Source organism: Phodopus roborovskii, unplaced genomic scaffold (assembly GCF_943737965.1).
Source record: "Phodopus roborovskii unplaced genomic scaffold, PHOROB, whole genome shotgun sequence".
Taxonomy (NCBI): Eukaryota; Metazoa; Chordata; class Mammalia; order Rodentia; family Cricetidae; genus Phodopus; species Phodopus roborovskii.
Genome location: NW_026125281.1, coordinates 22,928,107 through 22,999,866, shown reverse-complemented (window position 1 = coordinate 22,999,866; position 71,760 = coordinate 22,928,107). Strand labels below are relative to the sequence as shown.

Here is a 71,760-nt window from a genome sequence, read left to right as displayed (position 1 = left end):
CAAGACCAGCGGTGGGGAAAACTACTCGTAACAGATCGCATTCTTGATCTGACCATTGCCTATCTGTGTGCCTTTGTGCAAATTATGTAAACTTCTCACACCTCAGTTTCCTCTCTTGTAAAATGGAAATATGACCTCAGTCATTAGGTTGTGTGAGAATTAAAATAGAACAACAGGTTCCAAATGCTGTACATATAGTATCTGAAACAGTCTTTATTATGGTAAATAATATAATTATAAATTCTCAATGTGTTTACGATTTTGTTTGGGAAGCAACATTGACAGACACAAATCTAAGGGCACTCTCATATAGAATAGTTTAACAACTGAGAATGGGAAGTCTAGAATTAGATAAGCCCAGTTAAGTACTATGTAGCAGCTTGCCGTGGGATCTTCAGTCTGTTAGTCAGGGTGGTATGTGGTAATACCTTTGGGAGCGCTGGCAGTGCTGAGTAGTGCAGAAGGTGTAGCCAAGGAGAGACCACCGGGCTGGTGCTCTCTGTGACAGTCTTCTAGAGAAGGGGATAGCACATCTATGTGATGGGCAGAGTCTGTCAAGGGCGTATGGAGATGCTTAGCGAACGAACAGCTAAAGGTCTAGAGCAGATATTACAAGCCCTGGAGTAGCACATCAAGGGAAGAGAGGGATCATCAAGCAGCTGCAGGCAGCCTGTCCCATGCTATGGGCGGTAGGAGATCTATCCAAGGCCAAGGTGGCAGTCCTGAGGGAGACAGTAGGTGTAAGGGAGAGACTGCAGTGAGGGAGATGTGTGGCTGACATCCTCTGTGTTGGACTCCAATCTAACAGATACATTAGAGAGAGAGAGAGAGAGAGAGAGAGAGAGAGAGAGAGAGAGAGAGAGAGAGAGAGAGAGATGCTCCTTCTCATACCTAGAAAGCTGAAGCATAAAGAAAACCCAAATCAAACTTGGGTGAAAGAGGCCTTCCTGAAACCTCAAAAACTGGACTCCATGGGAAGAGTCAGGAGGCAGGGAGAGAATGAAGAAAATAAATGCAATAGAAGATATTCCTTGAGTCCAAATTCGTGATCCAGGATACAAAAAGATGGGATTCTTAGCAATGATCTGGGGTGAGAGACCAAGGTAATCTGAGAATACGCAACATGGGGCTTCTGGAATTAGGGAAAAGCTTATAATACACTGGAAGACTCTGCCACACTTGGCCTGTGACACTCGCTGTGGGGTATGGGGCAGATGGGATCAGTTGGAGTGCTGCGGAAGCAGAGAAACTGAGCGATGTAACCACACATTTGTCCTTGACTCACAGCTGCAAACCCTGAGTCAGTACAAGGGGAAGCAGTCTCTGATGGACCAGCTCATATGAGCCTCACCAGGGGAGGTTCCTGTGCATAACAGGGGCTAGGAGACTATAGAGGAGACTCAGGTACTGCTGAGGGGACTAGATATGAGGGAAACAATGTATGATGCTCAGTCCACAAGGCCTGGGAGGATGGTATTCATGGAGACTGGCTCATCAAGGTTGGCAAGACTGGCATAGAGCTATAGCAGCTTTGCTGAGCCCTTTGGTGGCATAGGATGCTTATGAAGTAGGAAGGGCTTTGGTTGAACCAAGTGACCTAGACCAGCATGTAAAGCATGTCTGCAAAGTGGAAGAGCTATCTAGAGGTGAGGGAGAGGCAATGAAGAGGAAGAGGTCTGTCTGGGTTATCCAAAGGCAAATGTGACAAGATTTGAGCTGAGCTGAATGAAGTTCCTAAGGGAAAACTTGACAGAAAGTCAACTTGTGCACTAAAGAGCACTGGGAGGCTTTGAAGCCTGAGGACCTCATACCTCTTGGGCCTTGGTAGGGCTGAGCAGCTTGATCCAGCCCCACAAAGTTGATTATGGGGGAGAAATGCAGGGAGGCTCCATGGGAGAGCTCCAGGATGTAGAAATGGAATGGCTCAGGCTGAATGACTGAGGGTCACGGAGATCTAATACAGTTAGTGCCTCCTGTCTATGCTGTTGTCCCCAACACTGGTCTGTTGAGGAAGCAATTGCTAACAGTGGGTGGAATCTGTCCATACTGTACCAGATCTAGCTTTTGTTTGACTTTAGCATCTCCTTAGTTATGTACTTCGGTGATCACTGACACCTGCTTAGAACAGATGACAACTGACTTCGAGTGCTTCACCAAGGTTATCCTTTTTACCTCACTGTTCATCTTGGGATGCTGGTGGAAGATGCTGCCTCATCCTGTCCACCCTATGGGAAAAGGAAAGGTTTCCTCCTACAGATGACATCATCCTAACCTTTGATTGTTTTGCAGATTTGGAAAACCATTGTAGAAACATGTGAATATGCCCAAAGGAGCAGCTGACCAGGTTTTCTTTCGTTTCTCCCCCAAATCTTTGAGTGAGTGTGAGAATTTTAAGTCTTATTATTTTTGCAGTTATTTGTTTTTGGGCATGTGAAAGTCGGAGGTTTGTTTTTGTTTTTGTTTTTGTTTTTTTTTGCAGTTACTTGCTTGTGGGTGTGTGGAGGTCAGAAGACAACTTTCAGGAGTTGCTTCTCCCACCACGTGGGTCCTGGAGAATGAATGTGGATTTTCAGGCCTGGCAGCAAGCACATTCACCCACTGAGTCATCCTCTTCTTTTTAAAACAAAAACTGAACATCCTGTGTCTTCATAGGGGACAAGCAAAGCAGCCTTGGGTTAGTTAATAAAAGAACCTCACTGAGAATACCACATGGCTGTTGTTGATCTTGGCCATTGGATTTGAAGATGGAAAAGTCAATCTTTGCATGGTAGAGCCTAGGACACCTGCTCATTTATTTTTACTTTTGTTTTTGCGGTGCTGAAGATTTGGAATCTGAGTCTTTCACATACCACAGAGCTACACCCCAGCCCTTGCTAAAGGAGACCCATCACATACCACAGGAGAGAGACTTTAAGGCAGAGTGCTTCTGCCCTAGGAGCAGGTGGCCAGGTACATCAGCACCGAGTCTAGGGAATGGAGCAATGCTTGGATGCTTGCCTCCCCATCTCCTCTTGAGTCTAGCAAGCCTGATCTGCTAGGCTACCACTGGAAATGCTCTTTTGATCTGTGGGCTGGGGAACCACTGTCACTGGCCACATGCTCTTTGATCCAAGCTACCAGGCAGGCAGGATCATAACTGACTTCCTGAAGTTTTAGTCTCAGTGAGGCCCTAAGGTAAGAGCAGAGGTTATAGAGTGTTAAGAGTGGGGTTTCCCCTGGCTTGGACCCACCGCCGTGCCAGCCCCAAATAACACACAGAGATTCTGTATTAGATATAACACTGTTGGCCAGTTACTAGTTTCTTATCGGCCAGCTCTACCTTAAATATTAACCCAATTTCTATTAATCTAAGTACTTCCACGTGGTCTTATCTTACCAGAGAGAGAGGCTGGCGTTCTTCTCCCCGTCCTCCATCTTGAATCTCCTCCCTACTACTTCCTGTCTCCTCCTAGTCTCTTAGTGCCACCTATCTTGCTTTCCTATTGGCCAACAGTGCTTTATTCATGAATCATAAGAGAAACATATTTACAGAATGACATCTTCCATCAATAGAGCACTGGCTTTAGAGAATTTCCACCACCCCAGAGCAGCTGAAAACCCAACTGCTTAGACACAGTACGTCTTCCCAGCTGTACTGACATCTTCCAGGCAGTGTTCAAGTCAATCTACAAGTCTCCCATCTTGTGACAAAATTCCGCCTGTCTCTGAAATAGCCCTCCTGATCCCCTCACACCACCTTCTCCAGCCTTCCTTCCCCAGATTTCCTTTCCCCTCTGCCCAGCTCCTGAGAGCAGGGACAGGTCTTTGGAGGGAAGATAAGTCATGGTGCAGGTGTGCCTTGCCTTCTGTCGCTAGGATGTAGACTGGTGATGGCTGCTAGGATGCTCAAAAGCACAGTTGGGGACTGGGGCCCATTGATGGTAGAGCGTTTCCTCCATTTCCCATAGTTCTCCATGCATTGGGTAGTCCGAGTGCAGAATACCATGGGGGATCATCCAGGCCTTCTCATTATCTGACCCATGGACCAGGGGCTCCCCAGTTTTGTCATACCCATGGGCTCATTTGGGGACAAATTCCTCAGGGTAAGACTGGGCATTTGGGGAGTAAGTCAGCTCCAGGCATGTTCTGGCTCTGCTGTGAAACTCAGTCAGTCGTGGACGTCTCTCCCTCCTTTTGCAGCATCTCTCTGTCCAATAGTGTAAGACCCTCAGAATGAGGAGTCTTCCAGGTTCGGTCGATACCCCAAGAACTCAATGTCCAGTCCAGTTGCTGCAAAACGCAAGAGGCTTTAATGAACAGGAAACGTTTGCGCAAACAGGCTCCTCCAGCACACAGGCTAGAGAGAAGCCCCATCCCTTGGGCCCAGGTATTTTTGAAGGCAAACCCACAAGCTTAGGGAGGGGGTGGGACCTTCTGTCCATTGAGTACGTGACCCTTGGAGGCCGGATGGTCTGCTATTAGGGTCAGCAGGCCTTAGGGTCTCAGGTGTGCTAATTAATCTTGTCTGGGCAAACCAGAGTTACAGCTATCTCTTGACCCTATTTACCACCTGTTGACTCACAGGAAAGGAGGGGCAGTGTGAATTCTTCTTATCTCAGGGCCCTGTGAGAGGAAGCTAGCAAATTCCAAGGAACAGATATTGGTTTCTAGGTTAGTCCATCATTAACATTCCTTTTAAGTCTTTCAATAGGAGGCATGGGTGTCAATCATGAACAGAGGGAGAACTGCTTGGTTAGTTTGCTTTGAGATGGAGTCTCACTGCATAGCCCTGGATGGCCTGGAACTCTCACTATGTAGACCGCTCTCGAAATCAGAGGCAGAAACTTCAGAGTGCTGGGATTGAAGGTATGCACCATCATGCCTGAACTGTTTGTTTTTGAGCCAGGATCTCCTGTAGCCCAGGCTAGCCTCAAACTCAGTGTGTAGCTGAGGATGACCTCTCAAGTGATGATATTACAGGCATGTATGACAAGGTTCATTTGAATGCTGGTTTTGATTGGACAGAATATATGTGGATGTAAAGGGGTGGATAGCTCAGGCTCCAGGCCAGTTGAAGCTGTGGAGTGAAGCCTGAACTCATTTCAAAAGCTCAATAGACAAACAAGCATGTGTGGGGAAGAGGAAGATGAGCGTGTGAACTGTAGACGTTAGTGGAAGTTTCGGGAATGTGTGACATGAATTAGATCTTGACTGATAACTGGGCAGCTTTGGACAGGTGCACCAGATGGCTCAGGATTCAAGGCGTTAAAGAGAAGAACGTATCCTTGAAGAGGGGGAATCCAAAGGTAAGAAAAATACAGCAGGTGGAGAAAGCATTTGTTTGTTAGTAAAGGCCCAGTAATCATAGCCAGCATTCATCATCCCAGCACTTGGAAGGTTGAGGTATCAGGATTAGATTAGCTAATTGTTTCTGTGGCAAAATATGTGACAAAAGAAACTTAAAGAAGGGAATTTTTCCCTGGCCCACACTATGGGGACAGTTCGTCATGGTGTTGAAGAAACTGTGGCAGGAGCATGAGACTGTCAGTAATTGCACTCACAGCCATAAAAAGCAGAGAGAAGTGACTGCTGATGCCCAGTTTGAGGCATCGGTATCTATACTATCAGTATCAAGCCAATCACTGTCAGTACCAGCTCACCTGTTCTTTCTAATGCAGGACAGCGGTCCATGGGATGGTACCACCCACCTTTAGGGTGGGTCTTTCTGCCTCACCTAACCCAATCCAGAAACTCCCTTACGGGTGTGGCCAGACGCTCATCTCCTAGGTGATTCTCTATCAGTTTGACATCAATCATCACAGGGGTGTTGCGTCAACGCCTGCATAGCTACACAGCATAGCAAGACCCTCTCATAAAAGAGTATCTACATGAAATGCAGAAGAATCATGAACATCTACAATATTATTAATAGTAAAACTTCATTTAAATGAAAATTTGGATTGCCATTCAATATATGTCTAATTTTTTTTTTTTTTGGTCAAATCCTATTTCACTTCCTGTTTTAGCTGGCCAAGCCTCTGGTCCCAAAGCTACAAATAAGAGAAAGCATTTCTTTTGTCTTGGCACCAAGCCCTTGGGTCACAAGTCTAAGAAGCTAGTCAGTCATGACTTGGCCAAGCAAGTAAGACTGGGGCTGACTCACCAATAGCTTGTTTTATTAAGTGGTTACTCAGCTAATAGAAGGGACTGCTTCTGAGTTGATGTGTGTGTCTAGACTCAGCTGAGATGAGCCTCGAGTTTGAGCGTTGGGAAAAGAACTGCCCATGGGAGAAGGGAATTTGTGGACCATAGCTACTGCTCTACATGTCGTTGCATGGCCAGCAGTGATGAATGAAAAGCTTCAACTGTGAAGTAGGGGAAACTTTAAAGATTTGAGTGCTGGAGATTGCACCTTAGCTTTGAATATTCCATTGAGCCATACCCCCAGCTTAAAGATAGTACTAACACACATTCTACAGAAATGGTTTTGGGCAGCTAATGGTTTCGGTTTAAGCTGTTTGAATTGATGTCTTACTGCCTAACAAGCCCAGGGTAGCCCTGAGGCCACCTGCCATGATTTGGTACCTCTCTAAAGTTTGGACAAGTGGAGGTCAATAGGACAATCAGCCACAGCCTCCAGGAAGGTGGCTCAGGATGAGCAGGAGTAAAAGGGCAATAAAGGTCAGCCCTGAAGAGAAAGGTACTTTCAGACATGCAGCCAAAAACAGCTGAAGTTTTCACCACTGTAGTGAAACAAACAAACAAACAAAAAACAGTTTCTTTTTATTCATTTTGGAGCAAGTGTTTGTGTTATTGTTCTGAAGTATCTAACCACAGTGGCTGATGTGCAGGGTTCACACTTACAGCTCTAGTCACAGGAATGCAGGCAGGACTTCTAGGGAGATTAGGTATATCAACTTGACACAAGCTGGGGTCATCAGAAAGGAGGGAGCCTCAATTGAGAAAATGCCTTCATAGGATCTGGCTGTAGGCAGGTCTGTATGACATGCATTTTCTTAGTAATTTATGAGGAAGCTCAGCTCAAAATTGATGGTGCCATCCCTGGGCTTTGGTCCTGGGTTCTATCAGGAAGCAAGCTGAGCAAGCCAAGAGGAGCAAGCCAGTAAGAGCAGTACTCCTCCATGGTCTCTGCATCAGCTCCTGCCTTCAGGTTCCTGCCCTGCTTGAGATCCTGTTCTGACTTCCTTTGCTGATAAACAGTGATGCGGAAGCATGAACTGAACAAACCCTTTCCTCCCAAGTTGTCCTGGTGATGGTGTGTCATCACAGCAGTAGTGACCCTGACTAAGACATTTCTCTTGAAGGGGATCCTGGTTTAGTTCCCATCACTTGCACAGGGAAACTCATAACCATCTGTAACTCTAGTTCCAGAGGATCTGGCACCCTCTTCTGGCCTTCTTGTGTACCAGGCATGTAATGGTACACAAATATACATGCAGACATTCATAAACACATAAAATAAAAATGAATATATATTTTTTAAAAAAAGTATCAGGTCTTTAAAATAAATCAGTAATGTAATTTTTATATTGATAATTATATTCAAAGTGACAAAGTTAAGATTCCACAATAAAGAAAAATCTAAGTCAATTGTTTTTTAAATGCATAAGTATGACTCATTAAAATGCTTAGTCATGTGCCCCCATAGAGAGAATTTATTTATTTTATATGTAATAAAATACACAACTGGCACACATCCACTTAAGCTGTTAACTACAGTTCTTGCTTGATAACTGTTTTGTTATACATAATTTTACTATGTTAAAGTTTAAAAATGTTCTTCTTATTTAGACAGAAAAGAGGAGATGATAGGGGATGTCCTTCTGTATGTATGTTTCTCTTCTTGGTTGGTGAATAAAAAAATCTACTGGTCAGTAGCCAGGCAGGATGTATAGGTGGGCTACCAGACAAGGGGAATTCTGGGGAGAAGAAGCAGAGAGAGGCCACCAAGGAGAAGCCATGTAGCTGCTGAAGGAGTAACTTGCTGGATTACGGGTAAGCTACAGCTTCGTGGCAATACACAGTTTAATAGAAATGGGTTAATAATTAAGAGAGAGCTAGCCAATAAGAAGTCTGAGCCATTGGCCAAACAGTTTATAATTAATGTATTAAATCTCTGTATATTTATTTGGGAACGAAGGGCAGCAGAACCAGCTGAAACAGAAACACCGTCTACAACTTGATTAATTGAATTTGAATTTATTTAAATTTATAAACTTTTGAGATACAGGAACCCCATTACTAAACTCTGAACAAGTCCATTATATAGTGGTATAAATAGCTATTTAGTTTAAATATAGAAGCTTAAACAGTTACGTATGTCCTCTTTTGGCCTTTGTGGCCATTAGGCAGTGCCCACACATGCATGAAGACATTCACACATATACATAAAATAAAATTAATAAGACAAAAAATAACCTGAGTAACTCAGAGAAATTTGTCTTCCTTTTGAGAAATTACTCAGATAACCCCAAATACCTAAATCCATATGAGTGAGAGCCAGGGATAGAGACAGAAGAGAGTTTGCACAACTGATGAATGTTCATCGATGTGAATCCTGTACTAGTCACAAAGCTTGGTGGTGAGAGCCTCTCCCTGCCACACCATCTCCACAGCTTGAGTGGAAGTGTGCTAGCTGTGAATTTTATTAAGGTTTCCCGAATAGCCCTATAGAGTACTGATATTTTTCTGAGTTTACGAGTAAGGAAGCTGAGACTTAGACAGTTTGCTTGTGTTCAGGAACTCCTTGTGGCAGGATGTCGTTTGACTCCTTTCCCTAGTTGTCTTCTGGGATGGAATAAGAAGGCATCTGGGCAAGAGAGACAGACAGACCAAGACTGAGGGACAGCCTCTACTGGGAAGAGGTCAACATCCAGTGTTTTAAATATTTGGCAAATTTGCTTTTACTTTTATCCACAGGACATGGGTATTATGTTGTTTCTAGAAACTGCCCAGGAATAAAGCTCTGTTTCAGAATAATGACAAAGGCTGGAAAGTGACTGACTGCTGATCCTCTCAGACCCCACAGTGACCAGACTGAGAGACTCAGGGGCCTAATTAGAGGGATGATGTCAGTGGGCTTCATTTCCAGCTTGTTCTGAAACATTCCATCCTTGCCTTCTGAGTCACCTTACCTGGCGCTTACAGAACTCTGCTTCATTTCAGCATCCATAGGCAGCTGTGTAGGTAAGCGATGCTTTTATTCTTCCCTGATCTCATAAAAGTAGACTCATGACTCAGTTACATTCTCCAGAGAGCTAAGGGTATACTCACATGTGATCTAGGCCATAGTTAGTCACATAAACAAGCTAGAGTTGCTAGGCAACCTAATACACACTTAATTAGTTTTGGTGATGGCAGTGTTTGCTCTCAGTTCCGGGATGTTCTGGGGATTCTGAGTTAAGTTCCAAGGACACAGGTGTAGAATGGCCATATGTGGTCTACATTCTCCTTCCCGAGGGCCACTGGATTTGATTTACATTTCCTGGTCCAGTGCAATAATGAGATGTGAAAATCGGAGGAGGCAGACCCCAGCCAGATCAGAGAACATGTGATGAGGATGACATGCATGTGTATGTGTGTGCCTACATGCAGTTCAGTTCTATGAATGCTCAGGCTGGCTCCTAATGGTTCATTAGGTTGTAATTTCTACACCTCTTGTTCCATAATGCCATCCACATGGCTGTTTCCTGTTATGTCTCTTTGTTATTATTGTTATTGGTTTTAGTTGTTGAACCTTCTTAGAGTTAGGAAGACTTCCCTTCTGTGTAATAATCATGGGGCTCCCTTCTTTTATCTAAATGAGGAGACCATAGAGGCTAGGCATTCTTCCTCCCCACTAGTAGTTCAAGTTTCCTCTAACCAGGTTATACTTTCAGGAATGATGGGTCGTGAGTCAGTGACACAAAGATAAGAGGGATGGCTAGGATGCACAGCTTTCCCAAGAAACACCCACAGACAGTGGCCTCCAAGCAGGCTTTCCCCGACACTAACAACTGGAGCTTTCTGGAGCTGTCTCCATGTTTAAGCTTGCTCCTCCATCCAGTCTCAAGCCCACTGGCCCACGGTAGGAGCCCCTTCCCTGCTGGTACCACTTCCAGGGAATCTTTCTGCTTAAATCAGCCAGGATCAGTTCCCAAGATTCCTGAGCAAACCACTTTCCCTAGAGTGTTCAAGATGCCTGCTCATCTCTCAAGCTGTGTAACTGCACAGACCCCTGGATGAGAACAACAGAAGGGTCATCATCTCACTGCTCTAGAGGCTAGACTCTGGGAATCAAGATTTGTGTGAATCAAGGACAGGAAAGGACCAAAGAAGCTTGGTCCCTTCTTCCAGATTCCAGCAGCTGCCAGCATTCCTTGCCTTATTGCCTTATGGCTGTAGTTACATTACTCCATTCCCTGCCTCTGTGGTCACATTGCTCTATCTTCCATCCCGTGTCTAATCTCCCTCTGCTTTTTATAAGGACATGTAATTGTATTTGAGACCCACCCTCAGTCCAGGGTAATCTTCCATCATGAGCGCCTTAATCATGTCTATGAAGGCCACTCCCTCCCTCCCTCCTTCCCTCCCTCCCTCCCTCCCTCCCTCCCTCCCTCCCTCCCTCCCTCCCTCCCTTCCTTCCTTCCTTCCTTTGTCCATAGAAGGCCTCATTCACAGGTTCTAAGGGTTAGTACATGGGGATATCTTGGGGGAGGCATTTCCAACCTGAGTACCTCAATGCACTCCTTTATCGCTCTTGGAGTTGGTTTATTTCTGTCTCTTTGAAGTGCAGGGCTCTGGGGCTCAGGGCTTAATGCCATTTGCCTCATCTGTTTGCTGCGCTGCTGCAGAACTTCTGATTGGTATGTGCAGACATCCACTGAATGACTCAACAGACCAATTAAAATCAGTAGGTAGTTATCATCGTATCTTTTATTCGGGAACTTTTAGAGGGAAAAATGTATCTTTTGCAATAGACTCTTGCTCACTGTAGGACTAGGTCAGCAGATGTGATATGTGTGAACTCTATCCAGCTTCCAGGGAAGACATTGCTAAATTTTTCTTAAACTATCAAGCACAGTGGTAGCATCATGCCCATGGCATTGCTCCTTCTGAGTAAAGTTAAACAGCAAGATAAAAAATATTCAAACTAGGCCTTGGCGGCTGTCACCAGTAGTCTTAGCACTCTGGAGGCTGGAGCAGGAAATTCCATCAGAAGACACTATTCTCACGGCAAGTTTCCTGGTCCTCTGGTTCTTACAGTCTTTCTGTCCCCTTTTCTAAAACATTTCCTGAGCCTTAGGAGGGGAGAGCTTAGTAGATGTAGTCATCAGGATTGGGCTCCACAGCTCTGCATTCTGATTGGTTGTGGTTTTCTGTAGTGGTCTTTGTCTGTTGCAAAGAGAAGTTCCCTTGATAAGAGTGAGTACCACACTCATCTGTGGGCATAAGGACAAATGTTTAAAGATTGTTGTTAGGGATGATGTTAGTTTAGTAAATTAGTGGCTGTAGGTTTTCCTCCAACAACCATGATTTTACCAGCACTAAGTTGTTAGCTAGGTTCTTAGTACCAAGCATGGTATCCATCTTGTTGGGTGGTCTTATGTGCAATTAGAGAGATGCTGGTTACTGCCAAGGTATGTGTGCCACTATTGCTTCTACAGGGTTATCATGCCAGGCTGACTGTTGAAGGGGTTAATAGGTTGGTTGCCTCTCTTCTTTGGGAGATTGTGCGGTGCCTTCTAGTATCATGAAAGTTAGCCCCCAGGGAGAGGGCGTTCAGGTAAGTTCCTGCTCAGGGGTCCCTGTTTCTAAAATGCATGGTATCTTCACCAATAGACTTAACTTTCACCTCTGGAGTATAAACAAAGGCCACAGCAATACGCTGTATGCTTTGGGAATTTCTTAGTCACCCCTGACCAGCAACTCAAAAGAAGGCTTCTTGTGTTTGGTATTGGGCCTTTTGTTAGGTGGTTCCAGTTTTTTTTTTTTGTTTTCTCTTAATAAAGCAGCCATTCCTCTTCAGTTTCCAAAGCAAATCTCCACATCAAACAGAGGATAGTTTTCTTTAACCTTGACACATATGTTAATTTCTTTTTATGGTGCCAAATACAATTTGTCCACCTAACCCAGTCTCCAATTATCATCAGCATCTACTCAGCCCAGTGAAGTTCCTTTTCTTACTCCATCATACTGACATTTATTTTATTGTCTATCTCCAAAACACAATATATCAAAGCTGTCTGTTCTCTTCTGGCTCTCTCTGAGGGGACTCATGACCTGCCAAATGGCTCCATCAATTGCCAAGTAGCGCGCTCTGTCCTGTGCCCTCCACATCTTTGCTGCTTAGGGAGATGGATCACGTGTGTGTGTGGTGGCTCTGACCAGCTGCAGTCTGACCCCTATTTCTGAGCTGAGTTGGAAGGACCTACCGCCTCTGACTTTCATCTTCCCAAGGAAGGATCTGGATGACAGAGAATGACACTTGTAGGTCATGCATGCATGAGCATGTTCTTTCAGTATGGAGAAGAGAAGAAAACGTCTCCCTACAGTGTCTGCTGCTGTATAATGTATCACTAAGCCCACTTAACCTTGGAAAAAAGACTGTGGAAGGAAATTATGGAGCTGTTGTCTTTCTTCAGAGCTGTGGATTTCAGTTGATAGCTTGGGAAGTGAAATCAGGGCACAAGAGTCATATGATCTCTTTACGTTGTATGGACACATCACAAGAATGTTAAGATTTTCCTTGGTGTGTTAGTTTGTGTCAACTTGACACCAACTAGAGTAGCAGGCGGCCTCACTGGAGGAGCTGCCTCCATCAGACTGGCCCATAGGCACTGTGGGCGCATTTTCTTGATTAATAATCGATGTGGGAGGGCCCAGCCCACTTTGGGTGGTGCCATCCCTGGGCAGGTGGTCTTGGGGTATATAAGAAAGCAGGCCGAGCAAACCATGGACAGCAAGTCAGTGAGTACCACACCTCCATTATTGCTGCTCCTGGTTCCTCTTTGAGTTTCTGTGCCAGCCTTCCTTGGTAATGGATTAGTGATTATTACCTGGAAGTGTAAAGCAAATGGACTCTTTCCTCCCCAAGTTGCTTTTGGTCATGGTATTTTGTCACAGTAATGAGGAGTAGTAATACACCTAGTGGGCTGCTCCTGGGCCGTTGTCAGATTGTCCCCTCTGCTACTGGGAGATTGCTAGCTTTGTTGAGCCTGCCTCTGCTCTGGATCCCATAGTCCTTCAGTCTGTGATGAAAGATCTTTAGGCCAGAAAGCCCCAATGCTCAGGAACCTATTCTTTCTTCTCCCCCACGCCACCACAAAGGAAGCAACACATAAAATCTTCCCCACATTCCCTCAGAGTTTAGAACTTCTTTATTCTGGAGAGGGGAAGTGAATGCACTTTTAAAAATATTAATTCCTAGATTTTCAAAAACATTTGTGTATGTGTGTGTGTGTGTGTGTGTGTGTGTGTGTGTGTGTGTGTTTGTGCATGTGTGTGTGAATGTATGTCACGTGTGCATGCCAGTGGAGGTCAGAAGACTGTGTCAGAGCCCCTGAAACTGGAGTTACATGTCATCATGAGCCACCCAGTGTGGGTGCTGGGAGCTGTCCTTGGGTCCTCCAGAGGAGCAGCCATCTTTGCCATTTCTCTGGTCCCTAGACTGCTGTTTTTAAAGGTTGGTTCAACATTTTCCTGCCATGGTCCATTCATCAAATCCCCTGTGAATTCAGTCTCTCTGAGGTAGAAGCATGCCATAAATAAGAAGGTACTGTTAACCACTGTCCCCAGACTTGTTGGATAACTAACCTAGCTTTAGTATTCTTCCCTCTTTCCCTGCTCCTCTCTTGGCGTTGATGAGGGGAAAACCAAACAGAAACAGCATGATCAAATAAAGATTCACTGGTACCAAAGATTGACAGGACCAAACACCAGCCCTGTGCTGTGTGGCTACCATAAATATTGGAATAGGAGAGAAAGCTTGCCTAGTGGCTGGGGATGGAGCTTAGTTGGTATCTTGCTTGCCTTGCATGCATGAAGCTCTGTGTTCTATCCCCACCACTCCATATATCTGAAGCTTCCAGACCTGTTTGGTTTATATAGAGCAGGGTAATAGATAGTACTACAGAATGAGGCTCTACTAATAAACAGAAATAAATAAATACTTGTCTGATAAGATAGGATCATGCTAAAGGGACATAATGTTTCCAAACAACTTATCAGAGTAAAGACTTCTGGATAAAAACTGCAAAGGAAAGTCTTGTTCTACAGGCATCTGTGTCTAATGCTCACACACAGCATCTTTTGATGGATGTGGCAGCATTTAGCTCTTCTGTAATTAACAGGTCCCTGAATCAGTTTCTAAGACACAAGTCTGCTAGCCCACACCACAGCAGATCACTTAGAAGCCAGGCCCCCGATGTCTTATTCATTTGCTGCATCAGAATCCAGAGCCTTTCTCACCTGTAGGTTGTTTTCCAGTGCACAGGACCAGCCATCTGATGGCTGTGCCAAGTGTGATTATTGAGGGGAGTATCGGTATTCCTCCCGGTGTGACAGACTGTGGGGAGGCCTCACAGCATGGGAAATGGGCACTGGCTTCTCCAGTGTCCATCCAGAAAGGGAGGTAAGGGCCATGATCCTTGGATGCCTGGCATTTCATTTTTGGATGCAGCCGCACACAAACATCTGGTCAACTCTTTGAAGCAGACAGGCGATACTAATTAGTGTTGTTTATAACAGATAATAAAGGTCTTCAATTTGAGGAGAAGCTATTTGGTTTTTTTCCCAATTACCTGACTTCAGGAAAACAAGAGAGTTCTCTGACAAAAGATTCCTATCAAATTCTGGATTCACAAAAGATCCAGGCATGGCAAGGACAAAGGCTTCCGGAGGGCACAGACCTCACTTCAGAATGCCCTAGAGTAGTGAGTGTTTCTCAAACTTAAATGTGTTCACCAACTTTAAATCCAGATCACAGGTCTGAGTGGAACCCCAGAGTCTGAAATCCCAGGAATCCCAAGGGGTGGCTGATGTTAAGGGGTCACACAGGTCCTGAAGAGGGAGGGCTTGCATTGGTGGGTCTTATGTGTCAGCAGGCCTGAGGGTAAGAGCAAGAACTAACGGTGTGAAATTCTTCCAGACACCCCCCCCCCTTTCCCACTAGCGCTGTTATATTGGAGATCATGAAAAGCATGCACATTTTAAAGCTTTATTTGAGCATAATCCAAATGCCATAAAATTTACCCATTTAATCCTGTAATTCAGTGAGTATTAATATTTAATACTCATTTAAAATATTCCTTTCTTAAAGATTAAACAATGCTTATTTTGTTTATGCGGGCAGTTTACCTTCATGTACAGCGTATGCACGCAGTGCCTGTGGATGTCAGAAGAGGGCACCAGACACCCCGGAACTGAGATTACAGGTGGTTGTGCATGGCCATGTGGGGACTAGGAATGGAACCTAGGTCTTCTGGAAGACTATCCCGCCGTCTTAACTACTGAATCGTCTCTCCGGCCCCTAAATATCATTTTTTATCACCCCAGAAGGCATCTCATGAATGTTTGCCATCATCTCCCATCTCTGCTTCTAACTCTAGGCAACTCTTAGTTTATGACAGATGTCTGCAGAGTTCTGTTTTCTGCACTTTGCAGGTAAATATAACCATAGAATAACCATCTGAGTCTGACTTCTTTCATTTAGCATGACGTTTTTGAGATTCACTCTCATGGTATCATGGGTCTCTATGTTCCTTTGTGTGGGCATATGGCCTTTTGTGTGATTAAAAATGTAATGTTTTATTTTGAGAAGCTTTGCATCTTGGCACTTAAACGAGATCAAGAAGGTTTACATGATACATGTAAAATATAAATGTCTTCATGGAAGTTGGGTCTAGAATAGATTATTAACCCTTTAAAAAGCGCTTGGAGCTTGGCAGGGCAGTACATGCCTGCTCCTAGCACTCAGGGAGCAGAAGCAGAGTGATGGAGGTCAGTTTGGTCAATGTCTTAGTCAGTTCTATTGCTGTGAAGAGACACCATGATCATGGCAGATCTTATAAAGAAAAACTTTTAATTGGGGCTGGCTTACAGTTTGGAGATTCAGTCCATTGTCAGCATGGCGGGAGGCATGGTGGTGTGCACTCAGACATGGTGCTGGAGGAGCTGATAATTCTATATCCAGATCGGAGGGCAGCAGGCAGAGAGACACTGGGCCTGGATTGAGCTTCTGAAACTGCAAAGCCCCGCAGTGACACAGTTCCTCCAAAAAGGCCACACCTCTCTTTCAAGGCCACATCTCCTAATCCTTACCAAACAGTGGACTCTCTGGTGACCAAGCATTCAAACATGTACTTACAGGGTCACTCCTATTTAAACCAGCATCACCATGGTGAGTTCTGCTGTGTAGTGAGACCCTATCTCACAACAACACAAAACCACCACCATCACCAGCCACAGAAAGGCTTTTTTTTTTTTTTTTTTTTTTTTTTGGTGATTCAGTGCCTCCTGGTTGAAAATACTTTGTATATACCATATTAGTTTAGAAATCATCTTCCTTTCCAAACAAAGGGACTGGGAAGCCAAAGGACTCACTGCATACATTATGGTGGAAATCAGTGTCTTTTGACTTTGAACCCTTAGCTCTTTTTCTTGCACAGCCTCTTAGTAGACCCAGAAGACAGCAGGTTTGAAGTCACCTCAGGTACAAAGAGCTTTTCCAAAGCTCACCACATCACCATAGTGCAAACAAGGTGTATTCATTATTTTTCATTTTGTTGTGGCAAAATACCTCATAGCTTAGGAGAGGAAGGGCGTATTTTGGCTCGCAAGCTCAGGGGCTGTAAGTCCATTATGGCAAGGAAGGGATAGTGGTTGGAGCTGCTTGGTCTGTAGCTGCTGGGTATGCTGTATGGCTTGTTCACATCTTAGAGGATCAGTAGGCAAGGCTCGGCTATACCATAGGCCTATGTCCACCACCTAGGTCTCATGTCTGAAGGTTCCACAACCTTCCAAAACAGTGTTACCAGCTGAGAACCAAGCATGAACCCGTGGGAGACATTTCCTGTTCAAAGCACAATACAGGGCAACATGGATCTGAGCAAAGGGTAGCAGCCAAGAGAAGCAATACCTTCAACTTCATGAAAACTTTGCAAAAGGATTTTAGTTTAGTTGACATTATTGGGTGGGACGTAAAAGGGAGGGATTGTATTGCAACACACATGCACTCATGCACACACACACACACACACACACCTGTGTCTATAGCAAACTAAAAACACTCTCTGAGTGTCACCTCTACGCCACACTGGACACAGTGACTGTCTCTTCTCTGAGGCTGCTCTTTTTAGCATCCTTCCCCTCACACCCCAGCTTGTTTGGACACCTTCCTGTATGCAAGGGTGACTTTTTTTTTGTTGGTCCAAGAGTTTTTCTTCCCTTTGATGCAGATGAAACTTGTCTTTCTCTGCCATGCTACCCTTCCCTTTCTCTCCAGTTGAGCCTTTATTTCTTCTAGGGACACTCCCAAAATCCAACAAGGTGGAGGAGGCTGTGAATAATTTAAAACGTTCTCTGTCCTGTTTCACAAAGCTCTGAAGTCAGGAAAGAGGAAAGGTCATGGCAGTCTGGGAGGTGAGAGGGATGGGAGGTGTCGCAGACAGATAAAACGGAATTTGCTGGCATGTAGGCTGCTGGGCACATAAATGAGAGTGGGCAGCAGGCACATGCTACACATGCAAGCAAAGGCATGGGCATAAACTGACACACAGGTTTCAGGTGAACACACAGAGGCCTACACAGGTTGGCTGACAAAGACAGGAGTCAAAGGCACTTGCCTCTGACCTCAAGGCCATATTTATACAAAAAGATCATACAAAAGTGGCACTTTGCCAGGGATAGTTTCATAACAGATCACATCGCTGTCTTTGGGTTCCTAGGACGTTTGGTGCCAATCATCCATTGCTGACTCATAGTGCCCCAGATGTCCAGTGTTGTCAGCTTGGCTTATCCCAGAGACCCATAGCTGTCTAAATACAAACAAATGCTGCCTAAATACAAACCGGCCCTTGTAGCCCTCTATCCCCTACAGCTACTGTAGCCCGTCTTCTGAAGAAGCATTGCGAGATGTCAGCCTTCAATGTCGACCTCCCAAAGTTCAGTCTGGAGGGACATCAGCTCATCCTTCTCACCGGATTTTCCTTGACTTGACATCCCTGGCCTCTGTTCTCATGAGCCCTCTGCCACTATAACAAAATGTCAGAGACAGCTTAGAAGGAGAAAGCTTTGGTTTGACCTTTCGGAGGTGGCGCTTCAGTCACTAGTCCCTGTTGTTATCAGCCTGTGTGGGGCAGACAAAAAGCACTCACCTCAGGTGGACCTGGAGAGAGGAAGGCCGGGGGCCAGGGCTCCGATATTCCCTTTCAGGGCTTGCTCTCATTCGACTTAAAGACTGCAAGGTTCCACCTCCTTAAGGGTCCACCTCGAGGATTAAGGGGAACTCATGGACCTTAGGAAGTTACGAAGACAGTAGCAACCTCCCCCCCCCCCCCATTTCAATCAGCCATGATCCTTTCTGCTAGGTACTTCCTTTTCCTACTGTCATGATAAACATGCTCTGACAAAGGCAATTTAAAGGGGGGAATTTACTTTATCTCACAATTCAAGGGGCAGCCCATCATGGCGGGGAAACCGAGGCAGCAGGAGCTTGAAGCAGCTGGGCACATTCAACCAGTCAGAAATCAGAGGGATGCTGCTCAGTCTTCTTCTCCATTTTCTACTGTCCAGGATCCCCTGCCCAAGGAACAGCCCCACCCACAATCAAGATGGCTCCTCCCACATCAACTAACACATCCAAGAGAGCCTCACAGACATGCCTAGAGGTCCATCTTCCAGGTGATTCTGGTTTCTGTCAGGTTGACATTTAATAGTAGCCATGGCAATACTACCCTTTACTGCCTGATCACCCAAACACATCACTTAAGTCCTAATCTTCCACTGTCTGTATAGGCTCAAGACAAGGTTGTAATATAAACACATTCAGTTCACCTTTATAAGTCCCCATAGTCTTTAACAATTCCAACACGCTAAGGCCTAATGTCTCTCTCTTTTTTTTTTTTGTCTGAAACCAGTCTTCATTTATTTTGCTTAGATCTAGTCCAGGACCACTGGACTATTTTTGGAAACATGTAACTCGTATTTCAGGCTGACATTCTTTCTTGCCTCCACCTTCCGGGTGATGGGTTTACTGACATGAGGGCCAGATTTGGTTTATGTGGTGCTAGGGCTGGAACCTGCTAGATGGGAGGGACACCCCCCCCCCCAGCCCTGGCTAACGCAGACTGCTGACCGGAATTTGATGGCTCAGAACAACTGACCCTACCTTTCCTCCTTTCCTTCCATTTCCTCTGTGCCTTGTTTTTTAAAACCGGACACTTGTCAAAAGCAGCGAGGTCTGACCCCAAGCAACGGGGAAAAGACACAATCACTAAATTAAAAACTACGGGGAACAGCCTCCTTGGATGTGCTTGTTAGTCCCTTTGGGTTCTGGTGCACCCTTTTCAAAAGGAATTGCCGTGCTGAGTTATTGTTCATGTTATCTTTGGTGAGGCCCAAGATTATTCTTTGGTTTCTGGTATAGGCCACACAGCCCAACCAGGACCATTCCATTTAGAATGACACTGGCCCATTTTGCTTACCTTACAACAATGTGTACTTCCCACCTCTCTCGTTTACAATTTAATTTCCAGAAACCAGGTGTGGTGGAACACGCCTGTGATTCCCTCCCAGCTCATGGGAGGCTGAGGGAACTATCCAGGTTTGTTCGCTGTCCTACCTTAGTGGCCTCAGCAAAACCCAGAGCGAAGGCAGGGCATAGTGAATCCCTGCTCTGGGGAGGTAGAGGCAAGCAGATCTCTGAGCTGGGGGCCAGCCTGAACTATCAGGGAAATGAGCGCAAGACCCCTACAACTAATAAGGTCCAAGACAACCTCGCTGAGCGGAGGACCAGGCCTAACGTCTCTTAACTGAGCTTTAAAAAAAAAAAAAATTAAAAAATCAAGTTCCGCACTTCCAACATATGATAGCACAGGGTAAAAATTCCCGTTCCAAAATAGAAGAACCAGATCACAGCAAACAACAACAACAATAACAAACCAGTCATACCAAAGCAAGAGCAAAGCGCGGAAGGGAAACGCAGCTGCATACCCAGGGTCTGGGTCTTGTGAAGCCGTTGGCCGGGCACAATCTTTCAGCTCTGCCCTCTGTGTCACACGGATTATTTCCTAGGCGGCTCCGCACGGTGCCTGCGGCTCTCTTTCTTAAATGTTCCGCGTCTGGTACCTTCAACATCCTGGGATCTCGCTGCACCTTAAGCTTACCCTTCTTAGCCTCTCAGAACGGCCTCCTCAGGCCTCTTTATAGAGACTAACCCAGCTATACCTGGCGTGGGCTCAACTTCTGTCTGAAACCATGGAGCAAAGTTCTGATCCAGCACTTTCCATCTTTATGGATGCTGCCGCCAAGCTCAACAGCCTGTGTGGACGAGTCGGCCCCCAGCAGCCGCACAAGATTCTGGGAACTCTTTCCCCATGGGAAGGAACCCCTTCATCTCAGACTTTCTTTCTCTAAATAAATTTGGGTCTTCATATGACAGGGCCAACAGACGGCGAGGCTTCCCCTCAGAACACCTTTCCGTCTCAACGCAGCAGGTTTCTCTTCAGTGTTGATCTCTCACCGGTCCAGCTGCCTCCTCAGCCCCGCATGATGCTTTCCTGTCTGTCTCTTGGCTCTGCCAAACAAATCAGTCCATTATCTTTAAGTTAAACTTCATTCCAGACATTGGCAAACATGAGGCCGTATTCTTGGTCAAACTATCACAAGAACGGGCCTGAGTCCCAGTTCACAATAGAGTCCTTACTTTCCCATGAGGCCACTTGTGCCTGATCTATTCTCATGTCCTTCTTTATCTTTGAGTTCTTGTCATCTAAGTTCTCACCAGACTGTCCCTTAAGCTCCACTGCCCGCATTGAAGGACTTTTTAACCATGAGTTCTAAACCCTTCCACAGGTTTAGACAACAGAGTTCCGTGGTCATCACAGCGTAGCTCTGCTCCAAGGTACCAATTTCTGCCTCAGTTGCTTTCCCTGACAAAAGCAACTCACGGGAGAAAGGGTTTGTTCTGCCTCACAGGTCAAGCCATGGGCAATCATGGTACAGAAGTCAAAGCTTCAGGAGCTTGAAGCAGATAGTCACATGACACCCACACTCACAAAATAGCAATGGCTGCTTCCCAGAGCTGTTCACACTTTCCATTTTGCGCAGTCTGGGATCCTCGACTCAGAGAGTAGTCCTGCCCAAGTCAAGATGGGTGTCCCCACATCAACTGACACAGTCATGATAGCCCTCCAAGGCACCCCCACCTGAGTCCCATTGAGTACTAACTTAAGGACCCGCGGTCTTTAAACATTTAACACCTTCCCTCCTTTTCTGGGCAAATGTGAACTATTCAAAGGAGGTCTTACAGTTCAGGTAATTATTGAATGCTTGGCATGGAGCAGAGAGGTTGAAATATTTGAGTTTGAGCATGTTACACTTTCATTTGCCCATGACCTTAGTGTTCTTCCCTGCTTAAACCCCAGGAAGAAAGAAAGAAAGGGATGTCCTTAGATATCAAAGAACTTTTATTTTTCTAATTGTGAAAACCAAGACCCTCAGGAAATGTCTTAGAATTATTGGAAGCTTTGTCTCTCCTCTCCCTCTCTCCCTCTCTTCCTCTCCCTCCCCTTCTCTCTGAAACTAGACAGACAATAACATCTGGGTCAATGGAGTCATGTGAGTATTAAGTTGAGGTGCTGGGGTTGGGTGTGAGCTTGTGTTTTACAGGAGAAAAAGCATCTAGCCAGCTTTGGGAAACCGCATGTCTAATACGGTTCTGCCGCCTATGGGGCCCAGCAAGTATTTGTGGATGAGTGAGGCTAGATTACAACTTTAGGAACTTCTCAAGGTGTGCCCAGGGTTAGCTGCTGGAGGCGTCTATTGGCTGTTTCTCTGGGTCTTGCTTTGCAGCTCTCCCCAAGCTTAGCTGCAACAACAGGTAAGAATAAGACTTACCTGTAGAATAATCTCTTAGGGTTTTATTATCTCATGCTCTCCGACAGGCCTGCCAAGTTTGGGTTTGTGAGAACAAGTTCAGGTCAGTGCCCGAGTTTCTGCCTGCTCAGACTTCCTCCAGGCCTTGGCTGTCCTTCAGGTTTCCATGGGCTCCTGACCACTTCATCCCACATGTCTGGCAGGGTCCTTCCTGGAGGCTGCGTTGGTCAGTGTCTCCTGTTCCCCCAGGGCATGGGCCCCCAAACCCTGGCTTTCCTCCAGAGATGTTCCCAAGCTCAAGGACCAGGAGACCGTGACTCATGAGCCACAAGAGGTCCTTGGCAACCTCCCTGCTGCCTGAAAGAAGATTAATGGCCCAGAGCTTGCCCAGGGAGGAGAGAACAGACAATGGCAGCCAGTTCCTGCTTGGAAAACACATGCCAGCCTGTGGTGGGGAAGCCAGCCCTGAGCGGAAACCGCCTGGGCTGGCCCAGGTATTTTGGGGTGTGTGTGTCTTGGGGTGATACTTCACTTCCTTTTCCCTGCAGCTCCTGTTAGAAACTTAAGTCATCTCAAAATCCTGCTGCAGGCTTACTTCTGCTAGCACAGAAGAAAGCAGATGCCAGTTACAGAGTCTCATGGAGCATGTGAGGGCCGTTCTTCAAGGCATGCCATTCCTTATCTATTTGTTTTTGTACTTCATCCAGTAAATACAGTAGTCCTTCAGCAAGTATCCTTCCAGGATTGGGTTCCCAGGCTCCCATGGAGGCTGAGGTTCACAGGTGTTCACACACCTTGTAGGAAGTGGTGTGTCACTTTGTCATATACACTCACTTCCGATACTTTATTCATTTCAATGAATGTCAAAATATGTTAAATGAGAGGAGAGATATTCTACATTAACAAAAGCTACTCACAAAGAAATCAACATTTTCTACACACAGACAAACTAGAAGCAAAACCAGAATCTGGCAAACTTGTGATTATTTTAGGACATTTAAATACTTAAATACTTTCTTCATATGGTTTCTTTTAGTGGTCATTGCTCATCTAGGTAAAAATAAAATAAACCTTGAGATAATGCTGAGGGCCTTTAATGGGGCAGGCCTACCCTGGGGGGCAGAGGTGGTTCTTAAAGATACCACCAAAATCTGGGCAGTGGTGGAGCACACCTTTAATTCCAGCACTAGGGAGGCAGAGGCTGGCAGATCTCTGAGTGTCAGGCCAGCCTGGAGTGAGTTCCAGAACAGGCTCCAAAGCTATATAGAGAAAAACAAAAACATATATATATATATATATTTTTAAGATGCTGCCAAACAGTGATTTGAGAAAAGTAAGGAAAAGGTGCTGAGCAGCTCTGAAACTCACAAACTGAAGTCGGGCGATATCTCGCTTGGGTACTCTAAATCCTATCTAGGCTACGTGTAACTTCGATGTAAGTCCTTTGGAAATCACTATTCTGCTATACTGTTAAACGGACATCCAACGATGGTGGAAAGTGTAGAGAGCGATGCTAAAGAGAGATTGCACAAGCTCAGTACTGACAAGTCCCTGTTGCTGTTTTTATCTGAGTGTTTTTCGTTGGAACTTTGTTAAATCAGTGGCTGTGGAGCCGGCTGGTACAGAGGGCTGACTGTTTTTCCTGAGTCCTCTCCGTGCTGAGATACAGCGGCAGGCTGTTCCCTGATGGGACAATGTAACAGAGAGAAACACTGAAATGTAAAAGGACAGTGTGCGTCTGACATCCACAGGCGGGTTTCAGCTCACCGGGTTGGGCCCAGGCAGGACCACAGGCTACCTGGAGAGCCCACTGCCCCATCTTGAGGTACAGGTCCACCAGAGCCACCTCTGCAGCTGGTTACACCCTGTCTCTGTTTTCTCCTGAGCACAGGGCATCTGTCGCTGTGGCCACTGAGGTCTTCTTGATGCTGGGGCCTGGCTGCCTCTCCTGGGGGTTCTCTAGCAGGCTGATTCTTAAATAACAGATTTTTAAATTGCCTTAAAAAATCCTTGTAGCTAAACGTTCTGCCTGTAAGTCCGGGGATTTTGTATGTACTGGGATACGCCTGGTCAATCCTCAGTGATTTTGATACAAGGTGGGGCATCCAGTGACCTGACTGTGGGACACTGGCATCAGCCGTGGAGAACAGGCTGGGGGCAAGGGAGTGTCTTGGAAGTCACCTCCTGGGACATGCTCAAGTGAACTCTTCTGACCCACATTCACGATTGTGAGACATTTTACCTTCCAGCATTCTTACACTCCGAGGACCTGAAATGGGCTCTGGTGTTATATGGGGGCCGGGGGAGCATGTCCTCCTTTGCCATGAACTGGTTCAGTGATATTGGACAGGTATTAAAAAATGCATTTCTTCAGTTTGCCCATCTGTAAACTATCGAGAACAAGAACACTACAAGTAGGCATGTCTCATGGGTTGGGAAGAATCAGTGAATCTGGTACATGGTAAGACCTGTGTAAGTGGGCATGCGTCAATATTAAAGCAGCCCTTGTTTTATCTCTTGGGCCCAGGAGAGACCCCCTAACTTTGATCTTGAGTCTTGTAGAATGGATACATGATATTGAGTCAATTAGCTCTGAGTCGTGGACGACCCAGGCAGATGGACTCACATGGTAACACCAAGCATCTCTCAGTCTGGAAGGTGATGACTTCAGCTGTGTGGTGTTAGCCATGGCCCGATCTTGTCTGTCAATCTTCTCTCAGGGGTCCAGGGAATGCAGGCTTATTCCTGAGTCCATCTCTTTGTCATGGGGTCTGGAAGGGATCATGCCAAGGAGCAGACATTCCCTCCCAAGTTATTTACAACACACACACACACACACACACACACACACACACACACACACACACACTGCATATTATGATATATATGTGCATACATACCTATATATATAGACATATGTATATTATGTTATATATATGTGCATACGTGCATACATACATGCATACATACACACACAGGCACACGGGGAGGAGACACCCTGGAAGGCCCTTATACAAGGCCTCTCAAGCACATGGGGCTTGTGGGGAGGAGGCACCAGGCTTCCTTTCTGCACCAGGTTCCTGCCATTTCAGCGCATGCTCCTTCTTCCCTTCTCGCCGAGTCTCGGGAGGTAAGGAGGAGAGCAAGGGCCCACACTCTGCAGGAAGCTCCTGTAGGTTTGTTTGCTGCACCCATTGCCCCTAGTTTATAGTACTTTGATTTTAAAAGAAAAGTTAGTTTATAGTTCTTGGATTTTCAAAGAAAAGTTTTCCAGGAAACAGCGAGGCAAAGACACTCGGACAGAATTGGCAGGGAGGCAGCCCTCCTCAGCCCTGGCTAAGTGTGAAGCTTGCTTTGCGAACGAACCAGTCCCGTGACGCAAAGCCCAGAGGGCCACAGCCTGCACAGGGTTGACGTGAGGCAGGTCCCATGGCCGAGAAGGGTGGACATGGCCGAGAAGGCCTGTTTGTTCTTGGCCGACCAGACATGGCACAGTGCACATCTGGTTTTAATCAGCTGTTGGTCGCTACTAAATGCTGAACCGTCCAAAGAGGATGTCAGTAATGCTGTTTGAGCAGGTTAGAGGTACGTGTGCTTTGCCACCCCGGGGCATGACATGTCACGGCGACTAACCCTTTCCAGGGGCTCCTGAGGTTGGCTTGCCAGGGTTGCTTTGAAAACAAGCAGGCAGACAGCAACAACAGCACAACTTTGAGCCATAAGTTCTTTTCAAACAAGTTTCTTCTGGAGGCCTGGATTGTGCTCCATGTCAGAGAGTAAGTCCCCCTAGGGTTGCAGAGGCCTGTCCTGCAAGCTCCAGTGAGACATGCGGATGGCGAGCAGCCAGGCTGGCTGAGCTTGTGCGGTGGCAGGCCAGGCCCACTGCTCAGAGTTCCTCTCGCCGGTTCTTTTCAGATACACTTCTGTGGGTGTGGAGGGGCCTGAGTGCTCAAGAAGGGGCTGTGCCTCCATTGTCTCAGGCTGTGTGATCTTCCTGCTAATGTCCTTTGCCCCTCCAGGACAGAACGAGCCCTCTAGAAGACAGAAGCCTACATCTACACACAGTGTAATGGCTGGACTTACACAAGGGAGAACATCTCCAGATGGAACACACAGGACAGTGCAGGGCGTGCCCAAGGATGAGCCTCCCGTGGCAGAAGAGAAGTTGGAAGGGAAGGAAGGGGTCAGGGCTTCCACAGGGATGGCCCATGCTGGGCTTTGCAGACTACAGAATTAGACATTGAGACACTCCCTACAATAGTGGCCATGACTTTGTATCGAGCACTCAGGAGGTACTAACACTCTGCTGATTGCTGTGCACATAGTACCTCCACCCAGAAAGCTTTCTGGTGGATACTACTATGTTGTTGAGATGAGGGAAAAAAAAAAAAAAAAAAAAAAAAAAAAAAAAAAAAAGCAAACAGACCAGAGAGGTTAAGAAGCACACCTGAAGTCACACAGCCAGTGTGAGCAGGGTCTATGCTTTGAACATGAGTTCATTTCTAAAGAATCAGCCTTTATCTTCTAAAGGTTGGGGCAATTTCCCAGCTACTCCTTCCTGTCTTGGCAGTAGGCTGGCAGCACTTCGCTTGGTACTATTTTGTTTGTTCTTTTGGAGACAGGGTCTTACTCCAAAGCGGAGGCTGGCCTCCAGCTCTCTGAGTAGCTTGTGATCAGCTTGTGATCAGCCTGCCTCCACCTCTCCAAGGCTAGAACTGAAGGGAAGCATCACCACGGTTGGCTAATCAGGTGCTGTTTAGAGATGCTTGTGTGGTGAGTAGTCTTGGAAGATAGCAGTGATGCTCCGTTCTGGAGCAGAGGACGGGCAAGCTCACCACTCATTATAAAAGGCTCCCGTTCTGTAAACACTGGCTTCCTTTCCTGCCACACATTTCTTCTGATGTGAGGCATTGGCGGTCCCCTCACAACGCTCTGCAGGAATTTGGAACGCAGGGAGCCCACCCCAAGAGAGCTGCTGTTCACACTACTTTCTATGCCAGCAGCAATAACTTCCTTGTTTCTGGCCCCTTGTCTTCTGCTCATGTCCCCTGACATGAGCTATTTGTCTCAGTGACTCTTCTATTGCTGTGATAAAACACCATGACCAAGGCAACGTATAGAATGAAGGGTTTGTTTGCCTTGTGACTGCAGAGGGTTAGGGTCCATGACGGCAGAGCAGAGGCAGCAGGCATGAACAGTGGGAACAGCAAGTTGACAGCTCACATCTTGATCTTCAGTCTGGAAGCAGGGACAGGGTACTGGGACACAAGTTTTTAAATCCTGAAAGCACACTTCCTGTGACAGATTTCCTTCAGCAAGGCCATACCTCCTAACCCTACCCAAGCAGTCCCGCCAAGTATTCAAACACAGGTGCCTACTGTGTGTGTGTGTGTGTGTGTGTGTGTGTGTGTGTGTGTGGTCATTCAAAACACCATATCAGCTTTTAAGTGAGCAAATAAAATAAAATAAAACCTCAGATCCATTATAGATCTTGATAGTGATGTGTGTGTGTGTGTGTGTGTGTGTGTGTGTGTGTGTGTGAGATGTGGTATGTGTGCATGCAGTGTGCTGTGAGTGGTGTTTGTATATGGTGTGATATGTGTGGTATGTGTGTTATGTGGTATGTGTGTTTGTGGTGTGTGTGTGGTGTGGTATGTGTGTGTGTGGTGTGTGTGTGGTGTGGTGTGTGTGTGGTGTGTGTATGGTGTGGTACGTGTGTGTGGTGTGTGTATGGTGTGGTACATGTGTGTGGTGTGGTATGTGTGTTTGTGGTGTGTGTGTGGTATGGCATGTGTGTGTGTGGTATGTGTGTGTGGTGTGGTATGTGTGTTTGTGGTGTGTGTGTGGTGTGGTGTGTGTGTGTGGTGTGTATGTGGTGTGTGTGTTGTGGTATGTGTGTGGTGTGTGGTGTGTGTGTGTGGTGTGTGTGTGTGGTGTGTGTGTGTGGTGTGGCACGTGTGTGTGGTGTGGTATGTGTGTTTGTGGTGTGTGTGTGGTATGGCATGTGTGTGTGTGGTATGTGTGTGTGGTGTGGTATGTGTGTTTGTGGTGTGTGTGGTGTGTGGTGTGTGTGTGTGGTGTGTGTGTGTGGTGTGTGTGTGTGGTGTGGCACGTGTGTGTGGTGTGGTATGTGTGTATGTGGTGTGTGGTGTGTGGTGTGTGTGTGTGGGTGTGTGTGGTGTGTGTATGGTGTGGTACATGTGTGTATTCTATATACCCATTCTTGCACATGGGGACCAGGTTATAACAGAATTAGGAAGAGCCTGGAAAAGAGGTGGGATTTTGTAGATTTAGATGGGAGACAAGACAACAAGGCCTTTGTTGGGGACGAGTACAAACACAATCACAGCATAGAGAGCTCACACAGCAGAGGAGGAGAATGAAGCGGAGGAATAACTTACGTTTTGCTCATGAAGACGAATGCATTGAAAGGAAGAGAATCATGGGAAATAACTGTCAGAGACTAGATTAGAACCAAGGAGTGCCTGAAGTAACACACAGGTGCCACAGTGCCGCATATCCTGTTGGCACACTGAATGTGGACTGTTGACTGGTAAGTATAATCAGGAGAGAAGGTCAGCAGGCTGTAGGTCTAGGGAGAGGATGCTGAATCTGAGGCCTTTAGTGGTTCACAGCTTCCCTAACACAGCGACACTTTAACACAGTGGCCCTCAGCCTCCCTAATGCTACAAGCTTTTGATTCAGTTCCTCATGTTGTGGTGATTTCTAACCATAAGCTTATTATTGTTGTTACTTCATAACTGTAATTTTGCTACTGCTATGAATCATAATGTAAATATCTGACATGCAGTATACCTGGTGTGTGATCCACAGGTTGAGAACTGCTGCTTTAGACAGTAAGGGCTGATGAAGATTTGATCTAGAGGGGAATGATGGAGAATTCTCGTTTACTGAGAGGACGGATGTCTTCTTGTCTTATTTGGGACTCCAAATGGTTGCATGAGGCCCATCTATCTGTGGAAGGCATTCTGCTCTACTCTACTGAGATTAAAAGTTATCAATGTAGTGCTAGTAGGCTGGCTGAGATAGTAAATGTACTTGTTGCAAGCCTGGCAACCTGAATTTGAATAGGCAAGGCGAAGGCGAAGGCGAAGGCAAAGGCAAGGCACACAATAATAATAATGGTAAAAAGAAATCTTAAAAAATAGGAAGAAGAAACATGGTCAGACACCATGGGTTTGAATTAGGATCAGGTTAAATTCGAGCCCGTGTCAGCTTTCTGAATTGGTCAGCAGCTGGGCTTCTGGAGACAAATATCTAATATTGTCCCAAGAGCTTCAGTTTGATCCTTCTAGAAGGCAAAGACTGACTGGTTGACCTCAGGAAACAGCACAATCTTATGGCTAATTCCTTCCTTAACCACTTCCTATCAACAGCTGGACTGTGCCCACGGGGAGATGTTTACAAAGCTAGGAATCATCCCTTAGCCCGGACGACTAATGACAGCCTCTCCTTCTGCTCCCTCTAGGGAAGGACAAAATCCCCAGAGGGCTCTGCTTCAACTTGCCGGCCTTAAAATCTCACAGAGTGGAGAGTGCCAGGAGGTGCCCAAGACCTGGGACTCAAATCAAATAAAATCTAGTTGAGGAACAAAACCCTTTCCTTAATGGACTATTTGTTGGGAAATCCTTAGGTGCCTGGGTCTTAGTAGCTAGTTCCTTAATGGCTTCCTTTTAAATATTTTGACTGCTATTACTTAGGCCCCTCCTCTTCCATGACCTCCCCCCCCCCTTTCCTTTATAGTAGCTACAGTTTATTTAATTAAGAGTTCACTGAGCATTTTGAGTAGAAGGCAATTTTGGAGTCATGAATATAAACTGTGGTTTCATCCTTAATGTAATGAGGGGTAAAACAGAGAATTTGCAATTTTCCATGTGATGTGCTAAGTGTTATTTAATTTCCTTCTCTATTCACAGTGTTTCCACTTTACAGGTGAGAAAACAAACAAACAACAGAGTGTTCCAGTGACTGCCACATGGCCAGGATTGATGGCATGTGGAGTCTGCTGTGTAGTGTTTCCTTCCCACAATCCTCATACAATTTATGTGATGAAAATCTTAACTACAAAGCCTTTGGGACAGACTGGAACTGCACTGATACTTGAACACAAAGTTAGAGGGTAAATTTTAAAAGTCATTTTATAGGAATTGATTTTCATTCTGTTTCTGTTGTATTTCATGAGTAACTAAGTCATAGTACCTCAAGTAGTCCTGGAGGGTAAAAAGTAGAAGAAAAAATAAAAGCTTTGACTATTTATCTTATTGTTATTTATTTATTTGTTTTTAGATGTTAAAATTTTATTTTAAGCATATGGGTATTTTGCCTATATGTATTACACATGTACCATATGTGTGCCCGGTGTCCTTAGAGGCCAGAAGAGGGAGTGAGATCCCCTGGAACTAGAGTTATGGGTGGTTATAAACTGCCATTTGGTTCTGGGAAGTGTACCCAGATCCTTTGCATGACTAATAAGAGCTTTTAACCTTGGACCACCTCTTCACCTTAAAAAAAAGAAAAGAAAAAAAGAAAGCTCTTCCTACTTATATTCATGTATTTTCTTTGTTAGTTGAATACATTAAATTTTGCTACCAAAGAAAATAAAACATGGACAACACTAAAAAATGTTAAGTATACATGGCAAGTATACAAATAGCTTATAAGAATAGGCAGAATTCATAAAATGTAAGTTAATAACCCATTGGCTATGTTACATAATAAAAAACACGGGACAGGCAGGAGTATAACTCCCTGGAAATATCCAGGTTTTTTCCCTTGTATGCCCAAATATGCTCGATCGAGAAATGCCAATAAAATATTGGTCAGTAGGTTAGTTAATTAAACTTTAAAATAGGAAGAACATGTAAGGTCTGGGGATATAGACAAGGGTTAGAACATTTGCCCAGCTTCTGTGAGGCCCTGGGTTAAATTCCGAGCACAGGATGCAATGTGATGGGAAAGGAGCCAGCCTTACAAGACAGCAAGTTGTCAAGATGAAACTAGACTCCAGAGATGCACATTTAAGGGATAAAATGATAAAGCAGTGAAGGGAAGAATTGGAAGAAAAGCCAAGAAGGTGAGCCTGGAATCATAGAAATGGAGAGACTAGGGCAGGGTGACACAGTTCTGGTCCGTGAGCAGAATGGCAGGGAAGCAAATGCAAATGTTAGTAATTCATCACACCGTATATTTACTTGCTTTAATTAGGCTTTTTTTTTTCTAGAGATATGTAAAACATAGGTAAAACATTGTACTGTAAGACCCTCAGAATGAGGAGTCTTCCAGTTTCGGTCGGTACCTCAAGAATTCAATGTCCAGTCCAGTTGCTGCAAAACGCAAGAGGCTTTAATGAACAGGAAACGTTTGCACAAACGGGCTCCTCCAGCACGCAGGCTAGAGAGAAGCCCCCTCCCTCGGGCACAGGTGTTTTTAAAGGCACAAGCTTAGGGAGGGGGTGGGACCTTCTGTCCATTGAGTACCTGACCCTTGGAGGCCGGATGGTCTGCTATTAGGGTCAACAGACCATAGGGCCTCAGGGTGTGCTAATTAATTTTGTCTGGGCAAACCAGAGTTGCAGCTATCTCTTTGTTTCCTAAGGACCCTATTCACCACCTGCTGACTCACAGGAAAGGAGGGGCAGAAAGAAGGGGCAGTGTGAATTTTTGTTAACTCAGGGCCTTGTGAGAGGAAGTTAGCAAATTCCAAGGAACAGATATTGGTTTACAGGTCAGTCCTTCATTAACTTTTCTCTTTTGTCCTTCAGTATCTATGAATAGGGTGCAGTGTGAATTTTGATAGGTGTACATATTGTATACTTCTTAAATCAAGTTAATCATATGTTCCCGTCGCTGTTCTATTGCTGTAAATAGATTCAAAGACCAAGGTAAGTCTGATAAAAGAAAGCAATCATTTGGGGGCTTGCTTAAAGTTCCAGAGGTTTAGTCCATTGTCATCATGGTGGAGAGGTGGCAGTACACAAGGTACTGTAGCAGTAGCTGAGAGCCACGTCCTGATCCATAGGCAGAGAGACAAGAGATGGAAAGACAGGGGAACTGGGCTTGGCATGGGCTTCTAAACCTTAAAGCCCCCAGTGACACACTTCCTTCAACCAGACCATTTCTTCTAATCCTTCTAATCCTTTCAAAGAGTTCCACAAAGTATTTCAACACATGAATCTATAGGAACCACTCTTACTCAGATCACTACATTCCACTCCTTGGCCCCCATGGGCTTGTAGCCATATCATAATGAAAAATGCATTTAGTTCAACTTCAAACATTCCCATAATCTATCACAGTCTCGACACTGATGAAAAGTCCAAAGTCTCTTCTGAGACTCAGGGCAATCTTCGCAACCCAATGTAAAATCAAAATCAAAAAATCAGATCACATACTTCCAGCATACAATGGCATTGAATATAGATTACCATTCCACAAGGGAGGAAAGGGAGTGAAGTGAGGAAATATCGGACCAAAGCAAGACTGAAAACCAGCTGGGTAAACTCCAGACTCTCCATTTCCATGTTTGATGTCCAAGTGCTCTTCAGATCTCCAACTCCTTTCAGCTTTGCTGTTGGCAACACATTTCTCTTCCATGGGCTGGTTCCATACTCTATCTGCTGCTTTCCTTGGCATGTATCCCATGTATGGCATCTTGGGATCCCCAGTGAAGTCCAAGCTTCACCTTCACAGCTTCATGCAATGGCCTCTCTGCCCTCCATTCAGGGACATCCACAACACACTCCCAGCCTCAGTGGCTTTCCTTAGCCGCAGAGGGAGATTCCATAATCCCTGACTTGTATCCTTGACTCTAAAGCCAGAACCATGGGACAGAAGCTGCCAAGTTCTACTGCTTGCTGGAGCTAGAACTGTCAATTACATTTGCATCTGTTTTCTGTTGTTGATGGTTTTCTTCACTAATTAAGCTTCTTAAATTCCTGTCCTCAAGCTGGAATTTTAGCTGGGTGGCATCTTTCTCTGAGAGTGATGCTCCCTTTATCCTATTTAGCATCAGGCTTTTCTTCAAAATTTTATCTCCTTGAGCACTAGGCTTGACCCTTTTCTGCTACTCCTTTTCTTTTCAAACCAAGCATTTTGCATCTCTTTGTCCAGCTTGCTTCTTTTTATTATAGATCAACATAAGAATCATTACTAATAACCACATAGCAGCATTAATACTAGGCTCTCTTGAATCTCCTCTGCCAATACCATTAATCCAAAACTTGTCAATTTATCTTCAGCCAGTTTTTAGGATAAGGACAAAAAGTAGCCAGATTCTTTGCCAAAATATCACAAGAAGGATTTCTGGGGGTTGGATAATGTTATTTCTTTCTGAAACCTCTTGAGCTGGGCCATTATAATTTACACCTCTCTCTTCACTACTATCTTCTGATGGGAGATGTCATTCTGTAAATATGTTTCTCTCATTGGTTAATGAATAAAACTCTGTTGACCCATAAGGAAACAAGATAGGCAGGACTAGGAGACAAGGAGAATTCTTGGAGATGTGGTGAGGAGATTCAAAATATAGAGACTTGAGAGAGAAGCAGTCCAGACCCTCTCTCTGGTAAGTTAAGACTACGTGGAAACACTTAGATTAATAGAAATGGGTTAGTATTTAAGACAGAGCTAGCTAATAAGAAACGCTAGTAACTGGCCAATACCTTTATATCTAATACAGTGTCTCTGTGTGTTATTTGGGGCTGACGTGGATGAGGGACCAGGCTGGTGGGTAAACTGCTCATAACAATCTTCCATGCTCCTATTAGAATGGTACATTAAACCATGCATAACCTTTCATAGTCTCAATGTCTTCCCCATTCCTTCAAATAAAAGCATTGTCTGTCAGGCCCATCACAGCAATACCCGACTGACTCCCTGGTATCAACGTCTGTCCTAGTCACTGTTCTAATGCTGTGAAGAAACACCATGACCAAGGCAATTCTTATAAAAGAAAGCAGTTAATTGGGGGCAGGCTTACAATTCCAGAGAGTTCATTATCATCATGGTGGGGAGCTTGGTGGCATGCACGGAGTTGGAGAGGACCTGGGATCTACATCCTGATCCACAGGCTGAGAGGGACACTGAGCCTGGCATGGGCTTTTGAAATCTCAAAACTGACCAGTGACACACTTCCTTTCAAATGATGCCATTCCCTGGTGACTCAGCATTTAACGTATGAACCTATGGGGGCCATTCTTATTCACACCACCATAGTATATGTCTGCACCAATATTCATCATCGCTGTAAAAACATTCAAACTCCTTCTAGATTTTAAAATATCCTCTTTCAATACATTTAATTGCTATTAAGTTTTAGAGTTTCTATGTATTCTGAAGGTTGACCCTGTTGGATATATAGCTTACATATATTTCTTCCCATTCTGTAGGCTGCATCATCACTCTGATGGTTTTGGTAACACTGGTGCTAGGGTATGCATTTGAAAGAATTCCTTCTCTGTAATTTTATTTTTAGGAATAATTTAAGGGGTATTTGTATAGGGAATAAATATGACCAAAATACATTTCATGCATGATGAAATTCTCAAAGAATAAGTAAAAATAGGGTATTAAAAATAAGAACTGGTATTAAGTGTCTGGTAGGATTCAATAGCCAAGCCATTGGCCCTCGCTTTTCTCAATGGGAGAGTTCATTGCTGATTGAGTCTTATTCCTTGTGGTTTGGCCTGATCACGATTTTCATGTCTTCATGACTCAGTTTTGGTGAGATATATGAGTTCAGGAAGTTTTCCATTCCTTTTGGTTGCCATATTTGTTAGAATGTAGTTAATTACAGCCTGTAAGGACCCTTTATTTTTGTCATGGCAGCTGCTAATCATTCTCCTGTCATTTGAGTCTATGCTCTTCTTAGTCTGAATAGGAGCTTGTCATCATTGTTTATCTTTGTTGACGCTTTCTATTTGTTTTTCAGTCTCCTTTATGTATTTCTGTTCTAATCATTATTTCTATCTTTATACTAACTTTGGATTTAATTTGTTTTTATTTTCTTGGTCTCTTATTTCCTGCTATGTAGCAGTGATTTGAGAGCATTTTTTTCCTGTAGATCTTGACTGCTATAAATTTCCTTTTCATTTTTTAAAAAATGAAAATAATATGCTTTATTTAACCAAGTACCTCAAATATAATTGTTGCCATATGAAATCCACACAAAAATAACACATTTTATGCTTGTATTCATTCAGCCTTTTAAATGTGAAGTGCCATCTATAGGACCAGTCACATTTCAAGTGGTTCAGCCGTATCTGGCTAGCGGTCTCTGTGTTGGGTGGTGGGGCTGAAGCCCATTGCCCCCTGTTCATTTCTGAGATGGACTCTCCCACTGCCCCCAACCTTGCTCTCTGTTCTAGACCTCGGACATCAGTTTCAGAGGTGTAGCACAGCCTGTTCGCTTGGTCTGCACGGCCTTTGTGTGGGTGCTCACACAGTTATCTTTTGCATCTCCCCATTTGTTCACATGGCTGACTGATTCAGATGGCAGCCACTGTGTACTTCCCACGTGAGCCTCAAGGTTCTCTTTACCATTTGCTATCCCCCCTCCCCCCCCACAATCATCTCCTCTGAAAAATCACATATTCTGTCACGAATCCTCTGCTTTCTCTCACCAGAAGACAAGCTCTGATGGTGATAGGGGCCTAAAGCCTACAGCAGTGCCCAGTACACACACAGTCTAGAAGACCGAATGGACTAATGAGAAATCAATCCATCTTCCCAGAGGGTTTTCAGGCCAGGCGTTGGAGCCAAGGTCTCACGTAGCACAGCAGTGGCGGGGACCTTGGGGTGATGAAATGCGAGCCATTTAATCTACTGGCGGTCACTTCGAGGAAGGGCAGAGCAGGAGTCAAGGGGGTAGCTGCTTAGTGTCCACTGCTTTCAGAGGCATGTGCAGACAAAGCTGTTACTAGGGCAGCTTCGGAGGTTTGTCAAGAGGGACGCCGAGATGGGATTACTGGGGACAGAGGACAACAGCACCACCGGGCCCTGCTCAAGGAACTGGTAGCACGGTGGAGTGTCTGAAGAAAGTGGGCTCTCGGCAGCTACCTCCTTGACGCCTGCTGAAGTGTGGGAAAGTCTGCTGACAAAAACACTGCACGCGAAGCAATCCTCTGGAAACACTGAAGCATGAAGGTACTCCCAGACAAACAGACACTGGGAGCATTTTCACTAGAACTACCCAACAACAAGAAAAGGTGCATTCTTTAAACTACAGAGATGCTTTTAAATGAGAAAAACATTGGCTATTCAACAGTATAAAACTCATTAGCTTAGCAGCTGGGCATAGTGGCACACTCCTTTAATCCCATCATTCAGGGAGCAGAGGCCAGTCTGACCCACATAGTGAGTTCCAGGACAGCCTGAGTGACACAGTTAGACCATGTCTTGAAAACAACAAAAAAACAAACCACCTTACTAGCTTAACTACACTGACAAATTTGACACAGCACAGTGGTAGAGGTCTGGTGTAGCATGTGCAGCGCTGTAGGAGGAAAAGGAAAGGAGAAACAGACAAAGAGAAGGAGAAGAAAGGGAGAGAAGGAGAGTGAAAAAGTAAATTCTAACTATGAGAATAAACGCAGTGCAAATGTAGTTTTTTTAATTGTGTATTTTCTGTTTCTTTTTGTTCTTTATAAAATCAGAAAAGTTGCTGTCATTCCAAAATAGTTTATCATCAATATGTATGCTTTTGTAAGCCTCTTGGTAACCATGAAACAAAAATCTACAATACACAAATTAAAAATAATATGCAAGGGATTGCTCCACACTAAATAAATCATTTGTTCACAAAGGAAGACTATAATAAAGTGAGAAAGACAGGAACATAGTGAAATTAGAAAACTAATTACAAATGGTTATAGTAAGAATGTATCCACTGGTAATTATATTATATAATTATTGTGCATGGAATTATATATTATATATAGTATATAATTATGTAATTAGATATAAATGGATTAAGTTCTGCAACTAAAGGAATAGAGTTACTGAACAATTTCAAACAAGATAAGGCCTAACTACTGCCAATAGGAAATTTACTTCACCTCTAAGAACAGGGTATAAGTAGAGAATAAGACATTCTGTGCAAAGCAGATCCAGAAGAAAGCAGTAGATAGACTTTTGCAAGATAAGACACTACTTACAACAAAAGCAATTTAAAAAGACAAGGAAATTCATGAATAAAGGCATCAATAGAGGCAACTAACACAGGCATGAGAATAACAACTCTATCTATATGTGCATCCACTATCAGAACATGTGGATATATAAGGCCAATGTCAATAGAACTAAAGGGAAAGATATGTTCCAACCAATCACAGTAGGGGACCTTAGCATCTCACTTCCAGCAGTTCATGTAGAAAGAAAATCAAAACAGAAACAGGAGAGTTAAATTGTTCCCTGGGATAAAGGGAACTAATAGACATTTGATGAACATTCTAACAGCTACCGTATAATAGGCATTCTTCTTATAAACATTTTCCAGGAATGTTCTTCAAAGTCAGGCACATAATAGATCATAAATACGTCTCAACAATTTTCAAGAGATTGGGATTCTGAAGAAATGGCCCAGTCATTGAATGTGTCCTGCTCCTGCAGAGGAACCAAATCCAGCTCCTAGCAACCATAGTCAGGGCCCAGAAGCACCTGGAACTCCAGCCTCAGAAGACCCAATTCTCTTCTGGATTCCATAGCCACTGCAGTTGTTTGCACGTGCCCCAACACACACACACACACACACACACACACACACACAGTTAAAAATAAAAAATGAATTTTAAAAATTGAAATAGTATTATCTTTTCCAAGCATAATGCCATAAAACTTGGTAACAATTACAAAAAGGCTTTAGAAACTACATAAATTCTTGGAAATTCAGCAACTTATTCTTAAACACTAATAGATCAAAGAAGAAAAGCAAAAGGTGATTTAAATATTTCCTAGGCCATTGCTATGGTTCAGTAAGTTAAGGCACTGAGTTCAATACTCATAGCCTACACTGTAAGAGAAATGACTCTCCCAAGCTGACTTGTGACTCTGACCTCTGAGCAAGCCATAGTGTGTACATGTCCCCCCACATTTTTAAAAAGCCCTAAAAATGTATACATATGACAACACCAGATATACTCAGTCTGCGTGTGTGTGTGTGTGTGTGTGTGTGTGTGTGTGTGTGTGTGTGTGACAGTAATAATTAAGGAAAACTGGCCAAGAATGGTGGTGGTAAGGGGTATGGGAAGAGTTTGAAGAAAGAGAGGGAGGGGGAAATTATGTAATTACACCACTCATATATGAAATTCTCAAAAATTAAAATTTGAAATCCTAGCACTTTTTAAAACAATGAAAACAGAGAGACAACATATTAAAACCTTCAATGCACAGAAAAAGAAGTAAAGAGAAGGAAATTTGCTCTCCTACTGCTGCAGATCAGACAGGGAACCCTCAGCTACCTCTCCAGCAACATGTCCGCCTGTGCGCCACCACGCTTACCACCATGATGACGCCTGACTGAACCACCCATGCTCATGACATCTAAGAAGACACCCGTTTATACCGCTTGGGCCCTATTTACTTTGGGAGGCCAATAATCCCAGAGGGGAGAGCAGCGACTAACCTGTGGACACAAACACAAACATGCAGATGGCAGTTTGGGAGGTCAATCATTCCAGCCGTGTATGTGTATTTTTTCTTTAACAATTGCATTTATTTATATTTATTATGCATGTTGGTGCACATACCCTGGTTTGCTTGTCGGAGGTCAGAGTGCGGCTTTCAAATGTGGTTCTCTCCTTCTACACATGGTCCCAGGGGTGGACCTCAGGCCGCCAGGCTTGGTGGAGTGAGTCAGCTCAACAGTCCAAGCTGTATATTTTCAAATAACATGTTTTTGGCTCACTGGATCTTTCTTCTTTCTGATATCCCACAGACTGTCTATTAGGCTTTAACTTTCTTGTGGGTAGTTTTTACTTTAAGGATTTCTGTTTGAATTTTAAAACATGTTTCAGTGTCTGGTAAGTGTAGTGGTGCTAAGTCATATCTCAGAGCTTTCCTGAAGCTCACTGAGTTTCTTGAAAACAACTGTTTTAAGTCCTCTGAGAGTCTCCTGCAGTTCGAGCTGCTGTATACTTTCTGGTACCTGAGTTTGACAGATAGGATCAAGTTTTCCTGAAAGCCCTTGATGCCTGTTAATGTACAACACCGTTCCAGTACCAAGGAATTAGTGGTGTTACCATCTTAGCTCTTTCATGCTGGCTTTCCAGTGTTTCCAGTAGACTCTTTGTGTCTGATACTTTGGTTGTTTCTGTTTGAGCATCAGATGGCAGTCTCAGGCCAGTTCTGCTGCAAGTCTGCCCTCAGTGTGACGTCACTGTTTCACCAGAGGATAATCTAAGCCCAGGCACATCCCAGATCTTCAAAATGATAAGTCATTCCCACAAGCCTTGCCTTGGGATCAGGCTATGCCCAGATAGTTCCTCCATGACTTGTGGTTAGACGGTGAGGATTCAGCCTGGCTTTGGGAGGCTCATACTGAAGGGACTGACTGGTCCCGTGCCCTGAGTGTGGTCAGTAATGCTGCAGAGCTTTGCCATGTCACGAAGACCAACAGTGCTGGCTTTCATGGGCTGCTTCCATTTTTGCTGCCTGAGATTAGGGAAAGGGGACTTGAGGACATTAGCTGCCCAGCCAGTGCAGTCCCACAGCACAGTCCATTGCCACCAGCCTGGCTATATGGTTTGTGGTGCTCTTCCTGGCACTGGGCTTCAAATCAAAGGCCAGGGCGTAATTCCCTGCCCTAAGTGGTGGGGAGTATCTCTGTCCATGCAGGGTTGCTTTGAATTGGGGCTTGGAGAGGCAACTCTCTCCTCCTTGTCTCCTTTTAAAAAACTATGGTAAAACCAGGTACCGTAGTCTCCTGCCTGACTCTCTTAGCACTTGTGAAGGTCGATTGCGTGTGAGTTTAAGCTGGTGTGTCTCGGGAAGAGGTGATCACCGGAGGCTTACTCAGCTGCCATCTTATCCCTCCCATCATTTCCTGTGCTTTTATCTTACTTTATAATAAGAATGAAATGCCAATAAAAAGTGCTCACTACCTTATGAGTCAGGTAAATTTTATTTATAAATTACATCAACTTGCAGTCGGAAGGAAATGTAGTCATATGTCAGAAACGGAACTACAGCAAGCATAATGTCCCAGTCATGAAAGCCAGTTGATAACTTTTCCTCTACTCTCATAATAGCTTGAAAACATATTTTATTTTACCTTAATACATCTTCTAAATTCTTTTCACTATAGGATTGTCTTTATTTTTCCTTATGAACAAAAGAAACATAAATCCACATTACGTAGAACCTCCAGCAGCTTAACGTGACAATTAATGTGAATTTACTTCTGAAAGATTTCTCCTAGAACTGTCTGATTTATTGGTTTAATTTTGACTTGTCACCCCCTAAGCAGCTGTGACATTATTATCCCAGCTTTTTTTTTTTTTTTTTTTTTTTTTTCAAATGTGCTTGCTGGGCTGTCACCCTGTTTATTGGATCTCATGTTTTCCTTTTATTCTTGGATCCTCATTTCTTCTGGCTAGTTAGTCTTTTACAGGAATTACTTCCTACAAATGACCACAGGGGAGGTCTCTGCTGTTCCTGGGTGTGGGGCCATGCCATCCCCGTCAGGGGGAAAATATTCCCATTCTCTACTGCTGCAGAGACACCATGCTTGGCCTTCACTGTCTCAGAACAAATAGTTTTTCCGTTGCTCTGGGCCTTCATAAACTTCACAATGATGCCTTGTGTGGCACAGAGGGTGAATTTTCTCTGTATTGAATTTATTGAGCTTTTGGAAGCCATGAGGCCATGTGTCTTTTCTTCCCTTTGGGAAATTTTATTTTATTATTTATCAACAGTTTTTGTTTTTGTTTTTTCTATATTGCTTTGGAGCTGGCCTTGAACTCACAGAGATCTGCTTGCCTCTGCCTCCTGAGTGCTGGGATCAAAGGCTCCTCCACCCCATGTCCTGGAACCCCCTCTTGTAAAGGCTAATTCTGTCATGAAACTAGAATCATCTCCTCTGAGGGTGTTGCCTTTGGTTACCTAATTACCTTGTAGCAAGCCCTATTTCTTAAAGGTTCTACCATTTTCAGCCTTAGCACATGAACCAGCCCCAGTGTCGGATACACACATCCAAGCCACAGCAGGAGGATGGTCAGAGTGTGAGCAGGGGTAAGTGTCTGACACACACATCCAAACAATGCAGGTGGATGACCAGAGGGTGCATGCTCAATGCTAGGATTCCGAGTCATGGAAAAATAGGAGATAATGGATAAACTCTAGGGTAAAGAGGAAGGAGGAGGTTCAAGCAAAAACCAGGGTGAGGGCCTACAGAATCAAGCCATCCCTGGGGTTTTACCTTTAGGCAACAATTGTTTGGGACCCAAAAGTTAGGGCATCACTGGAAGGCGAAGTTGGCATTTTCAGTTCCTGTATCATCCTGTTTCAGAGATGATCTGATGCCCTCACCCCTTGGCTAAGAGCGCGGTAGCCAGCGTGAGATGGTGATGATTCAGAGCGTTAGAAACTCTGAAGCCAAGAGGGATGCTGTGGCGCAGACCACGTGACGGTGTCTATGGCAGGTCTAGTACCCGAGCCAGTGGCCTCTGCCCTGCCGGAAAGAGAGTTCTCACTCTGTACTGCAAGTGTAGTTTGGGGCTGCTTTCCAGGAAGAGCTGGGAACACAGCTGGACTGGTCCAGCAATTTCAGCCGCAGGCCTGCATTCTCCATCCTGACTCTGGGCCTGCTTTCCAGTGCCATCGGTGTTCTCATGCCCTTGACCCAGAGCCCACCCCACGCCCTAACCTTAGCACAGCTGTTGTGGTTTCTATCCTCAGCGATGGCTGCATCCGTTTTTATCCTCCAGTATAATCTCATTTGTACTCAAGACAGCCTCTCACTATGTAGCCTTGGCTGTCCTCGAACTCCATACATAAAGTAGGCTGTTCTTAAACGTAGAGATACACTCTTGCCTCTGCCTCCGAAGAGCTAGAATTAAAGGTGTGAGCCACACATGGCTGTACCCTCTGTACTCAGGGACCTGTCAAGTTTGTGACTGAGTGCAGGCTTCCTTTATGTGATCTATATTCTACTTCCCATGTCTGTACGGTCAGTCACATTGGTGTGGTTTTAGGAAGCGGGGGAAGATGACCACACATCCAAGTTTTCCAGCTTAGGTTTGAAGTCTTAGTAGATGATTGCTTGATTTCACTGACTATTTGTGAGTAAGGACTTCTTGGGTCTTGGCAATAATCTATATTTTTTGACAGTTAGTTGGGAACCATGGCATGTCTAGCTTTTACCTGCCCAGGGTGGAAGTTAGACTTACCGTTTCTGTGAGGCTGCACTCCACAGATCCAGACTCAAGGCACCAGATCATTTCCCATGCCTTCCGTCAACCTTGAGCTCATGGCGATAGCTTTCTTCACACAGGCCTCCTCCCTTGAGGTGTGCTTGCCCAGATGTGAACATATAGGGGAGAATCGTTTTCTCTATTTTCCAAAAAGAGATTAAGATACCCATTCAGTTTTCAAAGGGTAGGCTAGATCTGATGACTTGCAGCCGAATAAAATTTCATCTTTAGGTAGCAAAGAATATTGGAAAGGTTTTCTTAAAAGTACAAGGCTGAAGGTTTAGCCTTGCCTTATTTCTTGCTAGCCTGTGAAGACCTTTGAATGAGCCTCAGTTTAAACATCTGGAAAATGTGGCTAGACATACTGCCTTCGCTGCCTTTTCCTGGGTGTCGAAAGATAGCAAGAAACAAGCACTCTGTGGCTTCAGTGTAACTCAGTGGTAGAGAACTCACCTAGCATGCGTGAGGTCCAAGTTACTGTTCAGAAGGGTCAGCACTGCTGAAGCAATCCAACTCCCGTAGACTCGCTAAGGCAGGAGCTGGGGCTCAGTAGTGAAGTGTGATCTGTGCTGTGGTTGTTGGCTAGGGTATACTTCCCATGCAGGTGTGGGATGTTGGCTAGGTGTACTTCTTGTGCAGCTGTGAGATGTTGGCTAGGATATACTTTCCATGCAGCTGTGGAGTACTGGCTAGGGAATACTTTCCATGCAGCTGTGGAGTACTGGCTAGGGAATACTTTCTGTGCTAGTAACAAGTGCTAACTTAGGTGTCCTGTGGGCTGAATGAATACTTACTCCTTATTTCTTGGTCTTTTCTTCTCCTTTTAAACACGTAATTAATACCCTTGCTTACTATCTCATGCATCCTACTCATTCTGTACTTAAAAAAAAAAAAGTCCTGGATTGCTTATTCTTTCCATTAGCATGTCTTGAGAATTCTGCCTATTTCACAAGGTACGCGTTGACTCATGGTCTACAGTTAACATTTCTGAGCTTAACTGTCAGCTCATGTAGCTACATGTGTAGGTTTCTCTTGACCCACCCATCCCCTTACCCTTTACAGTATGGTCACACATTCTAAACAAAACAAAACAAAAAACCAAAAATGTATTCTGTGCTCTATTCAGAAGAGTTTGCGATTTACAAAGCATCTCACACAAAACACACAGAAAGGCGCTTTAGAGGCCTGCAAAGAGGGACTGCTCCTTTGAAGTTTACTCTTTATTTTCAGACTTCTCTTACTTCAGTCAAATAAAAATCTGTAAAAACGTAGATGAAAGGATGTTAGGCCTAGGCATGAGGAGAACAGCCATAGCTCTGCCCCGGGCCACTTGGCCTGGGTGGGCAGAAATCAACCGTGAACCTGCCAAGTGCCCATGGTGCCAGGCGGTAGGGCGCCATGATGGTGAGTTTATGGAGGGGAACCGGGAGAGAGGCAAAGCGGAGAGAGGTGGATCTGAAGAGGTGAGGTAGGTGGCCTGCTTGCCACCGGGAACCATTGTAATGTCCGGGTCTGCTCCCAAGGGGCATGTCTGGGTCTGTGTCCCTGTGGCAGCCCGTGTTAACATCCGTGGCTCCTTTTACCAATGATGGCAGCGAGGCTAGGGCTGCACAGAGCTGGCCCCGCCCCTCCCTGGCTGCGGCACTATGGAGAACTGGCCTTGCTCCTCAGGAGAAAGGGCCTTGGGAAGCACAGTAGAGTTGACCCGTTGGCACAGGAGGGGGGCATGGGGGTGAGCGGGTTCTGAAGGTATGAGAGCCAGCCCCATTGTCTGCCTGTCACTCGGTGGCATGGGTGAGGGAGAGAGATTTGCCCCCTTGCCTCCACCCCTCACCACCTACTGCAGGAGGGAAAGCTGATGCCAGGGTCCCGAGATCAATGGGGGAGCTGACCCTGCCCTTCCCTGGCTGCAGCTCGTGGGAGAGCGGGCCCTGCACCTCATCTGAAGAGCTGACCCTGTGGGTGGGGGTGTGGGTGGGCTGGCCCCGAGGATGTCAGAGCAGGGTAGCTGACCCCGCTCCCATCTTGCATGCCACGTGGCGGCAGGGGTGAGGGAAAGGCACCCCTCTTTGCCACCCGTGGCAGGGGGTAGAGCTGGCCTCAGGGACGTGAGCGGGAGAGCTGGTCTTGCCCCTCACCAACTGCAGCACTCAGGAGAGCGGACCTTGCATGTCACCTGGGCAGAGCAGTAGAGCTGGTCCTGGTGGTGTGGGCGCAGGTGAGCTGACCCCAGCGGATGGCGGATGGGAGGGTGGCGGATGGCAGATGGCGGATGGCGGATGGCGGATGGGAGACCAGGAGAACTGGCTGTTTCGTGCTGCCTGCTGCACTGGATGAGCTAGCAGGGTAGTACTGGAGAGCTCACCCCAGTGCTGAGGATGAGGGGAAGCGGGCAGGCTGACGAATCCAGCTACAACCCAGGCCCAGATCCAGGCTCACCCCTACTGTTGGAGCATGTGAAGGGGTCAGGCCTGCAGATCCAAAGTTGCAGGCTCTCCATGGCACAGGACAACAACAGGGTATCCAAGAGGAGACCTAGTGAGGGCTGAATTCCATGCTGAAATTTTGGTTTGTTTTTGTTTAAATTTTATTTTGTTGTATTTTGAGGGGGAGGTTGCAAAGGCAGTGGGGGGGGGATATGAAGGGATTGGGGAGATGAATGGGATATGGTTGCATGACATGAAACCCACAAAGAATCAACAAAAAGATTTCCTTGAAAAAAGTGTAGACTGGAAGTAGCCTACTAGGGGATGTTTATTCAATGTATAAAGTGTTGTTTCACTTTTCAAAGGATTCTCCACCGCAGCTCCTTGCTACCTTTTGAAGCTGATTTCATTTAGAACAGTTATGATTATGTGGTTGATCTCAGGAAACTCTGTCATAAGTGAGGTTAGCGTTGCGCGCTTGGGCAGCGTGCATTCTAACATTGGAATGACACAGAGATGATCAGCATGGCCCCGTGTGCCGGGATAAAGGGAGGTGACTGTCACTCTTGTTACTGTCTTACCTCATAGACACCACTTTAAAAAGAAAAAAAAGCTCACACCAGTGCAAAACAAAGCTGGGTAAGAGGTCATCAATACAATGCCAGCCGAGGAAGGCTGCAGAGAGGTCTCCGGGGTTAAGAGCGTGCACAGCCCATGCAGATGACCTGAGTTCAGTCCCAACACCCAGGGCGCTGCTTGCAACCACCTGTTACTCCAGCTTTAGGGGATCTTGTTCCAGCCTGCATAGGTACTCACATGCATGCAGATAGTCCTATACATATAATAAAAACAATAAAATAAATAGAAATGATACAATTATTAAAAAGAATACCCCTTTGGTTGCTATTGCCAATACCAAAATACTAATAGTAACTTAGATGAGATAAAAGTTTCTTTCTGTGATAGTTCTGGGCTCCCAAAGAGACATCCTCATCTATAGAAGCTCATACAATAACAATGGCTTTACGGATATGATATTAAGGTGATGGGCCTTGACAAGGGTTCTGTCCTGAATTACCTTTTCAGACTCTTAAGAGAGGGACCTGTCTGCCCGTCTGTTCCCACATCAGCTCTTATAGTAGAAGCAGCTTAGAGAGATGAGAGAAAGATGTAAACTGCTCTTGTTGGCGTTGAAGATAGAAGAGGTGACCACAGGCCAAGGAGCAGCAATGGCTTCCAGAAATGCTGAAATGTAAGACAATGGGTCTTCCAACAATATCTCAGCCACCTTGGCAAAGTGAGAACAAAACAAAACGACAGAGAGAGGGAGGGAGGGGGCCGTCTGCAGAGTTTCTGCGGACACATGCTTGCCATGTGGAGTGGGTCTCTACGACATACCTAAGGGATTCATGACATTTAAGAGTTTTGTATCAGCAGACATTGCCAGTTGAAATAAGAGAGGGGGACCACACTCCATTCTCCTCCTAGCTTCTGGAATTGGCTAGCAGGCAGACAGAACTACTTAGGTACAGGGCTACCTTTCATGAAATGAGAAGGGCATCTGATGGAAGGGAGGGGGAGAACAGAGGGTGATGTTCTTTGGCGCAGTGAATGTGAACTGCTAACTAGTGAGCTTGCATAGCTCCAAGCTATGCATTGCAATGAACTGTAGATGCTCGAACCTCCAGATGTGGGGCAGAACACCTGGGTCGTGCTTGTAAACAGTTTATCTAGTATGGTCAATGCTGCAGTTAATTTTCCAAGGCTGTAACAAAACCAGCCGCATCCTAGGCAAGGGCTGCACACAGTCACTATGCCACCACAAGGAAGCCACCTTCATATCAAAACTTTAACAAGAGGGGTGGGGACAAAGGTTGTGAGAAGAATAATGTTGCCTATTATGTCAGATTCTGAGTAGTTAACAACATGACTAGTTTAAAATTTGGAATTCCGTTTTCCTCTATCTAGCAACTAATTGGGTGTATTTTAAAAGACCTGTTATGTCAAGACTTGAAAAATCTGTGTGCACCAAGGTGAACAGTTAATAGAGAATGTCCGTCTGTATGTTGTGAATATATGTTTCTCTGATTGGTTGATGAATAAAGCTGTTTTGGCCAATGGAAAGGTAGGATGTGGCCAGGCAGGAAATATAGGCAGGGCTACCAGACTAGGACAATTCTGGGAAGAGGAACAGAGAGAAAGAGATAGATAGATAGATAGATAGATAGAGAGAGAGGGAATGTCTCCAGGGAGACACCATGTATCAGCCAAGGGAGTAACATGCTGGAGCATTACAGGTAAGTCATAGCCTCGTGGGTTAATAATTAAGAGAGAGAGCGAGCTGGACAATAAGAAGCCTGAACCATCTGCCAAATAGTTTATAATTAATATAAGCCTCGGTGTGCTTATTTGGGACTAAACGGTAAATGGCTGTGGGACTGGACAGGACAGAAACTCTTGAGATGTATTCTGCTGTTGGCCTGTGGCTTGTCCTCTCCACCATTGCCTCTAGGAGAACCAAGGCCATTTTACCTGGACATGAAAGAACATGAGGAGAGGCAGAGACCCAGCAGCCAGTCAAGGCCACTTTTGCAAGGTCCCTGGCTGAGCTGCTCACTGACATCTGTCTGCCACATGAGTCACCCTGATGAGACTGGGAAAGAACCCACCCATCTGCAGCTTTGAATACGCATACTACCATGAGCTAATCAATCACTGTCATTTGGGGCCGTTTGTTTTACCACAGCGCACAGCTGTGTGTTGAGTGTTCAGTCTAAGACTGTATTTCCATGGCCCTTTTTATTCTAAAAGAGTTACCAAGGGATTCTATGTTTAGATGTGCAGCAGTTTTTATTGGATTTAGTTTTTAAATTTTATTTTTATTCACTTATTGGATGTGTATGGGTACATGTCATGGCACACGTGTGTGGGTCAGAGGACAATTTTTGGGAGTCAATGCTCATTTCTTCCATGTGGGACCTGAGGACTGAACTCAGGCTGTCAGGGTTGGCATTAAGTCCTTTTACCCGCTGAGTCATTTCACGGGCCTTATTGGCGTGCTCACACTGGCATATTCTATGTTGACTCTCTCGTTTTACATCATGGTCCATATCTTCTGGATATCACGTGCTGTATGAGAGCCTTGCTCGTAAGACTGATTTTAGATTTCGTGGGGCTTATGTGGGGGGGGGGTTTCTTAGCAAGGGCCACTTTATCTAAGTGGGAAGAAGGGACCAGTGTCCTGATCGGGGCATGGGGGGGGATGAAGAAAAGACAGACGCAGAGACGGAAGAGCTGGGGAGGGGTGGGCCGTGCATTCTGGTGGGGACAGACCAGAGGTGCAGAGGCACATTTATTATATCATGCGGATCAAGGAGCCAGGTTTATTATTGTATACAGTTAAGTAAGCGGAAGGCAGGTGAGCTAATTGAGGCAGGAGGTCTCTGATGGGGAGCAGTTCCACACTGGGGGAGTCATGCAGGAGGAAGTTGTGTTCATAATGCTTACATGTATTGAGTATAGCTAAAGGTAAATCATTTATAACCTCTTTTCCTTCTTTTTCTTTTCTTTTCTTTTTTTTTTTTTTTCGAGTCAAGGTCTTTAGCCTCAGTTGGCCTGAAACTTGTTATGTAGACCAGGCTGGCCTGGAACTCACAGAGATCTGCTTGCCTCTGTAACATTTGTACTTGGGCTAGAGGAAGGCTTTAGCATGTCTCTGAGCTTCACCCAGGGAAGGCCTTGCTGTTCCCATGGGACTGAGGCATTGGGGTCCTCAACATGGTCACACACACATGAATAATACACATCCACCCAGCACTTCATCCACTCCCACAAAATGGTGGTGGGGAAGAGGGTTCCAGCTGGATTGGGGTTCACAGCAAGAATCAGGACTACGGTTCTTTCCCGGAACTTGCTCTGTAGACCAGGCTGACCTCAAACTCACAAAGATCCACCTGTCTCTGCCTCCCAAGTGCTGGGATTGAAGGTGTGCACCACCAACGCCTGGCCAGGACTACAGTTCTTAGGCAGCTTTTTCTCTGTCTGACTCCCGAGTCTGGAAAATTATCTGGTGCTGGCCAGTGTTCTTCCTGTGGGAAGAGTGTCTGAAATTGGACCACTCCAGTTAAAACAGAATTCTATATTTCAGGTTTGCAAATGAGGCCACAAGGAAATCTTTCAGAGAGACATATATAAATGATTGTACCCTCTGTGGTTCTCGTTCAGGCAAAAGTCCTTACGCTCCTCCTGGCTTTTCCCTGACTGGGAAGCTCTATCTCAGAGTCATGGAAGATGGGTTTATCTGTACAATTCTGGGTCAAAGAACATTGTGATGCCCAGAGAACCTGTGTTGTTAGTATATGGATGCGCTCACTGGCGACGGGATGTTTTAGGCTGTAAATTAATTGGAAGCTTAGCTTGTAACTAGGAGATCAAAATATTTAGACTTTTGTGTAACGTGATGTACCTTTTCCAAAACCTTCTCCTGGTTCTCAGTGACAGACTTTTTTGTTCTGGGGTTATGCCTTCTCTTCTTTGTGTTTATATTACATTTCTCCTTAGTATGGTGAGAACAGGGACACTGCATTACTTAGCGTTAATTTGCTCGTATTTCTCAGGATCATGGGAGAAAGATGTTGGTGTTCTGCTCATCTTGAGTTGTTTAAATAGGTCATTTATAGAGCATTTTACGAGAGGCATCAACCTAACCACTGGGATGGTAAGACATTAGTCACCAAGAATATACATGGCAGTTAGCCTGAATAATTTTGTGCTGTGAAGTTTTTCTCTAGTCTATTATTTTCTTGTTCTGTCTTACTTACTATTAGATGTCCTCACATAGGTGTTTGAGGAGAATAAGGCTATTAAAGTACTAATCAAATGTTAAAGTAGTTATTTTACTAAATGTATGTGAAGTATTAAATTAAGTATTGCTTGAAATTTTCAAGCTGGAGGGTCCTGGATTCTCCCCACAAGTCTTGGTGATGAAACAATGAAAGTTAGTAAGTGGAGACCATTGTCAGTGTGACTGGTTTAGGATAGAACAGTCCCAGGACAGACAACAGAGGAGCCCTCCTAGAGAAGACAGAACAACCAGAGGTTAGCAAACACTGCCTGTGGTACTTGCTCAAACCATAGCAGTCCTGTGATCCTAGCATGTCTGTCTGTCTGTCTTTCTGTCTCCTAAGGCTCCTCTGTGGCAGCCATGCTGTGTTACATGGCTCAGCCTTCTCGATGTCACTTGACTGGAGGGCCAAAAGTGGAGCCCCCCCCCCAAGCTGAGTCAATCAGACGGTGTCTCCTTGGATTTTGGATAGGACTATGGGGTGTGAAGACAAAGCTGGTGTGTACAAAGAAGAGAGGGTAAAGCATATATGTTTTCATAGAGAGAGGAAGGGAGCTAGTGCCTGCAGCCCGTCCGTCCGTCCGTCCCCCTCCCTCCTTCCCTCCTCCCCTCCCCTCCCTCCCTCTACCTCCTTCCCTCCCCTCCCTCTCTCCTTCCCTTCCTCTCTCCCTCCCTCCCCCTTTCTTTCCTCTGATTGCTTCCCATTCCTTAGATATGACTTTTCAAAGAAGTTTCTTAGGGCTTCAAGATACTTGAGTTCTTACAGTATCCACTGTCACTTTTAAATCTTTTTTTTTTTCTTCTTAATTAAGGTGGCTTAAGACAGTTTCCAAGTTTTACAATAAAGAGTCTCAGTAAGGAGGAGCAGGAGGAGCAGGAGGAGCAGGGGGAGCAGGAGGAGCAGGAGGAGCAGGAGGAGCAGGGGGAGCAGGAGGAGCAGGAGGAGCAGGGGGAGCAGGAGGAGCAGGAGGAGCAGGAGGAGCAGGGGGAGCAGGAGGAGCTTATGTGGTAACATATAGGAACTGCCTGCTGGGACAGTTGTCGGGTGGCTTCTTGTCCTCCCACAATAATCTTGGAGCTGAGTGTGCCTCTGTTTCTTGTCACCTAGAAAGGGCTAAAAAATAAGTAACCGGGGAGTCTGATGTTCTAAGGGAGTTGCATCACAATATCTGACTAGCATGGCCCAGAAATGACAGTTTAGTTATCAAACACCAAAGAGCACCCTCAGGGTCCCTCTCTCTCCATTTCCCTGCTGCCTTTTTCTGTGCATATGACCTTGCTTCCGAGGAGGGCAGGGCTGTCTTTGGCACCACAGGTGTGGGCAAATCCATGCTTGGTTTCTCAGGCTCAGTAGTGCCCTTCCCCAGGAGAGGGCTCTGTACGATCCTGCCCATCTGTGCCCACAGGGTACTTGGCCTTTGAGGACCCTTTAGTACTAAGGAAGAGTTCAGTGATTGTGACCTTATTTTGGGCAAAAATTGCTTATCATTTGTGTGCCCCAGGCTCTATCACACAGTCCAGGACCCTGTGAGCTTTCTCTCCAAATTTTCTGAGTGAATTACTGAGTAGTTTTTTCCTTATTGGCCATTTAAAAGAGACACATGCAAAACATAACAAAAGCATAATCTTGATAACAAGACATACTGAATCCTCTAAGTTGAGCATGCAAATGGATGGGTGCCTGATAAAATACTTCAGAGTAACAGCTGTGATGATCATGTCTATGCTATGCAATATCCTAACCCAAGTCAGGGATTCCTGCGCATGGAAGTGTAGGTAAGGATATTGGGGCTCCAAGCCATTTGCAAAGAGCTTCTTTTTCCTCTACTCTGATTGTGACTTAATTTTGAGAGGAAAAATAGCAAGCCCTTGCCACCAGGCAATGCAACCCTCCTGCTGAATTCCCCAGTGTGGATGACTTCATGATTTCTCAGAGGCTTCTCCTTATCTCATTTATCAGAAGAACATTTGTAGTTTTTTTGCATAAAATTTAATAACCAGAAACACCAGCTGTGTTTCAAATTGGGTAGGGATGGTGATCTCTTAGTTGAGCACACGCCGTATTTGTGGTGCTCTGGATGCTCAGAAAAAGCAGAAAAAGAACAGAGATCAAAGACATAGAGGTGGAGAGAGAGACAGGATGGAGAGGACAAAGTGGAAGGGATGAGTAGGTTGTGGTCCTTGGGCACCAACTTCTCCCTGCTCAAGAGAATGGCATACGTGTGGGCATGCCCTTCCTGGCTTGTCCTTGTGGACCTCAGTTCTCCTGCACTCCAGAATGCAGTGAGTACTTCGTGGTCCTTGTTTGGGAAGGCATGGTGGCTATGCACCATAATGTGTGGTTCCTCCACCTTTGAGACTCCAGGCTGGCTGAGCTGGCTTCTTGTTTGCCTCTGGACCCGAGAGGATGCTCTCACCTCCCAACACCTGGACTTGAGTCCTTGCCTGGACTCCAAGTCATGGCTATGAGACTGAATGGCATATAAGGCTCTTCATGTGCAGCTCCATGTTTGCTAGGGCTCTTTGTCATCTCTCTTCCTCCCCCTCCCCCTCCACACACACACACACACACACACACACACACACACACACACAAACACTGAGGTAGCTCTCTCAACTGTGTGTGGGCATGCTTAGAGCATACACACTAAGGCATATTTCATTCCCAATACGGGGACACAGAGATGCATTCCCCTTACAAGTTGTGTTCATAGCATGGGAACACATGGTGGAACTTTCTCCATGCCTTTTCTCTCACCGGTTCAAGCACAGGTCAGCAGCACCTTGCTCCCTTGCTGTTCCACTCTTCTGGGCATAGACCCCTGGGAAAGCTCCGCCCTTGCACTTTGCAGTGATGGGGTTGCGTAGGCTCACTGAAGCCAAACGGCAAGGGTACATGTCAGCTCTGCCAGTGCTGTGTGATCAGGGGAAAAGGACCTAATATCTCTATGACTCAGTTTCCTAGTTTACACAGTGGGTATACCTAATGCTGCTCACATTATGAGATGGCATGTGCAAATCTCTTAGTAAACTCCCTTGCTCAATAGAAGACAGCTGCTAACAATAATTGCTCAGTTTGTCTTCTCCGCCATCCATACAGAGACTGACTTTTCTATATCCTTACATCTAGAGAAGAAATTGGCAGGGGCATACATTGCTGTCATGCAATAGGCATTTCACATCTGTTTATTGAGCTAAATTGTTGACCCCCATGTCCTATTGATTAACTATGTGTGGGTACAGTACTCTGGAATCAGAAGCTGAAGATCAATCATTTTCTAGCTGTGTGGCCTTGGGCAAGTTAGTCACACTTTCCTTATTATAGTTAATTCTTCAGTAAAATAGTAACAACGAACATGCCTACTTTGTAGTGTAGTTGTGAAGATTGAAGGAGATGATCCAATTTCAGGGTGCCTTTAATATAGAAAGCAGATCTTAGTAAATGTTAGTATTCTCCTTTCATTATGAGTATCATTATATTTTCTGTTTAAGACACATTTTCTTTTCTTTAAGTTAGAATTTTAATTTGTTTCTTATAAATTTAAATTAGAAACAAGCTTTATTTTTTTACATGTCAATCCCAGTTCCCTCTCCCTCCTGTCCTCCCCTGCGCCCCACCAACCCCCATCCCATCCCCCTTTTCTTCCCCTGGGAAGGTGAGACCTTCCATGGGGAGTCTTCAAAGTCTGTCATATCATTTGGAGCAGGGCCCAGGCCCTCTTCCATGTGTTTAGGCTGAGAGGGTATCCCTCCATGTGGGATGGGCTCCCAACATCCATTCGTGTACTAGGGGTAAATACTGATCCACTACCAGAGGCCCATAGACTGCCCAGTCCTAACTAATACCTACATTCAGGGGGTCGGGGTCGGTCCTATGCTGGTTTCCCAGCGATTAGTCTGTTGAGACACTACATGAAGCCTCTTTCTGCCATTCTAGGCAGAAGTAATCTTATTCCTTATGTGCTTGTTCAAAATGACTAGTAAAGGCTGAGTATGACCCATGCAGCATGTTAGACACCGGTGCACTGCTAAGGAAATCAGGTATGATCCCACCTCCGTGGAAGCTGGAGTTTGAGGAATATTCTGAACACATGGATGGAGAGTGAGCACCAGGCTGGCAAAGGGGGTTGCCTGGGGTAGCTTTCAGAGAGACACTGTTTGTTGCACATGGAGATGGCTGGAACAAGATGACATGCCCTCACTGGAACAATCTTTCAACCAAGAGGAGCTTTCCCAGGCTGGCTTAGCCCGATGGTGAGCCATCTCCTGATGCCAGCAGCTCTCCCTCTACTGTTGGGCAAACCTCTTGGGGAAGACAGGGGTGGGGTGGTGGGGAGCTGCTCGGAGGCCACCCGCAGAGTTCCACATGGAGTTACTATAGGCCTTTGTGTGCTGCTTTGCAAAGGCATGGTGAGGACTTCAGTGCCTGGCCCATGCCAGGCACGGTATCCCTACCCCATTAGTTTTACTATCTTCTGTAAGTACAGTGTTTGGAGTAAAGGAATCCCCACGCTTGTGGAGGACAGAGTAACACAGATCAAAGGCTGTTACCCTTAAGTGAACTGCAAAATAAAGAAATGAAATCAGCTGAACTTAAAACTTTTCATCAATTCAAGATTTGATTACTTTTCATTTAAAGTAAACTTTGGATGCTATTCACCACAGGAGAAAGGTGAATATGTCTTATCGAGGCCTGCTGGGAGAGGGAGAATTAGCCTCTCTCAGGAATGAACTCCCTGGTTTGTTTGCTAGGCATTTTGACCTTACTGTGTAACTCTTTGCTGGTCTCTTGTTTGAGAACATCTGTAGTCATTGTCCTCAAGAATGGTCCTATTCCGAAACTACTATTTAGTTTTTTCTCTATGTCGTTCTACCGTCACTAAATGTGCATTTAACCATAGCTATTACTGTGGCATTAACATTCTTATATGAATAATTACACTATCAACATCCTGTAAGTTGCCTTACCACATTATTCATGTGGTCTTGATATTAAGTTTTCTTAATATAAGTAGATGTAGGACACTCATTTTCATTGCTGTGTATATGCACACAAGGCATCCATCCACTGATGGTGGTGAGGTGGCTTCTGATCATTGCTATGCAACAGTGCTTTTCATGAGCATACTTTTATCTCCTTGTGTAATAAGATATGCAGTTAGAAGTAGAATTTCTGGGTCTTAAAGGGTATGAACATTTTAAATATTGATGGTGGACCATCAGTTACTACTGGAGCTAATAGTCCTTGCAGTGGGCATGCCTTCAGTCCTTACGTTATCCTTCTTGTCCAGAATTTCCATCCTTTTGTAAGAATGAACGGGAAGAAATGTCTGCTCTCTCTGTGTGTGTAGGATTAATACAGACAGGACTGTGCCAGCCTATGCCTCTGTAGCCATGGATGCCTGCAGCAGGCTGGCCTCATGGGATGGTGGATGGATACCAGCTAAGAATTTTTTCAATGGAAAATGAAATGTGCTCAGCGGGAGTCTGCTGAGCGGCTGGGTCTTAAGGGGATGCAGCTGGAGGGCCTGTCCATCTGGGTCCTGCAGGCCTCTGGGTGCTGGGAGGTTATTCTCAGCCATCTTTTTTTTCTGTCTTCATTTTCTCTTAATCAGGGCTCTCTTGATTGTGGAGTTGGCAGCCCCCCTCCACCCCTTCTTCTGTACAGCAATGGTTTTCCACACAGTAATTCTGTCCTTCTTCAGGCTTCGCAGAGTGGGTGGGCGGCTCCCTTTGTGCTCAGATTTCGCACACTGCTTCCCACCCAGCTCCTCCTCTGAGTATTTTTGTGGCTGATGGAGACCTATTATGTGTTCTGGGTATTTGATCCCCCCCCCTCCCCCGTCTCCTTGTTTGCTTACAAAGAGCTTAGCCATGCCGCTCTCCTTGCTAAGTTTTTCCTAGTAACGTCTAACGGGAGGACATTGCAGCCCTTCCTTTTGCCACTCCATGTGCCCTGAATTCTGCTGGAGTAATTTAACTTGAGCCTGGAGAGGCAGCAGAGCTGAGTGCAGGTGGCTGGACTCCAATCTTTGGCTCCTGCGTCATCGTCACAGTCACCGCTATGCTGATGCCCTGTCTGTAGTTAACAAGCTCTTCCACAGTCCATCTTTGGGGGTTGGGGAGTGGCTAATGTAAAAGGGAAAAGCTGATTGGAGTCAACTGTACTAAGGATCAGTGACGACGGTGGGTTCTGAATGTACACCTTGGCTAAATGGACTAAATTGTAAACATTGCTGTCGTTTGGATGTTGAAAGTCCAGAGATCGGCTGTGAGAGAGGCTGGTTCCATGCTTGTGCCATTGGTAGGGGCCAGGTCTTCAGGGGGTGGGGCCTGATGGGAGGCCTGTCAGTTCTGACTCTTGATGTTAGCTGCTTTATCTCTGACTCCTGTCCCCATCATGATATGGGGCCCAAGGAAAAGGGATCCACCCCATCTTGGACTATGAACCTACCAGAACGATAAGCCCCAAACTAACTTTGCAAGTTAATTACCTTAGCTACTTTATTATAGTAACAGACAGCTGCCCAGTACAGTTTAAAATGCAACAGGAAGAAAAACAGATCCATTGTGTTGGTGGGCAATGGAGACCATTTGTGCACGTTCACTCTGCTTTCCCTGCTTGCCAGCACAGCACCCTCTTGGTTGTAGTAGGGCACGAGGCAGTGCATTAAAGGTAACTGAATGCTTTCATTGCTTTTGGAGTAGAGCAAGTTGTAGAAGAGTATTATAGTTGTAGGCATGTATGAACCCTGGGCTAACCCATAATCTCTCCTTGCTAGTTTTCAAGGCATGGATCAGGGTCATTTGAAAGAAAATGGCCGTCAAGGGGAGAGGCACCATTGGGAGGTGTGTCTTTGTTGGAGTAGGTGTGGCTTTTTTGGATGATGTGTGCCACTGTGGAGGCGGGCTTTGAGGCCTCATACGCACAAGGTACCTCCCATGTCCTGTTGCCTGTAAGTCAAGATGTAGGATTCTCAGCTCCTTCTCCAGCACCACGTCTGTGCACCATGTTGCACCATGATGGACTAAACCTCTGAAAATGTAAGTCACACCAATGAAATGTTTTCCTTTAAAGGAGCTGCCATAGTCATGGTGTCTCTTCGCAGCAATAGAAACCCTAACTAAGCTGGTCATAGTCTATCAGTGATTAGAAGATACACACCCCCAATTCACAGCCTGAGCCAAAGGTTTTGCTCTTCCTCTACTTCTAGCCTCCCCTTTTTCATCACATTTGAAACACTGGAAGCTGTTACCCAAGTCTCCACTGTGACAGGAACAGACCCCCAAGTTAACTTTCTTGCTTAAGGCTTTGGGCTAGGAGAAGAGTTGTGGCTCATATGTCTTTTCGGAAAGAATCCTTGCTCACTGGGAAATGTAGTCCCGGGGAAGATCACGGGCTTTGGACAATCGTGTGCAACAGCTCTTCTTTTTGGAGAGGTTAGGAAGAGGGTTGGTCTAGTCTTCCCCAGGACTGACTGGGCCACTGTGGGAGCGGGGCTGTAAGTGCCCTGCTAGAAATGAAACAGTAGTGATGAATGGATCCCGAGAGCACAGCTCTGCTGTCCAGAGCTGCTATTGAGCTCTCCCATAGCATTGCTCTATAAGATGGGGATAACTGCCAGAGGTGTGGCAGGGTGAGCAGAGATAAAGGCCAAGTATTTTGTAGGAAAGGTGATTCTTGCTGTTTCTGTGTTAGGTTCTGGCTCCTTATGAGATTCCAGCTGCTCATTGGCTGGGACCTAAGGAAGTCTTGAGATGCTGGCAGAGAGACTAGGAGATGCAATTTACAGAACAAGAATCAACAAGATGCTGCGAGTTTCTCCTCTTCAGGACTTGTCACCCACTCAGATCCCCTGGTTCTGCCCTTTCTGTGCAGTTTCCTACCCTCAGGCAGCCATGCAGCTGGGATGCTGGGCAAGCCAGTCTGGACTCTGGTCCAGCACTGAGCTCCGAAATGTGCTTTTGGTGAGGCAAAACCATGATTATTCTCTCTCTCTCTCTCTCTCTCTCTCTCTCTCTCTCTCTCTCTCTCTCTAAATTTTCCTTTAGCTGTCATTCAGTTGGAACCTGTCTTATGCTATTATTTTTTTTTTGTTTGTCCCCATCTTTCTTCTTATGGGACAGAAAAATTTAAAAGATTGGTACTTTCCTTCAAATGCACCCTGCTGTACCCCTCCCCCTTCAAATGCACCCTGCTGTAGCTTCTCCTCAGCCTTTACAGTTCATTTTTTGGAGTGTTTTACAGATGCCAATGGAAACAGTTCACAGTAGATATTGCCAGGACATTCAGTTAAATACTAATGTGAGACCCGTGTGTGTGTGTGTGTGTGTGTGTGTGTGTGTGTGTGTGTGTGTGTGTGATTGTGCATGTGTGGTTGTGCTTGCCTGTGCATGGTAGCTGACTCTTTAGAAGACTTCCTATGTTGCTTCCCATTTTAGTTTTATAAAATAGGCTCTTTCTCTGACCTGTAATTCACTGATTCAGCTAGGCTCCGTGGCCCTGGTATCTGACTGTCTCTGTCCCGCCCTCCAGCATGGAGATCACAAGCATATGTCCCCATGCCTGGCTTTTATGTGGATGTTAAGGATCTGAACGTAGATCTTCATGCTTGCTTAGCCTCCCTGATGAGAGGTTCTTATTTTTTCCTTTTTAAAATTTCTTCTCCTTCCTCTTCCTCCTCCTCTTCTAATTCTTTTTTTTTTTTTTTTTTTTTTTTTTTTTTTTTGAGACAGGGTTTCTCTGTATTGCTTTGGAGCCTGTCCTGGAACTCGCTCTGTAGACCAGGCTGGCCTTGAACTCATAGAGATCCACCTGCCTCTACCTCTCAAGTGCTGGGATGAAAGGCGTGAGCCACCACAGCCTGGCTTTATTTCTTATTTTTCATTACGTGTGTGTATGAAGTAGGTACGTGTGTATGCTTGCATGTGCACATGTGTGCTAGGGCAGGCATCTGCAGAGAACTGAGGAAGGCATCAGACCCCTGGAGCTGGAGGTGCCGGCAGCTGTAACTCACCTGATGTGGATGCTGGGGATTGAACCCTAGAGGAGATACAAGCACCTTTAACCCCTGAGCTGTCACTGCAGTTCCCATCATGAGGTTCTCACCAACGTGCAGAAGTAGAATGAAGGACTGTGTGATATGTTTGCACACTCCCACAGCAGTTTTACTCCAGTGTTTCTGTATCGTCAACAGAGTAAGAGACTGGGAGGAAGAAGGATAATTCTCCGTATAGCTACTTGGATATGACTTTGGGGATTCAGGCTCTCTCTCTCTCTCTCTCTCTCTCTCTCTCTGTCTCTGTCTCTTTCTCCCTTTCTCCTCCCCACCCCCTCTCTGTTTCTATCTTTATTTCTCCCTTCTCTCCCAGCCCCTCTTTTTCTCCCTACATCCGTGTCCATTCCCACCCGAGGAATAACTTGGTGGATGAAGAGCCGTACCCAGAGTACTATAATACCCAGAATGCACTTCCAGCTTCACCATCTCCTTTCTGAGTGGTTTTTACCCCCTTGACTCTCAGCTTCGTTATGCATAAATAAGATAGGGGCTCTACCCCTGAGACTAAGGCACTCGACATTTTTATTATTTGGTGGATTCTACCTTTGCCAGCTTGGTCCCTGACAGGTCCCAGAAGCCAGTTACTTGGATAATTCCCAAATCAGATAAATGCCTGAGAAGAACTGGCAATCCATTTTACCCACAGAGCAGTCCAGCTGCTGCAAGAGACACTGTGCTGCTGGCTGCTTCCCAGCCAACCCGGAGCAGAAGCTGGCTAGAGAAGCAGATGGATGTGTTGGACAGGCTAGCATGGACTCCAAATACAGCATGTGGGAAATGCCCATGTCCCTGGGAAATACCCATGTCCTGGGGAAGAGGGCACTTAGTGGTGCAGTTAAAAAGTTACTCAAACTAGGTCCTGATTGCTGCCTCTGCAGCATCTATAACTGCAGTAAGGAGCAAGGTCCCAGGCCCACCAGTACCACAGATTTTTGGAAATCCTAGCAAATGTTAATAGCTGTTGTGATCCTGTGTCCTTTACCCCCAGGACTCTCAGGGGTTTGGGCCTGAGCATCTCCCCGTGGCTGGGAAGCCCAGGCTCCAGGGCATAGTTCCAGCCATGCCAAGCAGCTCAGCTTTTGTGATGCACCAGTTGGGTTGTGATTAAATTTCTGATTGAGAACTTCAGCATTGTGGCCAGAACAGGAGGGCAGGAGTGTTTATCGCTGTTTGGAGCCAAACGGCCCTTTCCAAGGTCTCGCCAGCTCTTTCCTCTGTCCCCTTCTCTTTGGGTGTCGGCCAGAAGACGGAAACAAAGCAATATGGTACTCCTTCTTCCCAACCCAGAGAGAAGGTGATACGGGCAGGAAGAGCCCATTCCATTGTCTTCCAGAGCACGCTGTAAAACTGGCCTGCCCACCCAGGGCGAGTGTAGCCTGGAGGCCGAAGTCTTGCTCACTCAGGCAGATCTGCTTTCTTGGCAAAGCCGGACTCGCAACTCAGGCTTGCCTCTTTCTGCATCCTTTATTCAGACAGTTCACAAGTGCTCTGCTGGGAAGGGCGATTAAATAGCACTAAGTGTATTTTTCCAGTGTCCACCCGGCAAAAAGAGCATAAAACAAAATCAAGGAAGCCAAGGACTGAACTGTCATTTTTTCCCCCTCTCTCCCCTCAAGGGGCGAGGGGAGTCACATGACTGCGAGTAACTGATTTAGCCAAGTGGCTGCAACTCAGTTTGTTGCAGAGCCGCCCCCTCCCGGCGGGAGCGCTGACGTCACGGAAAAGCCCCGTCGTGGGGCCGCCAGGCGAGCTATAAACGGCGGCCGGACGCGGTGGCTTTAGAAGGCGGCACTGCCAGCGGATAGATACCACACGGTCTCGCGCTGCGGGGCCGGCATCGCATCGCAGGCAGCAGGCATTGCAGCCGGCAGCGGGCAGCGGGCAGCAGGCATTGTGCCGACCGACGGCAGACGCCCACCCTGCGGCCAGGTGCAGCCAAGTAAGGGGACATCGCACAGGGGCGGAGGGGGAGTTCTGGTCACGGAACTTTTTAAGTTGGGAAGGGAGACCATGAGGTCTGTGCTGGCGGTTCTCCCATGGGAGAAATAAGACCAGGTGCAAATGATATACTACTCATGGGGGCCCCTTGATCTAGTCCCGAGGAGTGTCACTTTATGGATTAGGTGGCCAGGTGGCCACCGACCCAGGGACTGTTTTTATGACTTAAAAAGAAACCGGCTGGTTTTGGCTATTGGCTTAGAAGTTGGGGTGTGGAGTGGGGTGTGTGAGCTCAGTGCTATCCTTGCGTTCACGCGGGCACTTGCTGAGTTAATGGCAGATGCTTCTGTGTTCTCTCGGGGAAGTCTTGACAGAAGAGACTGCCCTGTCAGGCCAGGAAGTGTTGCAAGGAGAAAGTTGTAGGGAGTTGTGAAGTGTCTTTTCACTGAGAGTCTTTGACCTTCTGATTGACTTCAAGAAGGTGTAACTCTGAGCTAACTAAATAAATCTTGGAGTGGATGAGGTTCGTTAAGATCGAAGCACAAGTTTGATACGTGCAAATGTGAGCAGGTCCTTCCCGTGTCAGAAGGACGAGGCTCAGGGCTAGTATGCTAAATAGTATCTGTGGGCAAGAGGCCAGAGGTAAGGCATGAACCTCAAACTGCCCCACTCCCCAAATAATGTTCTTTTCAGTCAGCTGGAAAGCATCACAAACTTTACTAAACATGGAAGTTCCCCCAAAGTGCCTGTCAGGTCCAGCCAGGGGGGTGATGTCATTGCCACGTGTTTCCCTCTGAGGCCCAAAAGACTGCAAGACGCTGGTGCGATTAAGAGCCATGTTTAGACAAGAGTAGCTAACCTGGCCAGCTGGTCCTCAGTAGCACTGACTTGTTGCTGATGGTAAAGCCATTTCTGGAGGCAGTGGGCTCCTTCCAACTGCCTCTGTGCCAGCTCCCAGTAGAAATTTCAAAGTTACTTTAAGGATGGAAGAAGCTAATGGGCAGTTGGTTGTGTTATTGGGACTGCAAATGACAGCCTGCTTAAGAAGCTAGCTACCGTGTGTAAATGTGTGTGTGTGTGTGTGTGTGTGTGTGTGTGTGTGTGTGTGTGTAGCTGGAAGATTTGCTTGCTAGGGCCTTGGGGACTGTTTCATGGTGCTCCTCATGCTAAGAATGCTTAATTCATACCCATCCAATGGAATGCCTCTGACGACAGTGTCTGCACTTCCCCGGGGCTAGCTCATCCTTGCTAACATTGGCATCTTGACTGCTTTACCTCCTAGGACCCCACAATGACTCTGAATAATGTCACCATGCGCCAGGGCACTGTGGGCATGCAGCCACAGCAGCGCTGGAGCATCCCTGCTGACGGCAGGCATCTGATGGTCCAGAAGGATCCCCACCCTTGGAACCTCCGCAGCTGCCGCTCTACCACTCCTGAAGACCACAGCCGCCAGAGCTGGTCCTCCGACTCCACAGACTCCGTCATCTCCTCCGAGTCAGGGAACACCTACTACCGAGTGGTGCTTATAGGGGAACAAGGGGTGGGCAAGTCCACCCTGGCCAACATCTTCGCAGGTGTACATGACAGCATGGACAGCGACTGTGAGGTCCTGGGAGGTAGGTGGCCCAGCCCCGGTGGGCTTCTGTCTTGTAAGCTGAGAAAGCTAAAGCGGTTGGGTCATTTTTCTGCAGAATTGGAAGCCAGGCATGAGGGTACACACTTGTAATGCCAGCACTGGGGAGGCAGAGGCAGAAGTACTAGGAATCCAAGTGTATCTTCTGCTACATAGTGGATTTGAGTCTAGCCTGAGCTATGTTAACTCTGCCTCAAAAATAATAAATCAAAACAAAATGTCTTCAGAATTAGGATAAAATGAGATACTTGATAGTGGGTGGCAGAGGCCAACCCTAAGTTCTGGCACAGGTCCTCAGGACAAAAAAGAAGACCAAAATCTGTGACCTGAGCCATTGAGGGATTTTCTGAGGTTAAGTCTGAGGGGTCCAAGGAGGTAGACCCTGACCTGGACTATTTTTGAAGAGTTGACCAATACAGACACCTTTTCTGTGATGATGCATAAAACCAAAGTGATTTTAGGGAAAGAAAAAAACCTGTTGGAGTGCATCAATTAGCTCGTGTCCACTAATATTAGAAGCATTTGCAAGTGTAACTAGGTGAAGTAACAATATAATTACAAAACAGAAATATAAAGATGATGACAGATGCCCTGTGTAGAGTCTGACAGGTTTTGCAGATGATTTTCTCTGTATGGTCTTATTTCAACTATTTCTTTCTTCAGTCCTTACCTAATCCTAGACCTAGTTTATAAAAAGATGTATTATCCAACCACAGGTAATAACTTTATGTTCTGGGTGGAAATTACAGCTCTAATGATCAGTTATTTGCATGCAGAGTCCTTCACTTGAAGTTCCAACATCAGCACACATACCCAGAACAGCGACACGCCCCTGGCTACAGCTGTAGACATGGAGGAAGGCCTGTTCAGTGTTTGCACACCTCCCGTGGTCTATCCCCGCTTTACAGCCTGCTCCTCACTACGGTGGCCCCACTGCATCCTAAGGTTCCATCCTCCTTCGTTGTCTTGGTGTTAGGGAGCTCACTGCTTCAAGAGGCAGCTTAGGGACACGCCGTGAATGATGGATGACTCACTGATGTAGCATCCATTTCTCTCCTTACTTCCAGAATCTCAGGGGCTACAGCTAAGCAAGAGTCAAGGCAGAAACAGGGCTGTGTGCAGTTGCTTTGCTCTTAGTCCAGGCCAGTGGGAACTAGGAGACCAGCAGAGAGGAGGGGGCAGATATTCAGAATGGACATTTGTGACAGTAGGGGCCTCTGTGGAGTGCCTTCTGTTTTCTGTCATCTCGGTCCTCAGAGTTCGTATGCCTGAGCCACCCGTTTGGGGAAGCTGGGTGTGGAGGGTGGGGTTTCACAGTTTATGTTGGTGCTTTTCCAGTCATTCTACCAAGTATGGGGCCCATGCTATGTGTTGGCACTGAGCTAGGCATTTCACGTGTGCTTTTGGCAATGTGTACAAGGATAGAACCAATATGGTGTTACTATCCCCACTTTTAGGTGTTGGGATGAAGGCTTACAGAGTATAGTCAAACCCGCTGTGGTTTAACCAAAATCCACGTTCCTTCTCTGTCCTCTGCAGGCTTAGGATTTAACTTCCAGATGCTGTTAGGTATACAGCTCGTGGGATGACCCTGTGCAGGCTTTAGGTACCCAGTGATGCCAAGTGTTGCAGAGCTCAGTGCCTGTGGCTGTGATTTAGAGCATGATGGCATTAGCAAGAACTGGGAAAGCAGTAATAAATTGCTCTTTGGGCGGATATAAGGGAGGGATTATCTAAGCCTTGCTGTTTCTATTGTTCAGAGGGGAGGGTTGAAAAGTTAGTGGATCGTAGGCTTCTAAAAGTGTTTGTCTATTAGAAGGGGTGGTATCTATGTAGAGGGTAATATCCAACAGTCATAGAGGGCTAGGACCGGTTTGTAACTGGAACTGGTAAAGATAGAAAACTTCTCTGGAGAGGGAGGGGCTTTTCTTGCCTACTCAACCAGGCATCTGATAGCTCAAAGGTGTTTCTCAGTGACAGAGCCACCCCATCTTACTTCTGTTTGCGTAGCTCAATTCACTTGTTTAGAAGTGTTCCCTCGTTCACATTGACTTGCTAGCTTGTGTTTCCTCAGGGAACACCCGTGCATTGTTTTCTTCTTTTCTTTTCAGCCTTAACCAGGGGGATGCACATGACAGCCTCCCCATCCTTTCCCCCAATAAAGATGGATGTTACCCCATGCTATTGTGATAGTCTTATGGTTCTCTGTGCATATTTAATTCCATCTGTACATCTGCCCATCTATCCCTTCATTGACTCATTTACTTCTAAACAGTTACTTAACATGTACCACACACAGCATGCTGTGAGCACGATGGGACCGGGAGGCATGCATAGAGTCCCGGAGCTTCCTCTTAGCAGTCTCACAACATGCAATGGAGGTCAGACATCCGCCATCCAGAAAGCAAGCAGGATGTGATGTTATCTCAGGTTTCAAGGAGAAAGTGGAATTTGGAGAAAGGAGTCCTAACTGTGGAATTCAGAAAAGGCTTGGTGGAAGAGGAGATCTCTGAGCTGGACTTAAAGACAACTCACATTTAGAAGCCCCGAGCTGGGCAAGAAGGTGCTCAAGAGTACACAAGCAATCTGGCAAAGAGCCCTAATTTGGAATGTAAGGGGTGGGTTTAGATCCTCCCATCCCCAGGTGACATAGACTTTAGCTAAGTGCTCTTGGCTAGCTTCTTTACCTCAGAAGTTTCCTCACTCTCACCAGCATAATTGGGGAGACATTCCCTAGGGTGGTGTGGGGACTAAAGGAGAAAACACTGAGCACGTAGCAGTGTAGGCTGTAGGACACACAGACTAAACATCCGCTACAGCTAATCCCTACATCTCCATTTCTTACTTTGTGTTTCTGTGGTTTGTTTGTAGCTTCAGTTCCCATGGCCAGAAAGCCGAGCCTTAGAGAACTTAGGTAGAGCCATATGGGTAAGAAAGGATAGCTCCCAGATTTGAGTTCAGGTTTGTGTGTGCCCACATCCACAACACCATGGCCGTTGCTTATCCAGTGCACAGGTTTATATTGAACATATACAGGCACACTATGGCCCGGGGATGGGGCTACAGAAAACAAGGCAGGGACATATCTCTGTCCTAGGGAGACGCTTGGGGGGATGGGGATGGCTAGCACAGTGTAGTAAGTAACTGGCCTGTGTTGCATGCTAGGTGTGACTCTAGGATACAAAGATGCATTGAGCAGGAAAAGAAATTCAGACTTGTGGTGCAATTTTAAACTCATGCCCAGAAAGCACCCCTTTGCAGGGACAGGCCTTGTAGAAAGAGAGTTAGGTACAAGGGCTAAAAAGAGACAAATTGTTACAAAAGTTATAGCTTCTAAAAGCTGGACTTAAAAACAGGAAAGCCAGAACAGGCATGGGGTCATTGTACAGGGTTGATGGGAAATCTTGTTGCAAAAATCCAACGACAGCCCACCCACCTGTCAACCCCTGACAGGGTTTTCCACATGGAGGGCCTCTGGCCTTTGACTGCCTAGGCCCGTGTTCAGAGGGAAAGTTTCCATTTCCAAGTGAGGCTGTTGTTGTACTTGAGATGGAAACACAAGCTGGTTAGTGTTAGGGAAGCTCTATGTGTTTGTTTTTAAAAAATGAAGAAGCCAGGTGTGATGGCACATTCCTGAAATCCCAAGTACCCAGGGGGCAACTTCCAGGCCAGCCTGTGAGTTTTAGGCTGTCCAGGGCTACTAGTGAGAACCCATCCCAACATACTACAAGAAAACAATGGGGCAGAGGGGTAAGGAAAACAATGGTTCAGTTAGGGACAGTCTCAAAATAGTTTTTCTTGCGTTTCTGCAAAGAGGAGAAACATTGCTAAGCTCAGAGTCTGGAAGATTCCACGGAAAGGTTGTTCAGGGACCACCCACTGAAGCACACAATGGCTTTCCCATGAGGCTGATGGAAACAGCCCATGTAGTTAAAACATCCCATAATGGAGCTTATTGTTAGTGCTTTCTCATAGCTTCATCTATTGAATTGGGGTCAAAAGTTCTTAGGGAGTTATTTATCCTTATAAATGGGTTTCCTCCATAAAAGACCCAAGAATGATGGAAAATGACTTCCTTTTAATTCAAGTGATTTGCCCACCCATATGCAAACACTGTGGGAGATCTCTGAGTGGGACTGGAGGACTGTGTGCCACATGCTGTAGGAGAGCAATAGGTGTGTGTGTGTGTGTGTGTGTGTGTTCATGTGTGCATGAAGGTACTCAGAGGGCCAGAGGTCACTGAGCCACCGTCTTAGCCCTTACAATAGTAACTTACTTTTGAAAAGGTTTGTATATTTGTTGCATACGCACTGGGTACATTCTCTGTCTGTCTGCCTGGAGGAACATGTTCATGTGAGAGCACATATGTGTGGATATGTGTGCATGTGTGCATGGAAGGCAGAAACAAGTCTCAGGGGTTGGTCTTCCAGAGACAGCCATCTTGTTTCGTAAGACAGAGCCTCTGGGATTGGAGCTAGCTGAGCCGACTAGGCTGGCTGGCCAGTGAACCTTAGGGATATATCTGTTTGTGCCTTCCCACAGCAAGGGTTACAAGTACTGGCTGCCATGCTTGGCTTTGCAGGTGGATTCTGAGGACTGAACTCAGTTCCTGTGCTTGCTCAGTCAGCAGGTTACTGAGAGCTGTCCCCTCAGCCCCCACAAAGTCTATTGAGACGTTGACAGGAGCCTCTTATGCCCAAGTATTTCTTAATCACATGACTCTGATAGCAACATTCTTTCTTTTCTAGAAGATACATATGAGCGCACCCTGGTCGTTGATGGAGAAAGTGCAACAATTATCCTCCTGGACATGTGGGAAAATAAGGTATGCAGGGCCTGTGGCTGCTAGTGATTTCTTTTAGGGCTTGCCTTTCAACAGGCTCCTTGGGGGCCAGAGTGACCTTGTCCTACATAGTGGATGTTCCAGATGCGGGGCTCATTTTCTTGATTAAAAACATTTACTTCTGAAGAACAAGCTTGCTGAAGAACAGGTTGTCCAGAGATGAGCCCTAAAGAACAAACAAATCGCAGTGGCTTGCCCTGAGTTCTATTAAAAACCACAAGAACCTGTCTGTTTTAGGGAAAGTTCAAAACAAGAATGGCCACTTATTTTCAATGACACAAAACCATGTTGTGTGAAGCTGGCCTTCTCAACACTGCATTCCAGCATGGCTTTCCACGGGTTTTAGGCTGCCCGGCATATATGCAAGATCGTTTGTTGATTGAGAACCCTCCTGTTCTCCCAAGGATTCTTAGTTCTGCCCTTTAGGGGAAACAAAAGGAAGCTTTTAGGGAGTCAGAAAAGGCCATTTTGGGCAGGCTAGATTGTAATCGGAAATATTGTTTGTCAAAGTAGCTATGCCGTAGCAGTAATTGGAAAGTAAGCTTTGGGGCATAAAAACAATGCAGAGTGCCTTTCTTTTTGTCCCTAGACATCTTGGGAGAGCAATGCATATTGAGATGTTGGAAGCAGTTTTCTCCCCTAGTCTTACTTGGGATAGACATACAGGTTCTTTGCAAAACGACACCTCAATTTTCTGGCTTGCCTGAGCTCACAGGAGGTCTTTTTATCTGGATAGGGGGAGAATGAATGGCTCCAGGACCATTGCATGCAGGTTGGCGATGCCTACCTCATCGTCTACTCCATCACAGACCGAGCGAGCTTTGAGAAGGCTTCTGAGCTAAGGATCCAGCTCCGCAGGGCCCGGCAGACAGAAGACATTCCCATCATCTTGGTTGGCAACAAAAGTGATTTAGTGCGGTGCCGAGAGGTGTCTGTGTCAGGTGAGAGGGCGTGCGGTCCTGGGCACCGCCCTTGCATGGCACGCACTGGACTGCAGGCAGGTTCCCCTCCCCTTTCCCCTGCGCAAGGAGAGGCTCAGAGGGATGCTCCATGGAGTCTCATGTCTAAGACTTCCAAGGTTCCCATCATTTGTGTTACTCATCTCTTGTTCTTATTCTCTGGTCTACCCGAAGGGTCCCAGGCTTCCCACTGCCCTTTGGGTGTTCTCCAGGAGTAACTTTAGGGAGGAGAACATCCTCAGGGATTTACTGGCAGTCTTAACCTTTGCTTCTTAACCTTCTATTCTCCAAGCAGATCCCAAGTTTAGGGGAGGAAAAGCGATGTATTAATGCAAGAATGGGGAGCTCTGGGTTAGGAGACAAAAGAAACGGTATTATACTCGGGTCGTTGGTATTCCATCTAATACCCTCCAACGCCAGCCCCCTCCTTCCTAAGCTTCTGCGAGGGCATCATACTGTTGAGATCACACATGCTTCTCCATCCTTAGTTCAAGGATGATTGCTATTTGATGAGTGTGCCTCTGTATTCTTCTTAAGGCCCTCGATTGTTTTGGCCTTATGTAGATTTAGTAGAACCATAAAAACGAAACACAGCACTTTCAGTCCCTGCTCAGTCAAGATGATTTTTCCAGCTAGTTGGACTGTCTTTCTAGGACACAACAACATGCATTGGTTAGATCTTTTCAAACTCAAACTTGGACAGATGGTTATTAAACACGGTATCTGAAGTCAAGAGTTTTAGAAAAGCTTGAATAGTTTGATATAACTATATTATATATTTACAAAATCAACATTTTTGCCCCCAAAGATCTTATCTCATCATTTTTTTTAAAGACAGGAAAGCTAAGTAGCAGACTTAGAATTACAGGTTTTAGTGAGGGTTACTGAGTTAGGAGAAGTATATAAGCTTGGGCATGGAGCAGGTCTGGATGTCCCGTCTCTGTCAGCTGTGAAACATGAGTTTCTTCATGTTTTTAAACACTTCACCCAGTTTCTTCATCTTTCCGATGAGGATATGGCACATTATCCAAGTTTGTTATGAGCAGTGGAAAGGGTTTGGAAAGAGCGTGACCTGCTCTTGTGAATGTAGTAACCCTTTAGGGAGTGGAGGCCGTGGTTTCTGCTGTTGTAATTAGTATGAGTGTATTTGATGAAATCGCACTTTTCCATAGCGAATTTGTGGTGAGCCGGATCTAACCGGCTTCCTGGAATCCTTATGGTTTATTTCTACTCTTACTGTGGTGGCCCACCCCATAATATAGTCTACTGCCCTATGTTACCTCTAGTGCAGTTCTTGAAAATGGGCCCCCAGTGTGACCACATTGTGTAGGATCATATCTGATTTCTTCTCCCTTCCTGCTTTTCAGAAGGGAGAGCTTGCGCTGTGGTGTTCGACTGCAAATTCATTGAGACCTCTGCGGCCGTTCAGCACAATGTGAAGGAACTGTTTGAGGGCATTGTGCGGCAGGTGCGCCTGCGCAGGGACAGCAAGGAGAAGAATGAGAGGAGGCTGGCCTACCAGAAACGGCGGGAGAGCATCCCCAGGAAAGCCCGGCGCTTCTGGGGCAAGATTGTGGCCAAGAACAACAAGAACATGGCCTTCAAGCTCAAGTCAAAATCCTGCCACGACCTCTCTGTTCTCTAGGCACCCAGTGTCACTGCCACCCAGATGTCTCCCTGGTGGACATCGCTGAAGGCCCTTGGGACCAGTGATCTATATTAGATTGAATACATGAGCATTGTTAGAGGCTCCTTCCTCTATTGCAGATGGGACTAACAGGTTAGCCTCAGGGGCAACCAAGTGCACGGGCAAGGAATCTTTGTCAGGAGTCAGTATTTATTCTTAGGATCAGGTTGGCCTGCTACATGGACACCTGAGACTCATTTAAGGACATATTTAGGGTTCACATGGTTGTTTTCTCTTCTTTGGGTAGCAGAATATTGAAGCTTATGAAGAACGCCTAGTATGTCTCATCACCGAAGTTTTGCCCAATTTTGTTCTATGTGAATCTGATGCCCTTGAGTCATAAAGAAATCTAGGGAAATAGTGAGAGCTTATTAGAAGGAGGATGCTTTCTGCATACTCATCTCCCTGGAATGACAGGTGTAGAACCGGCCTCATCACAGTTGTGACTATGAGAAGTGTTGGAATTTGCTGGAAACTAAGCTCACTATTAGTTTTTGTTTAAAGCCCACAGATACTTGTAGACTTAGGAGCTGATGTATGTAGCACTTATAGTTCAAAAGATTGTTTACTTATGTGCTTATTTTGAGGAAACTACTTTTGCCAAATTTGACTTAGTCAAATCTTCTTTTATGTCTTGTTGTTTTTGAAGTCATGGAGCTATCATAAAATATTTTTTTAAAAATCCCAACTATTGATAACCTAGGGTGCAAAATGATTGCACTTGAAATATAATCAAATGTTTCCCCCCCCCAAGCATAAAAAGGCCTGATCCTTTGGGTTGATCCTTGTATGCTACAGCTATGTTCTATTTATTATTATTTTGCAAATAACCATTTTAACATTTGATAAAGCATATTTATGGACATATTTCTTACCGAGAAAAATGTGTTTTATTACCTTTTTTATCTTTTTCAAAATATGAAAGTTTTTATCTATGTCTTATAATAAAATAAATAAAATCTTTGAAAAGGAAGGCCTTCTGATTTCCTCCCCAAATAAGATATGTAATATTGTTTTTCATGGCTTTAGAACAAGCTGTCTCCCTATGAGATTGCTTCTCCTGTCATTCCTGGTGGCTCAGTACTCAGCTGGTTTTTTTTTTTTAATCCCTTACTTCTATCATTTGGAATCACAGTTCACAGTAAACGAGAGATATTTTTGGCTGATTGAGTTGGGAAGCATTTGGGGTCATATAAATCTGAGCTATAATCAAAGCTGATTGACATTTTACTTTGGGTCTGGCAAATTCCTGACAGAACAGATGGACCTAGCTTTGTCCCTTGAGGGCTCATGGTCTTAGGTTTCCCTAAATCATCAGGGGGGATTTAAATCGGTCTCCCCTCTCCCTCTGTCAGCTGAGGGCTGTTGGGATTGGTGATTTACTGCCTGAGATCTAACCAGGCAAAGCTTAAACCGTTTGCCCTCTCTGTCACTTGGTCTAACTCCCAGGGCAACACGTGACACTTGTTGGACTAGAACCTTCTGGTGTTCCTCTTCTGGCTCCTCCTAGACCCTCCTTCCTTTTTACCCCATTATCTTTTTGAGGTTGTAGACGCCCTAATAGTGACATACCCATGAGACCTCCTGAATCTCCTCAAGCTTCTGTAGTTGTCCAAAGTAGATGTCATGTTTTGTTTGGCACTTCTTTTCCCAGTTGAGGGCGAAGGTTCCATGTCCGTCCACTTTATATCTTTGAACTGCTCAAGAAATTGCACAGGGAGCTGATAGGAAAGAGTAAGGCTGCACAGGCCTGGGATGAACTTTGACCCTACCTTTACTTGAGCCAGAGTGTGTCTCTGGATCGATGAGTAAGCATTTCTAGTTTTCCCATCTTCGAAACTGACTTGCTCATGACACCTTCCTTGTAAGG

General features: G+C 45.7%; 1 protein-coding gene across 1 annotated transcript; it reads left to right on the top strand.

Moving 5' to 3' along the window:
* The first annotated feature begins 60,667 nt into the window (after positions 1-60,667).
* Gem (GTP binding protein overexpressed in skeletal muscle) lies at positions 60,668-70,859 on the top strand. Its single transcript, XM_051198134.1, has 5 exons — positions 60,668-60,766; positions 62,048-62,384; positions 67,150-67,226; positions 67,981-68,185; positions 69,571-70,859. The coding sequence occupies exons 2-5, from the start codon at positions 62,057-62,059 to the stop codon at positions 69,846-69,848; spliced, it is 888 nt and encodes a 295-aa protein (XP_051054091.1). The 5' UTR covers positions 60,668-60,766; positions 62,048-62,056; the 3' UTR covers positions 69,849-70,859.
* The last annotated feature ends 901 nt before the right edge of the window (positions 70,860-71,760 follow it).

Bases quoted from the DNA above. Each gene is read 5' to 3' on its own strand.
- Gem (XM_051198134.1), top strand. From the start codon at position 62,057: ATGACTCTGAATAATGTCACCATGCGCCAGGGCACTGTGGGCATGCAG. The intron at 62,385-67,149 runs GTAGGTGGCCCA...TTTCTTTTCTAG, and splicing joins CGACTGTGAGGTCCTGGGAG to AAGATACATATGAGCGCACC. The intron at 67,227-67,980 runs GTATGCAGGGCC...TTATCTGGATAG, and splicing joins TGGACATGTGGGAAAATAAG to GGGGAGAATGAATGGCTCCA.